Below are 60,948 nucleotides of genomic sequence, written 5' to 3'. Positions count from 1 at the left end.
TGCAACATGTGTTCTTCCAAATATTGTATATCTTATAATACATTTTAAACCTGACTATGAAATATAACCCATGCAAACTACTGGGAGCTCTGTGAATAGTCCACATTTAAAACCCTGTATGCTGTAAACCTGTTTGAAAAGTGTGGCAAAAATTCTTCGTCTACCATTGGCGTACTGTCTACATCCGGGTACTGCACCACTGCCGACCTATGAGGCTGAAGAGACCAGTATGGCGGAGGTAAGCTGGATAGCTGGAAAAAAGTATTCGATTTTAAATCAATCTTTTTAACGATTCAGTATGATGATGTCGGGTTTTACTGATATGTATGTTTAAAGGAGAGTTTAGTGCGTTTACCCTGAAGATCTTAGCCAGCTTTATGTAAAACTGACTGCCGTAGACGGGTTTATTTGAAGACTGATCTCTTAGGATCGGACAGGCCGCTGATTCTCGTCTCCGTTAGCTCGCAGAAAAACAAACAAACATGAAATCATCGCCTTTAAACGACAAATTATTCGATATGAACGTCGTTTTGCATTCATTTGAAAGATTTGTCGTGTTTTATTATATTGTACACATGCATATGCCATTTTAGGCTGTAATTGTGCAGTAAAGGTTTGTTTATGGTGCAAGCCGATGGGATTTTGCAGTCTTTGGAAATGACAGGATCCATGTAGACATGATGGCAGTTTGGTCAATAAGTGTAATTTTGTTGTATTGTTCGTTGTGTTTTGTTTTGTTGCCTTAAGCAGATTTGTGTTGCTTTTTTAAGTAGATATGTGTATATGATCTGACAACAAACTGTGCCTTTTTTTAAAGGCAGTCATAAGGGAAAGCAGCTTCATGTGTTGTACAGTCCTTTACTGTCATGCGTTTTGCTACTATTAATATTTGCATACAGACAGATGCATAATAGGGGATTCATGTAATTGCATATTGCAGTATAATATGTTTTGCATCATCATTCAATTATATTTAACGTTTTGCTTGGTTTCTTTTTGTCTCTTTTTCTTTTCATATGTCTGCACAGGCTTCCTTCGGGAGTTCGAGCCCTGGTATGTCTCTTTAAAAAAAAAAAATGTTTTAGTTTGTTATTTGTGAATGACTGATATGGGATTTCCAATGGCTGGTGTAATGGATGTAATGAAGTGTAATGAAATAATGTAAACCCTTAATGGTTTCATAAACAGTTAAGAGAAATAAGTGACTATTTCAGAAAATAAATACTTAGAATTTGCTGAAAATATTATATACATACGCTGGCGGCCAAAAGTGTGGAATAATGTACAGATTTTGCTCTTATGGAAAGAAATTGGTATTTTTATTCACCAAAGTGGTATTCAACTGATCACAATGTATGGTCAGGACATTAATAATGTGAAAAATTACTATTACAATTTGAATTTTTTTTCAGAATTTCTTAAACTTCGTCAAAGTGTTCCCATCAAAAAATCCTCCATGTGCAGCAATGACAGCTTTGCAGATTCTTGGCATTCTAGCTGTCAGTTTGTGCAGATACTCAGGTGACATTTCACCCCACGCTTCCTGTAGCACTTGCCATAGATGTGGCTGTCTTGTCGAGCACTTCTCACGCACCTTACAGTCTAGCTGATCCCACAAATGCTCAATGTGCTTAAGATCCATAACACTCTTTTCCAATTATCTGTTGTCCAATGTCTGTGTTTCTTTGCCCACTCTAACCTTTTCTTTTTGTTTTTCTGATTCAAAAGTGTCTTTTTCTTTGCAATTCTTCCCATAAGGCCTGCACCCCTGAGTCTTCTCTTTACTGTTGTACATGCAACTGATGTTGAGCGGGTAGAATTCAATGAAGCTGTCAGCTGAGGACATGTGAGGCGTCTATTTCTCAAACTAGAGACTCTGATGTACTTATCCTCTTGTTTAGCTGTACATCTGGCCTTCCACATCTCTTTCTGTCCTTGTTAGAGCCAGTTGTCCTTTGTCTTTGAAGACTGTAGTGTACACCTTTGTATGAAATCTTGTTTTTTTGGCAATTTCAAGCATTGTATAGCCTTCATTCCTCAAAACAATGATTGACTGATGAGTTTCTAGAGAAAGCTGTTTCTTTTTTTGCCATTTTTGACCTAACATTGACCATTAGACATGCCAGTCTATTGCATACTGTGGCAACTCTAAAACAAACACAAAGACAATGTTAAGCTTCATTTAACCAACAAAATAGCTTTCAGCAGTGTTTGATGTAGTGGCAAGTGATTTTTCTAGTACCAAATTAGCAATTAAGCATGATTACTCAAGGATAAGGTGTTGGAGTGATGGCTGCTGGAAATGGGGCCTGTCTAGATTTGATCAAAAATGACTTTTTTCAAATAGTGATGGTGCTGTTTTTTACATCAGTAATGTCCTGACAATACTTTGTGCTCAGTTGAATTCCACTTTGGGGAATTAAAGTACCAATTTCCTTCCGAAACAGCAAAATCTGTACATTATTACAAACTTTTGGCCACCAGTGTATATAAAGCTGAAATGTCCATTATCCATTGCCAAAGCTTTTGGAACTGACACAGGGGTAACTTGCATAATTTTTGACCAATGGCAGTAAATGTTTAATATTGGCCAATTAATTGGATCAGTCTTCCAAACATATTGTTATTATTAGTTGCTTTTTATATGACATACACTTTTTTAAAATGGTCCTGTGATTTTGATGCATATTGATGTGATATCCTTTCAAATGTTGTGCAAAAAAAACTGTTCCATCCCCCCCCCCCCCCCCCCAGTTGGCTCTTTCTCCTCAGAGGATCACGATTTTGATCCAACAGCTGAGATGTTGATTCATGAGTATGATGACGAAAGAACTTTAGAGGAGGAGGAACTTCTGGATAGAGAGAAGAATTTCAGCGCAGAACTGGCAGACTTGGAGAGGGTAACATGCATTCATAAAAATCCACTACTTTTTCTCTTAGTAATAATTTTAAAGGGTTAGTTCACCCAAAAATGAAAATTCTCTCATTCTTTACTCACCCTCAAGCCATCCCAGAAGTGTATGACATTCTTTCTTCTGCAGAACACAAACAAATATTTTTAGAAGAATATTTCAGCTCTGAATGTCCATACAATGCAAGTGAATGGTGATCTGACCTTTGTAGCTCCAAAATCCACATAAGTGCAACATAAAAAAGTACTCCAAACGACCATGGTGGTTAAATCCATATCTTCTGAAGCGATGTGATAGGTGTGGGTTCACTTTCACTTTCTCCTTCTGTTTTTGGTGATTCTCAGTCTTCATGCATATCGCCCCCTACTGGGCAGGGAATTTATGATAAAAATGTACTTAAATATTGATCTGTTTCTCACTCGCACCTATCATATTGTGTCTAAACACATGGATTTAACCACTGGTGCCTTATGGATTACTTTTATGCTCCCTTTATGTGGATTTTGGAGCTTCAAAATGTTGGCACCCATTCACTTGCATTGTATGGGCCTACAGAGCTGAAATATTCTTCTAAAAATCATAATTTCTGTTCTGCAGAAGAAAAAAAGTCATGCACATCTGGGATGCCAGGAGGGTGAGTAGATCATGAGAGAATTGTAATTTTTGAGTGAACTATCCCTTTAAGGTTTAAAAAAAAAAAAAAAAAAACATTTATACCACACAAAATACCCCTACTTCCTGACAGATATCGATGAAATAGGTGTCCTGAGAAATCACACCCGTCTCCGTGACAATGAAGGTAGTTTTTGTGACAAATTTTCTTTAATATGAAACAGGAGGGGAACATGCCAATCGAGGAGTTGTTGGCTATTTATCGTTACGAGGAATCAGTCAGTACAGGGGCAGGATCGAGCATGGACAGTTCTTCTGTTGACCTAGCAGATGATCTGCCTGACATGACTCTCGATAAGGTAGTGATTATGTTTTTGTTACAATGCCAAAGGACATTTTTGTGTTTAAACCACAACAAAAGTTACCATTAGATTTCATGCTTCTATAGTTATGTAGGCATTTTCAATGGTTATGCTGATTGTGGAAATAGTGGTGACATGTAGTGCAATGAAATAATTAATCATTGTATTGTCCTTCCACTACAGGAGGAGATAGCAAAAGATCTCTTGTCGGGAGATTATGAGGAGGAGACGCAGTCCTCTGCTGATGACCTGACTCCTTCGGTTACCTCCCATGAGGCCACAGACTTCTTCCCTAGAACACTCAGATGTGAGAAGAATAAATTAATTTCATTGGATCTTATTGGTCCCGTGATTTATTTTTTATTTGGTCATTTATAGTTTTAAATTAGGGCTGTCAATCGATTAAAATTTTTAATAAAATTATATGACGATTCATTAATCAAGTTAAATGCAATTAATCACATATACCAGTTTTTGCCGCTGTGTCAAGTTAAAAATAGTTTGAAACTTAGAAAAACACGTCTCGAACCCCTGCATTCAGAGTTGCGCTCCATCCAGCATTGTTTTTTTGATGTGTTATTTTTTAGATGTCATTAATCATACTGGATTAATGCGATAAATCGACAGCCCCCTTTAAAATGTATTTTCATTTGTTTTAAAATATAAAATCTATCTTAAGATAAACGTAAAACTTTTTTAGAAAAATGTAAGCGTATATTAGACCTTTTAAAATTATAGTCATTCATTTAATGCATTGAATTTCTAATTTATCAGCCAACACGACTTATGATGGTGATAAAGAATCTGAAGGGGAGGAGGACGGTGTGAGCAGTGAAGATTCCAGAAAGGTTAGTCCCATATTACTCGTAACATCTAGATATCTGTCTTAAGAATTTGCTCTTTTTCTCCTGCTTTTTGACCCTCTCAAAATACATAATTAACTCCTAAATTATATTAAAAAAATTTTTTAAATCAAAAATCCTCAATTGTGAACCCCCCCCCCCTCCAAAAACACAGGAAATAATGGTGGGTTCTCAGTATCAAGCAGAAATTCCTATTGGGCTCAGCCACTATAACGATGATGAAAAAGGTGAGTGTCTTGTATAAATGGCTGTGTGTGACATTCAAATTTAAATGAACCATAGAAAACACTACATTAATTTTGAAGGAGACCAATTGTAAAGTGTGTTTGTTGTGTTTACAGTGTATAAGGAGGAAGATCAGTTGCTGTGGAGTCCTAGCGTGCTGTCAGAGTGTAAAGTGACAGACTATCTCAGAGAGGCTCTGTCACAGTCTACAGACGGAAGTACTGAAGATTCCGCATCTGAACACATACGAGATAACGAGCAGGTCTGTCCTCCGTTAAGACTTATACCATGTGTGTGTTGAATGCTTGATTCTGATTGGTTGATAGACGTTCTAAGGTGTGCAATTATTTTACAAACACACTGGCAGAGTACATTGGATAAGAATGAAAATGTCTGTAATATCCTACATTTATTTCCATTTCTGTTGAAAAGCTCCCTTGTGTTCTCATCCACACTCTCTCACACACACACACACACACACACACACACACTGGCACACATACACTCATCAGGTCACGACCAACAAGCAGATCCTTGATCAATACAACAGTTTCTATATTATCCAAAACAACTTTTAATATCTGTGGAAAGCACCCTCGCGCTCCCTCTCCCCCTTTCTTTCACTCTCACACACACACACACACACACACAGGAAACAAACAGAGCCTTCAGGTTAGCACACCCCTGCGACTCAGTGGGGATGTAAACAGTTGTTTAGCAATGGAAAAGCTATATACAACAATGGTGGCACTGAGAAGTATACTTAAATGTACATCTTGGCAATTTGAAGTGATGTTGCTGCTCACAAGAGCCGCAGCAAACAGAGGTAATTCCACACGTGATCACTTTCAGTTTCTCTCTTTCTCTCTCTTGCTCACATGCACACACGCCCACACACACATGCTCGCTCACACACACACACACACACACACAAACGCACTACCTTCTTACTCCAGTAAGTGTTCCTGTAAAGCAGCGCAAGCCTCCGTTGCTAGTTCTAAAGCAATGTTTTCGAGCTAGTAAAGCAAGACGTTTAATCTGTCGTGGAAGAAAGTAGTTCCACTAACGAGCGTTTTAGGGACGAAACCAGAAAATGTCTTGAGATCAGACCTTAAATGATGTCTTAAGGTGTGGTAACCGTGGTGTAAGTGGAATAATTGACTCCGGCCCCTCGGGCGTGTAGTGACTGCATTACCACCTCGGGGTGTGCATTATTTTTCAATAATTCAGTGGTCCGTTGTCAAACATTCCTCACTTAATAAACATATTTAATATTAAAATCTCTTGTCCATGTAAAAGCGTGTGGTGTTATTACATTACACTGATCAACTTCCTGTCTTTTTCTAGGCCTTGTTGGAGCTTTTGAAGTGTAATTATGACACCCGCGAGGCATTGACACGATATTGCAATAATGTGAAGATGTCAAAAGGTAGGCTGTTCAGTAAAAAGAACCTGAACCAGTTTGAAGTCTGCTGTACATGTGAAGGTATAAATGTTTCCTTTGATTTATGTTGCTTTGATAGAAGAGTCACCACCATGGTCAGAGGATGAATGCAGGAACTTTGAACATGCACTGCAGATTTATGAGAAGAATTTCCATCTTATTCAGAAACACAAGGCAAGTGACAATTCATCAGCTGGTCAGAAGTAGTAATAGTTATTATGGTGTTTTTTGTAAACTCGTTTTTATTTGATGTCTTATGTTCTATTAAATACCTAAATGCCTATATTCTCAAGGCTTCTCTCTCTTCCTTTTCAGGTTCAAACACGGACTGTTGCAGAATGTGTGGCTTTTTATTATATGTGGAAAAAGTCTGAACGTTTCGACTACTTTGCTCAACAGAACCGATTTGGCAAGAAGAAGTACAGTAGTTACCCGGGTGTGACGTAAGTCAATGCAGTGTTTTAAAGGGATGGCTTACAAAAATTTTTTTTTTTTATTTCTGTCTTCATTTAGTCACCCTCATGTTGTTCCAAATATGTATGACTGAATTCCGTTGAATTAATTTTTGAAGAATATTCTGGATGCTATTTTCCATATAGTGATTAAAGTAATTTGGGACTAGGACTGGGTAAAAATATCGATTTGCAGATGCATCACGATCTTCCTTTGAATGATCTCGATATCGATTCTTAAATCCCAAGATTGATCTTTTACTCTGTGGCAACCCTCTATAATGCAAGTAAAAGTTTGGTTTCCAAAGACGAGATCCACGCAGTCCATATGGCATTGAGTAATGTCTAAAATCCTTTCTGTTCTTTGCAGTCAGTTGTCACATGTTGAATCCAGGGCATGCTGAGTTACTCCAGTCAGGTCTCCTAAGCAACCAATTGGCCCGGTTGCTAGGGTGGGTAGAGTCACATTGGGTTAACCTCCTCGTGGTTGCTATAATGTGGTTCTTGCTCTCAGTGGGGCGCGTGGTGAATTGTGCATGGATGCCTCGGAGAATAGCGTGGGCCTCCACACGTGCTACGTCTCCACGGTAGCGAGCTCAACAAGCCATGTGATAAGATGTGCGGATTGACGGTCTCAGACACGGAGGCAACTGAGATTCGTCCTCCGCCACCACGAGGACTTAGTGCGCATTGGGAATTGGGCATTCCAAATTGGGGAGAAAATAAATAATTCTAATCACACATGTATGCGCTAAAGAAACCGTGCACGTCCTCTCTCATTATATGTACCCACTGGCTGATTCCAGAAGTCTTAAAGAGAGTACCGGTTAAACACTTGTTCTACATATCAATGTAAATGATAAACGTAAAAAACATATACAGTTGTGCTCAAAAGCTTGCATACCCTGGCAGAAATTGTGAAATTTTGGCATTGATTTTGAAAATATGACTGATCATGCAAAAAAAAAAAAAAAAAGGCTTTTATTTAAGGATAGTGATCATATGAAGCCATTTATTATCACATAGTTGTTTGGCTCCTTTTTAAATCATAATGGTAACAGAAATCACCCAAATGGCCCTGATCAAAAGTTTACATAACCCTTGAATGTTTGGCCTTGTTACAGACACACAGGGTGACACACACAGGTTTAAATGGCAATTAAAGGTTAATTTCCCACATCTGTGGCTTTTTAAATTGCAATTAGTGTCTGTGTATAAATAGTCAATGAGTTTGTTAGCTTTCACGTGGATGCACTGAGCAGGCTAGATATTGAGCCATGGGGAGCAGAAAAGAACTGTCAAAAGACCTGCATAACAAGGTAATGGAACTTTATAAAGACGGAAAAGGATATAAAAAGATATCCAAAGCCTTGAAAATGCCAGTCAGTACTGTTCAGTCACTTATTAAGAAGTGGAAAATTCAGGGATCTCTTGATACCAAGCCAAGGTCAGGTATACCAAGAAAGATTTCAGCCACAACTGCCAGAAGAATTGTTCGGGATACAAAGAAAAACCCACAGGTAACCTCAGGAGAAATGCAGGCTGCTCTGGAAAAAGATGGTGTGGTTGTTTCAAGGAGCACAATACGACGATACTTGAACAAAAATGAGCTGCATGGTCGAGTTGCCAGAAAGAAGCCTATACTGCGCCAATGCCACAAAAAAGCCTGATTACAATATGCCCGACAACACCTTGACACGCCTCACAGCTTCTGGCAAACTGTAATTTGGAGTGACGAGACCAAAATAGAGCTTTATGGTCACAACCATAAGCGCTATGTTTGGAAAGGGGTCAACAAGTATTGTGCTCCTTGAAACAAGTCTTATGAAGTCATACGATAGCTTTGTGTGAAAAACAGGCTGAATTTTAGGTCACAACTATGTTTTTGTTTCCTCTTTAGAGACTTGATGGACAGGCTGGTGGATGAGGCGGAGGGGCTGGCGGTGGACAGCTCATCCTCTGTGTGTTCAGCTGGAGCAGGGGGAAGGATGGAGGCATCAGCAGAGCAACAGCTCGGACTGCTCAACTCCATTACTGCCAGTGACCTTACTGGTGAGCTCAGCCACCACAACCATCCCATTGTGCTCTAATAAAAATAAAAAAAGTCAGCATCAGTTGCATTTTTGAAAGCTGATAAAATGTAGGCTTATGCTACATTAATCCGGATACATTTGAAAATGGCGTTTTCGGTTTCGAAACGCTCTCTGTCTCTGCTGTTTTTAAGCATTTTCCAAAAGTTGCTTGTCCACACTGAAACGTATGAAAACGCTTAAATCAAATTAAAACATATTACAGTGGGCGTGGCCTTATTTCCAATTCAAATTGTATACTCTTTGTATGCCAAGTATAGATATAATGTAGGATATAGTTTTTTTTTTTTCCTTTCTAAAGGGAAAATAGTATAGATTTATAATATCAGCTATCATCATTGACATAACATTACATTTATAGTGAATCATTTTTCCCCTCTGAAGAGTATCATGTATGTAAAGTAATAGTTCACCCAAAAATGAAAATTCTGTAATAATTTACTCACATTTGTGTTGTTCCAAACACGTTTAGAGCAACAGGTGGGTGGGTAGAAGACAAAATTTTCACTTTTCGGTGAACTATCCCTTTAAAAGTATAGCAGAGTAAATTGCATGCAGTCATGGTTCTGAGATGAAGCAAAATGATAATTTTTCTGTATTTAATGCAAAAAACTTTTTTTCTTTTAGCCCTTAGTAACAGCGTAGCAACCGTGTGCAGTGGTCCTGGAGACGTGAGCTGTTTAGACGCCTCATACTTCCCTCCTCTGGAGAGTTTACACAGAGGAGCCCTAAACCATGACGAGCATCTGAGCTACACCACGAATGGAGACAACGGCTGCCTCAACATGCTGGATTCCAGCTTCTACTGCTCGGAACTGGGCCAGATCAGCATGTACAGCACCAAAGACTGTGAACGGCCATCCAAGAGGCTCAAGATGGGCCTTTCAGAGTCCTTCATTAATGACGTATCTATTTCTAACCTGGCTGTGGACTTCGAGGGCAGACCTACACATTGCTTCACAGGCGCCACAATGGCAGTGTCGGTCACAGACTTGAGCAGCATAGGGAGCAGTGACGCGAACGGTTTCATCAGCTCGCATTCGCGACATCACCAACACAACGCACTTCAGTCAGATTGATTCCTCACTCAGACCCACATTCTCCCACTTGCTGACTATTCGTTCTTTTTTAATTATATATATATATATATATATGTATACTTTTTAGTCGTTTTTTTTTTTTTTTTTGTAATATGACATCAGTGATGTCTTTATTGTACAGAGCTAAGAAATCTTGATTTCTCAAGAGTTTAAATAGCCATTTATTTTTCTGGTTCTTCAGATATTTAAAATCCTTTTTGTCTACGGTGATATACAGTTAAACCTAAATGCTGGAGCAGAGAGGTGTGGTCTCTTACTGTACTCATCCCAACGCCTGCATCTTTAAGTTTTAAAGTTGCTACCGCCAAAAAATGTTTTTTTTTTTTTGGGGGGGGGGGGGGGTGTTGTTTATCATGTATGTGTGTTCGTTTCTAAATTGATACTTTTTTCAGTGTTTACACAACCCAAGCTAGACTTAAGCCTTGGAAATTGTAGCATTTTGTATATCAGGAAACTGGCTTTTGTAATAGAAAATAGTGACTTCTTTAGAACAAAGATTACGTGTTAAAACAAAGAGCACTTCTAGTCGCTAAGATGTTCTCATGTATTCCACTAATGTTGTTGCTTGTTGCGCTTATAACGCATGCATGCCCTCATATTTTAAGATTCCTTGAGTTTCGTGTTTTGTATGAAAGAAAGATCGGTTTTGCGTCTCGTTGATTGGTGTAGCAGTTTGAGTTAAAAAAAAAAAAATAGTGCAAGCTTTAATAATTTCTGATTTATTGTGGTAATCCACACATTTAAAAAGATAATTTGTTTTGGGGTTTCATCCTTTTGATGATCAGAGAGAACAAATGTTTTAACCAAGTATTACTCAAGTTTTTTTTACTGAAAAGTCTAGAAACCACATGTCGTCTGTAGATTTATGATTTTGTCCCAGATTTGGCTTTCTAATAGGTTTTATTACCTACAAGGAAGTATTATGGGACAGATGGGCACGATGGGGCAGTCACCTGCACTTGACAGTATTACCATAAATTAATGTTTAAACTGTACATATATTAAGCTGTGAGAAATGCACAGAGCATTTAGAATTCTTATAGAGGATGTACATCTGTTTAAATGATACACATTATCTTCACAGGCGCCAGTCATCAATAACTATCAACTGCTTTAGTGCAGATTGAACCAGTGTTATTTTTGTTCCAGCTATGCATTATGGATATTTGGTTGCTGCCAGGGGTATGGAGAAAACCTGAATGTTTATTGATAATTGAGCTAATTGTTAATCACACTTTGACCTCTCTTTTATGTTAAGCTCACAGTCTTCAATTCTGTGAAGTTCTTTACCATTTTTGTAATTTGTGTGCACTAAGCTAATTGGACTTTTGTTCATTCTTTGAGACAATACAAAGTGATTAATATAACGTGACAAAAATCAATTGGCTCGGCACACTGCATCAAAACCGATACTTAATCTGAGCTTGAGTCCTGTTTGCTTTTTGCATGCAAAAAAACACAAAAACTTTGATTTCTATTGTATACTAATTGCGCTGATCATGATTAGGCTAAATAAGTGCAGAAATGCTGAAAAATGTTATTTATGGCAATAATATGTAGATATGTATATATTGTTCTACTCTTCAATGTCTCATAATATTCATTACTTTTTCCCCTTTGTTTGCTGCAGTAAGAGACAACAAAAACATGCATGATAGTGGTGATTGTTTGAGAAAAAACCACAGATCATTTTGTGAGAGATTTATATAGAAATGGAAATAATTATAGATCATTTTATTCTTAAACATCCTTATATGGACACACAGTTTATTTCTGTGCTCATTAGAAGAGCATGTTTCCAGTTCACCGTGATTTTTACACCCTTGATATTTAACAGCTGCTATCAGTAATGTGAAGAGTTTATTGAATGCACTGCAGTTGCAGTTGTAAGTTGAGTTGAAAGAGTCTTGTACATCTGCATAGTTAATGCATAGAAAAGTACTCATTAATAGCATGTTTGGAGCTGTGATTATAGACACTGATTGAAATGGATCAGTGGATTGTTCATTGACAAGTTAGAAAGCACTACAAAGACTCTGTCAATAAGTTTTGGAGATCGCAAAATGTACATCAAGCAGAGAACTTTATCATGCACAACATACAACACAACTAATGTAGTACTTGGTGCTCATATGAAAAGTTTTATTTTATTTTTTTATTTTTGTACTTTGTTTCTGTGCTCCTACTATTCTATATAACTATTAGTACTTTTTTAAATGATACAGCAAACTGCACAGTTGTGTCTTCGACTAGATTTGCTGAGGTACAGTGGAAGTGATTTTATCCTGAAATGTTTTGCATATTGTGTGTTTAATTTTAAAAGCAAACTTAAAGACCAGAATGTACAAGTTGTTTTGACCTACAGAATTAACACATTTTTCATCTTTGAAAAATATCAAGAAAAGTTTGGTTGTGTATCCTCAGTGGTTTTGGGTGTGCGTTGTATTTAGACATTTAAATGAATAATTAAGCAGAAGTTTCACATTCAACCGTGGGGGAGGTTGAACAATGGTAAAATTTGTGAATAAAGCCAACAAATCCTATAAATGTATATCCATATATAAAGACAATCATAACATTTAATAATGGAATTATTCAAACAGATATCTCTATTGTTTATAAAATATGTACATATAATTGCATTGCTTTTTGTTTTGCATTATTTTGTATTTTTGTTGTACTTTATTGGTGTAAAAAGTTCCAGAAATAAAAGCTCTGGAAACAGATTTGTGGTATTTTGGAGTAACTGAATACAACAATGCATCCAACTCAACTATTATGTTTGAATATGGTTAAAGTAAAAATGACCATGAAGATTAAGACTGGTGGCTATTCATAAAAGAAAAACAAAAGCTTTCAAAAATTAGTCGATATTTTAATAATTCAGAACAACAATACTTGTAGTGATCCATTTTGTTCAGCATAGACCTTGTATAAGATGCAGTTACTCAGTCCAATGCTTTGCTCTGAAGCCAGAACATGTAATATGAAAGAGGAAATTCACCATCAGCTTTGTTCATGATGGTTATTGATGGTGGCAAATAACAGGGAACAGAGTACAGAGCAGCTGGACTTGAGAATAGGAAAGAAGTTCTTTGAAAACTACTAAAAAGGCAAACAGCTGCAAACTTAACATCCTTGCTGTTAATATAGAGCATCTGAATACATGCAACAACCAATCAGATGCTGCACAATTGTTAAATAATAATCTCTATGTACAATTTAACTATCATTTCTTAGATTTATTTATTGTATGACATTTTGTGAATTCCTCTAGTAGAGAGAAAATATCAGGCAACAAAAACAGATTTCCACAAATAATGACTCTGACTGAATGAACCAGACCACTGTCACTCAGGCCCACCACGCTGCAACAGAGAGAAGTTATTGTCAGTTGGTTTGTCTGTATATTTTAAACATGACAGCAATGTGTATACATTTGTCTATATTTTTCTAACCTCCACATTCGAGTTAATATAATAGATGTTAGACTGAAAAGAAACTATTTGTGCAATATCCAGTTCACAATTTGTTTTTGTTTTTTAAATGCAAAACTGATTCTGGCATTTCAAACAAATGAATAACAACCTGGATGTAGTCCATTTCTTCTAACGCAAGGGTTCTTCTGCGGTATCTCTGAGGGAGATCTCTAACTACAGCAATGCTGTCTGGGGTGCCAGGGAGTTGGGTGACAGGTCCTGGTGGTCTGGGTGGAGGCGATATTGATGTTGCAGGTGGAGGTGCAGATGGGGAGATCTGTGGGATACTGGCAGCAATCACTTTCAGTGCCTCTTGTACTGGAAAAACAATTTCAGACTGTAATGTTACCAAGGAACTGGTGCTGTGTGAGTTTTTAAAGGGATAGTTCATCCAAATATGAAAATTCTGTCATCATTTACTTGCCCTCATGTTATTCCAAACCCGTATCACTTCAATGGAACACATATGGAGACGTTAGGTATAATGACCACTTCAGTAACCATTACATTTTCATTATATGCAAAGATGTGATGAAAGTTAATGGCAAATGAGACTGTCGGTCCCTTTCATGTCCTTTAGTGTTATACAGAAGAAAGAAAAGCATACAAATGTGGAACCACATGAGGGTGAGTACATGATGACAATTTACATTTTTGGGTGAACTAACCCGGTGATTCCCAATCACGTACCCCAGGAGGTACGCAAGCAGGTTTCATGGGGTATGCAAAAAGAATTGTATTTTGCTTTGTTGAACCTAAAAAAAAAAAAAAGTATGGCATAAAATAAATATAATAAAATTAGAGATGGGTAAAAAATACTGATTTTCCAATTATTCGCAATCTTCATTTAAACAATCCCGATATTGAACTTTTGCTTTATGCAAAGTTTGGCACCAAGATCTTTTTATTGCGTGTTGAGAGTAAAACTTTGCTTAGCCTCATCCAGTGTAATGTGTGTCCGAAGACGAGATCCATGCTATCCATGTCATTTAATAATGTCTCATTTAATGCCCTTTCTGTTCTTTACAGTTTGTTGATCAAAAAAAAAAAAAAAAGAGGAACATTATTCTAATCAAACAGCAGGAATGCACTAAAGAAACGGTGTGTGTACTCTCGTTATTATGCACTCACTGGCTGAACTGAACTGCAGTCAGTGGTCTTAAAGAGATACAGTTTTAGCACTTGTTCATATCAATGTAAATATAGTAAATAGTACAAATTGTGCATGTAAACAATAAACATTTAATAAAACTAGGGCTTAATGCGTTCATTTCTGCATATTTTTATTATTTATTTCTTTTTTTACACATAAAAAATGTTTGAATGCAATTAATGCTGTATCTGTTTTGTTCCTGAAACTTCGCTAAAGTTTTTCCCTACTAAAATTGGCCTATAAATTTCCAGGAGGTACACGCTAGACTCGACCACACATCCTAGCACAGAAACTGATTGTGTGGAGCAGTGCACGCTTTTTCCATTGCGAGCGACCGAAAATGCTCACTCACTTTCATCTGAACCAGTTAACCCCCAGTGAGACCCAGCATGTGCGTGATAGAGACTAAGAAGAACCTGACCGTTCAGCAAGCTGCAGTCATGTGTACTTATAGAGGGAGTCTGAACGGCAGCCAGAGAAAATAATAGTTTTAATAAGAGATTTTAAACTTCAGCAAATTAAACGTCAGCATTCAATATGTTTTATCTGTATGTATGGTGTCTAATAATGCATTGAAAATGTACACTTATGTTTCTCTTGCCAATAAAGTTTGATATGAATTGAATCTGCCCATTTGCTCCTATAATAATTATAAAAAAAATAAAGTCCACTGTAAAACACCAAATTTTGTCCAACTTTTAATTACAGCATGTCCACTGATTTTCTGGCATGTATACATATACAGGTGCATCTCAAATTAGAATGACGTGGAAAAGTTCATTTATTTCAGTAATTCAACTCAAATTGTGAAACTCGTGTATTAAATAAATTCAATGCACACAGACTGAAGTAGTTTAAGTCTTTGGTTCTTTTAATTGTGATGATTTTGGCTCACATTTAACAAAAACCCACCAATTCACTATCTCAAAAAATTAGAATACATCATAAGACCAATAAAAAAAAAAACATTTTTAGTGAATTGCTGGCCTTCTGGAAAGTATGTTCATTTACTGTATATGTACTCAATACTTGGTAGGGGCTCCTTTTGCTTTAATTACTGCCTCAATTCGGCGTGGCATGGAGGTGATCAGTTTGTGGCACTGCTGTGGTGGTATGGAAGCCCAGGTTTCTTTGACAGTGGCCTTCAGCTCATCTGCATTTTTTGGTCTCTTGTTTCTCATTTTCCTCTTGACAATACCCCATAGATTCTCTATGGGGTTCAGGTCTGGTGAGTTTGCTGGCCAGTCAAGCACACCAACACCATGGTCATTTAACCAACTTTTGGTGCTTTTGGCAGTGTGGGCAGGTGCCAAATCCTGCTGGAAAATGAAATCAGCATCTTTAAAAAGCTGGTCAGCAGAAGGAAGCATGAAGTGCTCCAAAATGTCTTGGTAAACGGGTGCAGTGACTTTGGTTTTCAAAAAACACAATGGACCAACACCAGCAGATGACATTGCACCCCAAATCGTCACAGACTGTGGAAACTTAACACTGGACTTCAAGCATCTTGGGCTATAAGCTTCTCCACCCTTCCTCCAGACTCTAGGACCTTGGTTTCCAAATGAAATACAAAACTTGCTCATCTGAAAAGAGGACTTTGGAACACTGGGCAACAGTCCAGTTCTTCTTCTCCTTAGCCCAGGTAAGATGCCTCTGACATTGTCTGTGGTTCAGGAGTGGCTTAACAAGAGGAATACGACAACTGTAGCCAGATTCCTTGACATGTCTGTGTGTGGTGGCTCTTGATGCCTTGACCCCAGCCTCAGTCCATTCCTTGTGAAGTTCACCCAAATTCTTGAATTGATTTTGCTTGACAATCCTCATAAGGCTGCGGTTCTCTTGGTTGGTTGTGCATCTTTTTCTTCCACACTTTTTCCTTCCACTCAACTTTCTGTTAACATGCTTGGATACAGCACTCTGTGAACAGCCAGCTTCTTTGGCAATGGATGTTTGTGGCTTACCCTCCTTGTGAAGGGTGTCAATTATTATCTTCTGGACAACTGTCAGATCAGCAGTCTTCCCCATGATTGTATAGCCTAGTGAACCAAACTGAGAGACCATTTTGAAGGCTCAGGAAACCTTTGCAGGTGTTTTGAGTTGATTAGCTGTTTGGCATGTCACCATATTCTAATTTTTGAGATAGTGAATTGGTGGGTTTTTGTTAAATGTGAGCCAAAATCATCACAATTAAAAGAACCAAAGACTTAAACTACTTCAGTCTGTGTGCATTGAATTTATTTAATACACGAGTTTCACAATTTGAGTTGAATTACTGAAATAAATGAACTTTTCCACGACATTCTAATTTATTGAGATGCACCTGTACTTGCATCAAAGATTTATACTTGTAATTATGTGTCTTATTAACTAGATCTGCAAAAAAATATTTAAATAATTAAAATAAATTATGACGAACTAATTTCTTCTTAGTTCTTTGAAACAAAGTATAAAGTAAATATATTTATGATGATTTAATGTTTGTTGTAATGCATCACGCACCATGGTTAATCGTGATTAATCACAGAAAACTGTGCGATTAATTAATTCAATTAATTTAATCTATTGACAGCCCTAAATAAACTATGTGTATGTAATATAAAATATGCAATTCCAAAACATCCTATTCATTGATGGAATACACAGAATTTGTACATTTTTAAAAAGCTCAAATTAGACCACATTTATAAAACACTAATGATAAAATAATGTGTAAAATTATTATTTCGTAATGTTCCAAGTTAGAAGGTCCCCCTTTATAATGAACAGCATTTGCCAAGTGACGATTTCTTTCCTATGTAAGCAAAATGGACATTATAACCATAATTATCATCATTATTAATAATCAATATTAATGATATGTTAAATAATATAGTCTTTGGTCCACATCTTTGTTTTTTTTATATCAGTGAAGGGGTACTTCTGCCTTACTGATGTTGCTGTGGGGGTGCTTTCTGCAAAAAAAGATTGGGAAACACTGAACTAACCTATTACCAAATGCCCCTAATAATACTCACAAATGGTTGATCTTAATCAAAGTGTGAGAAAATCAAGAAATAGTGCATAATGTCACTCAGAAAACCAAGAAAATCAAATAATGTGCATATTGTCACTCAGATACTGTATATAGCAGAAACTGTTACATTGACTGAACTTGGACAAACATACAAAAAGCAAAAACAATACGGCACTATAAGGGGCCTCAATACTGACCATTTGGCCTGGGGATGCCCTTTCGGTCTGGGAATTTAATTAAAGGTGCATGAGGTCGCACAACCTGCAAAAGAAAGTAATATGATCAGAACAAATATAAAGTACAAGTGCATTTCACAAGTTGTGGATATTTACAAAATAAATAATTACAATTACATTAAAAAATTATTTTGCATTTTGAATATATAATGCTTTAAGTGCTGTCGAGATTACATTATGGTTTAAGGAGAAAAGATATAAACAGAGACAGAGAGGTGGTGTGTCCACAAGGGCATCTGTCAAACCAATGAAATCAATGCATTTGGTGAAGTACAACCACCCATGAGCGCAAAATTCCCAAATCCTAAGCGAAGAAGTGATCATCATTTCAACAATGCCTTTAAATAGGCCAGATGTCACAGCAAGACGTTCAGTGTTCATGCTGGAGCGAGTATTTACCTGTACGACCCGACTGGCAGCTGCCATCTTGCCACTCACTTTGCTTCCCATGACGACATTCGAGCACTGCTTCCAGTTCAAATACACAGACACGCCCACAAATTAACACACTCTTCACCACCAGAGGGCGCTGATGTTACTGCATTAAATTAGAGGACAAAATGCTTACCTCAACTGCCTTTAAGACATGGCATTTGCAATCAGACGAGGGCATATAAGACTTACATTAAGACCAGTTACCTGCTTGCATATTATATTATTTACCCAGCGGTAAATACAATCGTTATGTTCAGAAGAACAGTGCTAGTCTAGAGCTAAAAGGATACTGAATGAACTTGAAACTGGCTGGCACATGTACATGTGAATTCGTCGAATCCATTAGCTCTGAAATCACACTTGAACAATACATTTGTGCAGCGAAACTGACCCCTACAAACGGATTCACTCCGCCCTGACTCATCCTGCTAACATCATCTGCTGCATGTAGTTTTGCCTTTAAAATAAGGCTACATTTAAATCTATCTAATGACACTTCATTATGACCACAATAGATAAAAATTCTTACCAATAATACGCAATGTATCAGTGTATCACAACCTCATTTTCCCATGTTGACCTCCGAATCTGATATTAGCCTGGCCAAACCTTTATTTGTGTTCATGCCTGGCTTCGGCTTGATGTAGGTGGGCGGGGTTTCGTTCATCTGGCGTCACATGACTGTCACGTGACATAACTTCCTGGCGGCAGTTTCACATTGGGCTGCATTTGATGTTGTCGGGCGGTTTCGAGTTTTGCAACAACAACTAACAGAAACATTTGTTAAAAAAACAAAACAATTGAAAGGTCAAGAGGTGGCGGTAAGTTGAATAAGTTGTTTCCATAGAAATAGTTAATATATATATTTATTGACCGATCAACTGCATAGTGTTTTTTAACGGTTATGTTCTGTTGAGATTGACTTTACTGTTTACTGCAAATTAGCTTAATGTTTGGGGTCCAAGAGACCCCAATGATTTATGTGTAAAATAGTCATAATACTTTCATAATTTACCTGTTAATTCCCCTTCACAATTCATATAATGTTCCTCAGACCTAATCAAAGCCCATTAAACAGTTGTTTTTTTAATCTTAAACTCTCTTTTTGTATCATACAGTAGACAAGCTCTTTTTCAGAAATGTGACTGTCATTTCAATCTATAGTAACGGTACATCTGTCTAGGGTCAAATTGACCTCAGCTATGGTAGGAAAATACTATAAAACAAAAACAAAATAGACAACCGTCAGGACTGTGAAGTTGAACTGCCAGTGTGTACACCATTCAGAACATCTTAACACGTAAAAATGCATTGCATTTAGTCATGTGTTTTGTCTAAGGCTTCTGAGACTCCATGCAGGCATAATGTTTCATAGAGCAGGATGTGTGATCATTAATGTTATCAAGTAAAATTTTGTTTATAACCATCAGGGCTGTTTCTGAGCATATCGGGGCCCTCAGCGAAATCTTACTTAGAGGATTTATTCTTAGCGGGGCCCCCTGGTGATTGGGGGGTTATACCGCTTCTAGTTAGAAATGGCCCTGATAACCACTTCTCATAAGATTACGAAAAGTTATGAAGTATCATCTTGATTCTAAAATGTTAAGTATCTGTATATCTATCTATCTCTCTCTCTCTCTCTCTCTCTATATATATATAAGCAATATCACACGAGCAAGAGTGCGATATGGCCCTACATCAGCACTGATAGTGCTGATGTAGGGCCATATAGCACGATTGCGAGTGTGATATTTCTTATATACAACAGTTCAATGAATAAGCAAATGTTAAAAATTTGGAAAAACTGAGTATAAAACGCATTTGTGCACGGAACTACTTTCTTATGCGACGGATCAGAGTTTTCCATTGCTGGTTCAAACAAATGATGTGTCCAAGCCTTAGTTAGTAATTAAAAAATGTTACTTCAGAAATAGTGTCATGGCTTGTGCTGTTTTATTGGATAAACAAGGATGTGTGTGTGTGTGTGTGTGTGTGTGTGTGTGTATGAGAGAGAGAGAGAGAGAGATGAAGCATGTGCGATCACCTGTTGCCACTCCCAAGCAGAGATGCTGTCAGCTTTCTGAAGATCAGCTTTCTCAGTGGAAAAATAGCCGTCCAAGCGGGATTATTCCTCCCTATTTCACGGTAGCCGGTGAGCAAAAGTCTATCACTATAGAAACCGCAATGTCCTCCGCCATTTTAAACAGTACGTCCCCTCCAATGTGGAAAGTCCGGTAAGAGGTAAACGCATTGAGTTTGTGTAATTAATCAGTCTGTTTTGTCTCTCAGCTGTGATGAGCCGTTTAAAGCTATTTTCTTGCTTTAGTAGTAGTAGTAATACGAGCGATCACATAGAGCTGTTGTATGTAAACACTGACTGACGCGGATTCACTTCACTTCATCAACTGGCTCATATTACACACAAATGATCTTTTGCCACCACCTGCTGGCTAACATATGTAATGTAAAAAAAAATAAATAAAAAATACATGTAAGAGTAGCTCTTAACACATATGCACTGCTCTTACACGGCAGGAACACAAGCGGAGTGATACACACAGTGAAGCCTCCAAGTGCTGATGGTGTGAGACCATCAGTACTCATGGAACGTCTCTCGTCCAGTCAGATTCGAGGACCGGAACTAACTGGTGTGTGTGTGTGTGTATATATATATATTATTATTATTATTATTTTTTTTTTTTAAAGATGTTGATAGGGCCTTGGGGTCTTTCAGATACCAAAGAGAACATGAGGGTTAAACTTAAAGTGGTCATGATATGCCTTTTTTTTATTATTTCAATATGTTCTTTGAGGATCACATACAGTATGTGTAGAAAAAATAAAATATTGGCAACTATCGGCAAATATGTTTTTTTTTCGATAACCGATAGTTCCAAAAAGCAACTATTGGTACAGATTAATCGGTAAAACCGATATATATCAGTCTATCTTTACATATATTTGTAAAATGTGATCATTTTCCACCCACATTCTGACCCTCTGTCAGAAATGCTCGGTTTTGGTTCTGTTTCTCTCTTAAGACTATGGATGTGCATTTTGGTCATTTTGTCTACTCGAGGGGCAATGACATGTACATAACTGTATATATAATAACGTGTCTGACAGACATCTTTGGCTGCTGCATTGTGTCTTCCAGTGTATCGTCTATTCATTATTATAGGCTGTTATAAAATTATCTGTAACAAATTGTACAAAAGATTGCATAATCAAAATATAATGCATCATATTTGTCATTATGTGAAGATTCGCTGCCCAACTCAATGAAAGAATGTGCACAATGCACATCTGTCTGTTCTTCCTTCAGGTTATCGTAGCAATCTTAGTAAGCGCACACCAGTTTTTTTAGTGACTGTCTGAACTGTCTATTTTCAAATTGTGGTTGGCTTAACAGGAGATGCCATAACCATCACATTTTTAATATTCTTATTAAGTTGAAGTTTTGAAGATTCTGCATTCTGTTCCATTTAGCTGCGCTCTGTCTAGGCTGTTTGAAACACTCGCAGCGCGTTGAGTCCACTGCCACACCTGGTGTGTGTGTCTCCTCAAGTGTTCGCTTCTGTGGGGAAAGCAGCGATGCTCCGTATTGTTGTTGCTGTGTTGATTCATGAAGCATTCTATTCAACTCGGAGAGTCGGAATCTCCACATTTCAACAGAGGAAAATGCAACGGAATGACACTTTATGTCAGACTTCTAACTTGGAAACTCATGCAGAAATCTTCAGCTCCCATTTCGTCGAGATACAGGTGTGTTGTGTTACTTCACACAAAAATGTCAGCACCCAGGGCAGGGAGGTTTACAGTCAGTGACAAACATTCACTTTTATTAAATAATATAAATTATCGAGTCAAATTTCTTACATTTAATGATAATAAAATGTGTTTAGCAAACGTTTTGCAGAGACAGGTGTTCAAAACACGGTTAATTACACTCTTTTGATTATCGTAACGATAGCATTGCAGCGTCGTATATCAGTTTGGTTGCTATGAGACTTCTCTGACAATCAATGTGCCCCTCAAAATCACAACGTAATCAGTCTCAAAATTAAAAATAAGCTCCCTCTTTGACACATTTGTGTTTAGTTTTCAGGTAACTGTCACTGAATTTTGAATTAAGTGAGAAGTCACATCATGCATGATCACCATCGATCATCGTTTCCATGATCGATCATTGCTGCCCCGTCCAAGTACCCGAGTACTAGTGCCCATCCCTATTTAAGACCTGATGGTAAAAGCCCACTGTTCTGATTGGCTCTCTGCTCTTGACGGACCTGCTCTCTCTTTGGCTGTGTCCGAAATCGTTCACTCATTCACTATTTCCTATATAGTGAATGGCAGTGAGTGCACTATATCTCAGCAGTAATTGAACAAAATGAGTGAGTGAATTCGTACGCTGACGTATACACTGAGCGTCGGAGCTCTGGGGCTGTCGCAGAAACAACATCACATATGAACTTTTAAAATAGCTGGGCCTTACTTGTTATTCTTATTAAATAATATATTAATACAATAAATCTTCATTCTGTTTGTCATTTTTAATATATATGTTAATATAAAGAGTAAACACATTTGATCAAATGTACATTTATTGTATTCATTTGTTATACTTTAGTATCTTTAAACTCCAAAACAAGCTTGGTAGCGTTTCTGGGTGCATAGCGCCCTCATCCGACCATAAACGGCACCAAAGTTATCATAACCCACATGTTATAACCAAATATTTTAATCATCCACAGAATTATCATTTCCACAGTGTGCAGTCTCCTGAGTTAAAATAATATCACCTCACTTAATTATTTATTAAATAAAGAATTCTTCAGTTTAATGGCAAAATTCTGCATAAAATATAAAGAGTACATTTTAAAATGCATCTGTATGTTTTGCCTCTCTATGTTTTGTTATTTTAATCAAGTAATGATTTGTTAAAAAGTAATTTAATACATTCAGCATGAAATAAAACATTGCAGGAGTGAAGGAAGCAGTAAATAGCGTCTCTCTCGCCCGCTCGCGCTCTCTCCCCCAGCTTGTACATCTTCCCCGTGGCGGATTATGGGCAATTAATCATCATCGAATGTACACTCGAAATTACAGTGCATTGTGGGTAAGAATGAGTGAATAAAAGTAGGTAACGAGTGGCTCACTCAGAATTCAGACACACCTACAAAATGGCTGACACCTGAAATGGTGCACTATATAGTGGATAAGGGGCGGTTTCAGACAGCGTTTGTCATCTTACTGCTCACCGCTACTGGGCGGGGCTATGGAAGTAATAAGGTAGTCAATGATGTGTTGTTGTGGAGGTTAGATGCAAATGTCTACTGCAGTGTGACATCACAATGTGGAGGAAGTAGAGAGCGAGTCATTTTGGCAGCTTGGTTTCAACAAATGCTCTTTTTGCTGTGAGGAGGAAGTTTTGAGTTCTGAAATTTACAGTATGTTTTTATAGTACAATGACCTCTCATATGTTAATAGATCAAGGAAAATTTGATTCCTCATGACTCCTTAATGCTACAGAATATAATGTAAAAAGGAGTAAAACAGTACAGCTTGTTATTATGACAAAATCATGATAAAAAAATTTCAAGAACTCATTTGAATGGAAATTGTTTTGTGTTTTTGCTGCACAGACGCACAATGATGAGTTCCAATATTCATGATGAGCCCTCTTCAGATGTGGACCCTGTTGCAATGAGTAACAGCCAGCCTGATCCATCATCAGCTTCTGATGGAGTGACACCCACACGTTTATTAAAGTAAATTGCCTTTCTTTTATATATTTTATTTGTATGGTTTGCATTTTTCTTCTAGCACTAATACTTGGAGCAAATAAAGAATGTTGTGTAACTGTTCATTCTGTATCTTTTCTTCCCTCAAGAATGAAAGAAATAATGGAAAACCAGTGCTTTGAGATGAATGTTAAAGTCAGTATGGGTGAGCTCCTATTTACCTGTGATCAAACAGCACACAGTGCAAATATTAACCACTTATAATTACTCTTGATGCTAAATGTAGTATTTTATACTCAGGAAAACACAAAGATTTATGTGAAGCTGATGCAGATCTGTAAGTGTTATTTCAAATGTATGAATATATCTGTACATGTAGCGGTATATGCTATATGTTTGAGGGAACCTAATGTTTTTTTGTACAATCTGTAGATCCAAATATGAAAGTGAAATAGAGCAGGCAAGGCTCTCACATTTCAGCAAAACCCTGGTATTGATCAGGTAATGATTCAGTGGTCTCAAACTTTTTTTGCTCATCTCAATCCTTTCCTCGTTTAAAATGATTGCTTTTGTTCTAGAATGCAAATTTGGAATACTATCACAGAGAAGATCATTCAGAATGATGCAGATGCTGAGTAAGTGAATTCTTATGTGCGTACCTTAATCTAATGTCTCTAGCCTATTGTCCTAAAAGTAATCTGATCTGTCATCATATGCAGGCCATTGAAGGCACTAACCAACCAGAACACAGAGCTTTGTGAAAAGACCATGGCAATTTTAAAGGTAGGATTCCCTACTCTGACATAGAATAGTCTCATTTATAAATCATTGACTAATTTAACACTTGTATGACCATAATACACATATAATGATAAAATGTAAAAAATGTATGCCTTTTCCATTGATGTCTTTCTTAGGAAACACGAGATCTTCAGGATCAGATCACAGATTTTCAAAAGGAAAGACTAGGTACTATTTTAATGTTATTTTCTGACTTGCAACCTATTTATATGGTCTATTTTTTGCTCTCCTCAGCTCTAGTGGGGTGGTCTAATATTGCACTGGGTTCAGTGTATCTCTAGAATCCCCATCTCTCAACATAAAACAGTTTATCTTATTCTTTCCTAGATTTAAAAGGACAGATAAAGAAGAAAATGCAAGAGATAAATGAGTTGAAACAGGTGAAGGAAGATCAGGGAGAGGTTCAGCAGAGGGCTAAGGAAAGAGCTGAAGCAGTCCTACAGAAATATCAGAAGGTCACAGCCATTTTACAAAATGTTCTCCGGGTATGTGCCTTCTCATAGTATAATTTGTAAATGTTATTTTCATCATATCATTTTATCTGCCCATCTAGCTACTTTTTTTAAGGAACCCCATGTACTTGAAAACCTGTCAAACACATTTTGTCTTTTTTCAGGGAATCATACTTGCCAGTAAAGTGAACTGGAGAGATGACCCTAAATTAAGAGACATTACAATGGGACTGGAGCACATACCCAACTGAAGAGGACCTATTCAAACACCATTCTCCCACCACTGTAAATACTGTTTATAAAATGCATAGTTACTTTTAAACGAAATCCCAGTGTTACAGGAAAACAACCTCAATGTGAATGTGCATGGGAGCAGCAAAAAACATTTTCTGTAAATTTATGCAAAATTGTAATGATTCCTTTTAGTGACTGATATGGAAAGGATCTTTCAACATGCTTGCTGTATATTTAAGCTTTTTACACCAGCTCATTTAAGTCTAATAGAATGTTTAAAGAATCATACGGAAAGTGTGATGGACAGTGGTATTAGACTTAATGAACTCAATTTGCAAATGAATTATTATTTTTATTTTTTTGTAAAGTTCATACCGACTAATGAACTGACAGTTTAGAGTGCCATTTCTCATGTGTATCTAATAACTTTCTCACCCTAAAGTGACACTAATTAGATAACATGCTGATTGGACAGGCTTTAATTTACAAAGCATTTTAATTCCCAATCACTTAAAGTGAAAGATTTCATATAGACATAAACATACCGACATGATTTAATGAACAAAGTTCAAAAACAGAAATCTAATAGAAAATTCAAATACATCCACATATCATATTTTCACCACCTGTCCTGCTATACATGGGCTCACTCTCTTCCCTGCCACCAGCACAGGATTTGGCTGAATGAGCAAACGTCCATAAGTCCCACCCACCTGTCCTTTAGTGAGATGTCCAGGATTAACACACACACAGCCGATCACATCCTGAAATGTGACATTATTTAATGAGCACAAATGACAGATGTTTAGTTAGAAGGGACATTTCTAAGATGTGATCATTTACCTTGATGAAATAACGAAGTTCAGAAGGAACAATAAGGATATCAGGTGTGATGGCCATTTGGCCAAATTGTTGAAAGTTCTCATAATCCATGTTAACTTCCTCCGCAGGAGGATATAGCGGATAGTAAGCTAAAAGAACATAAAATGGAAACTTTGAGGAATATGTACATCTCACAAGCAGCAGAGAAGTGTAGAGACAAGTACTACTACTACTAATGTCTGACATTGTTTTCATTTTTAAAATCAGGTAGTTTTCTACTAACCTTCTCTGGGTCAACATTTCATGATCCGTGAGAAACGTTCAGTGCCTGTGCTGCTGTAAAACCACAGTAAAACTCAATCAGTGCTTGTGCTTACTCGTTCTTCTGAAGAAATTATTTTCAAATTCAAATGACAAGACATTAATGAAATCATGAATTACAATCAACTGTAAGAGAGTACATTATCCAAACTTAAAATTTATTCTCATTTGTAAAGAAACCAGTGCCACATAAACTGTACATTTACATGTCAGTCGTATGTTGCTTTTCATGCTATAAGTTACCTGCTGATTTCTTCAGCTCCCAAATGAAACAGAATGTCTGTAGAAGTCAGGCCAAAGGTCACTTTGCCAATGAGGAGAGTGCATGGTTCAGGAGCCAAGGTTACTTGCTAAAGGTGGAAAACAAATATTGGACAACAAAAGCAGAAAGAGAAACAATTTTTCAATTATTCAGTTTAAGGGGTTTTCAATTAAAGTTCCATGAAATCCGGTCTCTACATTTCCTTCCCAGCAAAGGTCCAGATAATAATACGTAGCTTACATAGTGTTATATAGCTATGAAATAATATAATATACTTTTTTTTTCCCTCCCATTTTGGAATTCCCAATGCACTCTAAGTCCTCGTGGTGGCATAGTGACTCGCCTCAATCCGGGTGGCGGAGGACGAATCTCAGTTGCCTCCGCGTCTGAAACCATCTATCCACACATCTTATCAAGTGGCTTGTTGAGCGCGTTACCATGGAGGCCTAGCGCATGTGGAGGCTTCACACTATTCTCCACAGCATCCACGCACAACTCACCACGTGCCCCACCAAGAGCGAGAACCATATTAAGGTGACCACGAGAAGGTTAACCCATGTAACTCAACCCTCCCTAGCAACCGGGCCAATTTGGTTGCTTAGGAGACCTGGCTGGAGTCACTCAGCACGCCCTGGATTTGAACTCGAGACTCTAGGGGTGGTAGTCAGTGTCTTTACTCGCTGAGCTACCCAGGCCCCCATAATATATATTCTTGAATAGTTTTTATAACTTGCCACATTGGCAGCAATAGTACTTTGTAAAAAAATAATAAATCCTAAACAGTCAAAATAGTCTCTTCAAAACTCTCAGAATAAGATCAACAGTTCGTTTTGAAGCTGAATGACAGCAGTCCAGTTTTTGTTTAAATATTTTTACAATCAGAATATATATGTATGGGACACAGTATAGGAGGCCTTTTGAAGGATAAAAAAAATACTGTATGGGGGTTCAAGGGTGTCCCCCTGAGAGAAAAGTTATAAAAATTTAAAAGTCTGAATGGACCACTTTTATATTTTCCTTAAAATGAAAATCTATTAACAAACAAGCAATTTACATAACAGTGAAGAAAAAAATAAAAAATACTGTTTGCTTAAATTAAGTATAAATAGGCTTTCCTTGCCACCCATGCCATGAAGACATCTGATTAATTTTCATTAAAAAAAAATCTGTTTATTATGAAAGGTTAACATGCTGATTAATGAAGCTAAATTTAGACAGAAAAAATGTTATAGTCTAAACAGTGAGTATGTTAACTTGCCCTAATACAAACCTGGCTTAGCTGAACCGTCTGAATCACATATCAGACAGATGAAGATAGTTTCATTTTTGTTTTCTGCAGTGTGTTACTGTAGTATCTGTAGCAGTGTCTACGCTACTGTTATTCAAATACGTACAGTTCAGGCTATATGTGGCACCTCATGTCTACAGCGGGGAGAGGCGATGCGTGTGGAGCGGGAATAAAGCACGTTCAGCGTGGGAATAAGCGCGTAAAGCTGAACGTGCTTTATTCTCGCTCCGCGTGCGTATGCCTACACAGTCACTTAGCCAGGTGACAGATAACGAACACAAAGACTTAGATATCGGTCCGGATTGAATTGTCCTTCAGTCTGTCTCCGGTCCGGATCCAGTCTATTGAGTTCCCTGAATTAAGATATTTTGAAGGTAAAACTGCACTTATGTTTATTATATTGGCCTGCAGTCACTTAGATGTAAAAAAAATACACTCACAGAGCACTTTAATAGGAACACCTGTACACCTAGTTATTCATGAAATTATCTAATTGGCCAATCGTTTGGCAGCAGTGCAATGCATAAAATCATGCAGATACAGGTCAGGAGCTTCAGGTAATGTTCACATCAACCATCAGAGTTGGTAAAAAATGTGATCTCAGTGATTTCGACAGTGGCATGATTGTTGGTGCCAGACAGTGAGTATTGTATATAGTATTGAGTATTTCTGTAACTGCTGATCTCCTGAGATTTTCACATGCAACCGTCTCTAGAGTTCACTCAGAATGGTGCCAAAAACAAAAAACATCCAGTGAGAAGCAGTTCTGCAGACAGAAATGCCTTGTTGATGAGAGGTCAACAGAGAATGGCCAGACTGGTTCGAGCTGACAGAAAGGCTACTGTAATTCATAATCACTCATAATTGTAATGAACAGAATAGCATCTCCAGTGTCGAACCTTGATAGGCTCGGCTGCAGAAGACATTGTGGGCACTTTATTAGGACCATAGTGTTCCTAATAAAGTACTTGGTGAGTGTATATTAAACCAACAGCATTCAAAAAGAGTGAAGCATGCAAACTTTTTTATAATTGTGTTTTGTAATGTACTTTGTGTATAATACCACTTGGCCTCACCATTATATCATCCTTGCTGAGGTTAGGCAGGCTGAACGGTGGCTGAGGATAAATGTAATGGTGATAAACATTTCTCTGAGATGGCACAAACACCAACCTTATTCCCGTTCTAAAAAAGTGTATGTGTTGAATAAAGGTAAACACTGCCAAAAAAAAAAAAAAAAAACACAATTACAAATTGGTCAGCAATATCACAAAGATATGAGAAAAAAAAAAAAATACCCTTTGGTTCCCTCCACAATACTGTCCACACATCTCTTGAAGATGGTTTCAAATGTTTCCGTTACCTGGTTTTTCTATTTAAAATGCTGAACATCAAGTAATTACATTGTGGTTATGATGAATAATGTTAATATAGGAATTTCAAATACAGTACAAACAGAATCTGGTTTACCTCTATCTGCTCATGTCTGGAATCAACAAAAGGTCCAAACTATGAAGGAAATAAAGACAGTTTACTATTAGCTGAAATGCAGAAATTCAAAGCATACAAATGTCCAGAAAAGCAGTTACACTGCAAGATGGATTAGGCTGTAACATAATAAAACTGCTTATTGGATCACAACATCAGACGAAAAGGAAAGCTGTACCCACCAGAATGCAGACATCAGGACTATCTTTGTTGATGATAGTAATGAGGTCAAGCAGATGGTCGTAGGTCAGGCCATCAGAGGGAGTGAATGGTCCACAGGCCATCATCACCATCATGGGCTCAGAGACTGTGACAGGAAAATGAGAAGTGCAATGAACTTTAGTCACATTTATGAAGGGTTTAATTTCAGCTAGTGCCCGACCGATATATTGGCCGGCGATATTAGACTTTCACCAATATATCGGTATCGGCGTATATTTTACAGATATGTGCTGATATGAAAACTTTTTTTCAGAACATATAATGCAGAAAACAATGCTTTAGAATTGGTGTCATAGCGTAGTTTGTCTAGCAGAGTGCGCTCCGACTCCATTGTTTATAGAGCAGACTCTGAGCTGACGGTGGCTCTGCAGACAGTGCGGAGTTAAGCGGTGTCTCGGTAAGTTAACTAGTTTGTGAAATACATACTAGAAACTTAAACAATGACCTCATCATTTTCCCATTTCAATATAACATTAACCTTGTCCCTGACAACCAAGTCACTCATGTCTGTTTGCTGTTAGCCAGCTATAGCTTGTCAGTGCAGTCAGTAATGTAGCAGATTGAAAGGTAAACAGAGCATCTTTTTGCAGCTCAACAGACAATGGTGCAGTGGTGGATTGTGTCTGATGAGTGTTGATTTCATGCTATGTTGTTACGTAGTTGGTGAGACACAATGCTGGAAAGTAAAATAAACAACATCTGTCTTTTACTCTCTGTGACAACGAGCTTATAGCTAACTAGCTAATCACGTAGCTACTTTCTGTAACTATGTTTAAATCCAAGGATTTTTTGCGAAAAAATTTTAGCGCATCAAAATAAAGGTGATGGAAACGCAAATTAATCGCTAAAATTTCACAAGTGTCGACATAATATTTTTCCGTTTAACTCTAGTGCATAAACTTACCCCAGTCGTAAGCCTGTGTTAATCATGATGACAAGGTATAGGATCATTGAAAGCCAATTTATTGTACGTGATTATGGATTGATCTTAACAGCATAAAGATCCGATCACTGCAAACATGACACTTCCAGGAGTGCCAACACAAATATCTCGTATCAAAACATGCACACTGAAAAGGGCATGGAGAACAAATGAATGGCCACTGTTTATGATTAATTTAATCGCAGCAGACATCCGTTTATTTATTAAAGTTGCTTTTACACACCAATCAAAATAATAGATGGCAGTCACGGAATTAGCCCACAATACAAAAACATATCATTTCTGTGCACAAATATGTTTTAAATTAAAAATAAATACACAATACTAGAAGAAAAGCTTCAGTGTGCTTTTTTGGAACACTAACAGCCCAATTAGATTAAATTATTGTTTAGCTTACTTTTGAAAAAACGCTGGCAAAATTCCCTATATTAAATTAATTACCAAACGAAAAACGCATTCAATTAAAAAAAATAAATTACCAAACGAAAAAAAAAATATTTTTAGACCTATATATATGACACATTTCTTTACACAAACTTAAATTAGCCGTACCCTGTTCTGTAGACGAATAAAGTCTGCTGAATGACATTTTCTACACTTCAAGACTATAAACTATCAGAACTATCTGTCCAATGCGGAGTTCACTTTCAGAAAATGAGCTTTTGAACCTTTTAAAACTTTTAAATATTTTAAATCTAACCCTCTTTACCTCAGATCACATTTGCTGAGCTTCTTCAGAAAATGTAAATTACATTATGACGCTAAAATTAATTTTAGATGACAATCAAGCTCAGTTGGTCGTTAAAAGTTGTGGGACAAATATACGGGACATATTGCAGTTGAGATGGCAATGCTTTAGATTAGATGATTGTTCAAAATAGCCTATTGAATATCAGGAATGTATCATATGTAAACCCTGATATTACACCGCATACATTTTTCTTTAATAGCTGTGCACACAGTATGGATGGTCCTTATACTAAGATCGAAAATCTCCCCACTACTTGGTGCAGGTTGCCAGCTTGAACAGGGCCATGACGATTCGCTTTCGGGTCAGAACCGGTGGCAACCTGCGATAGACGCAACATCAGGACCAATATTACAATCCTGTCAGAAGGGCAACCGCTCCCTTTTGATTGCATTTATTTGTGAAATTAAAATGACAAATAGCTGGTTAATTTCAATGAATTGTCTCAATACTCTCCCCATTTTACCAAAACTTAGTAAATTAGGGACATCTGGGAGGCGAATTAGCGATAAACACACATTTCTGTATGGAAACGGCTTAAGGGCAGATTTATTTTGCGCTAATCCAAAACGTATGCGACAAAGTGTTTTTTAGGCATGACATCACGCACACCATTTTTATCGATAAAAGGCCATTTGTAGGTAAACAGGCAGAAGACGGCAAATTTCGCAAAACATTTTTTTACGCATTTTCACTTTGTCGATAACAAAATAGCGCGAAAAGTGGATGGAAACTAGGCTATTGTTGTCAGCTGAGTGGAAGCTAATGAGTAAACATGTATTCACCAAACTGTTTTGTTCAGGATTCACAGTTTGGTACCCCCTTCAACCGAACAATTCCAGTCTTTGCATTTATAAAATGTAATATTTAAAAGTCTGTTTTTTCACCGTTGAAAGTTTCCCCTGAACTTGTATAGCAGAATACGGTGTAACACCTCTGCTTATCTGTTTATCTTGACTCAGCAGTATTAATATAGTCAGCATTTGACGGATACTAAACAGTACTGATGTTTATTTAGCTATTTATTGTATTTTTATTTATTCTTTATTTTCTCAGTGTTCATTTCTGGAATTGGTTTACAATGTATAATTATAATGTCAAATATTCTTTGATAAAAAATATTTAAGAAATCAGCCTTCTGAGTACCTTTGCATAGTCATATCGGCGCATAATCGGTGAAAAATCCACATAGAAAAGGTCTGTTTTCATTCCAGCTCAAAAAATAAATATATCGGCCACCATATCGGTAATCGGTCTCAAAAATCCCATATCAGTCGGGATCTAATTTCAGCTAAGCATTCGAGAAGGACTTTCTTGATTCATTTCGACCAATAGGTTTTTACCTTCATCCATTTCCTGTTTCACTTCAGGAGGAGAGTAGAAAGGTAGGGACATAACCTGGAAGACAAGCAAATCATTTAATTACAATTTTTTCTCATATAAACAAACTTCTCCAAAGGCTGACACTGTAGTGATGCCATCTTTGCAAAATATAAGAAATGTTCAGGCAAATTAAAGATTATAATGATCATCAATAAGAGATACCTCATATAGTTTGGTGGCTACAAACTTCTCTCCAGAAGTGTTCATACCTTTCATAACAACAACCTATAAAACAGAGTGAGAGAAAGCAGCAACTAGTTACAACAGCTCTGACAAAATCACTAATAATATATGACAAACACATTATAGTAATACTTTTAGAAGTAACAAACATAAAATAGATGGGTGTATGTAAGCCTCACCTGTCCAGGGAAGAGGAGAACTCTTTGAGCTCTGAGAGATCCACAGGCACCTGTCTGCCACACTGTTCCTGCCAGGCCTCAAGCAGTACAGACTGGGCATTTAGCTTCCCATTACTGTCACAACACATCTACCCCAGTACCGTGATGCTGTCCTGCAGGAGAGAGGAGAAAAAAAAAAAAAGAGGCTGTGTCACTTTACTGCCCAGTCTGATCTGGACTTAAATATGTAGGGACTTGGCTTTGGGAAAGATTTGCACTCATTATAATGCTATCTGTGCTTGGACCAGAACAGGTAATGAAACTGGAGAGAATTCCTCTATGCTGAAGTGAGTCCACAACTCTTCTCCTAGCTCTTCACTCTTCCCAGTTAGAACTAGCACAGACAAAAAAAGGAATTCATGCATAGTCAGTTGTTAGTTATCTATAGCAGTACTACTGTGCAAGTCTGTGCTGACTTCCTCCAAGTGTTTACAAAAACAAAATTACTTCCTATCCTTTAGATAGTGGGGTTCAATTAGGTATGAGAATTGTTAGGAATGTAACAATTCTGGTTCTGATTCCTTAGTAATTCCATTAACGGTTCTTTGAGTACTTGAATACTGATTTTTGAGTCTTTTCGCCTAATTAAAAATGCCTTGAAAACCATAAGGTTGATAGATTCTATAACAAAATCTATAAAAATAAAAATATATATATTTTATTGTACCAGTTCCGAATATGATCCGCTTCTCTTACCCAACTAACAATCATGCAGGAATCATAACAGCATACCAACTCTAATTTAGAAGAGTAAAACCTGGTCTGAGCATTCACATTAGTGCTCAAGAATGCATCGAGAACACAGACTCACCATCCTGCACATCTCTCAAACTTTGGAACATGTATTTGTAGCTGCTGGTCAGGGAATCTTCTCTCCCCTCCAGCATCTCCACCCTCCAGCCACTCTGTCCTGTACCCACCCAGCGAGGACCCTGCACTGCCCCAAACGTTGAGACGACCTCCCCTCTGCCTCCACGCATGCCGTATTTCTGTGATGGGGTTGCACTATATGCATACACAATTTCACAACCATCGAAATATACATATGATCCATAAAATTACAATAATATGAACATATAGTACTGTGTTCTAGATGTACAGTATATAATGTTGCACAGTAGAAACAGGATAGCATGTGATTGTTTCAGAAATCAGATATTCATGGTAATTTTCCACATCCTTTTTTAGGGGTAATTATTTAGAAATGCAATTGAAACAGTGTGTTTATCAGAGTTTTGGTTACCTTGGTGAGAAGCTGGCAGGTGACAGCATTAGACTAGGACTGGAAAGTCGAACCATGCCCCTTTTAAACTGAGGATGCCCTGGAGTGGTCAGTGCTCTCTTCTGAGAGCCCTGCCGTCACACAGGGAAGAGAACAATTACGCTATTGTTTGATGCTTTCTTCCAATGCAATGTCAAAGGAACTCATTATACAGCATGTTTAACAGTTAAGCAAGTAGCAAGGAATACAAGTCAAGTGCAAAGACAAAATGAGATCTGATTGATTTTAATTAAATGGATGAGAGTTTCTCACTGAGGATCAATCAGCACATCTATGAATGTGGATCTACCCATCTACTGTACATTTCCTTTCTCAGTTTTCACACCTTGGCAGGGGTTGAATAGGAATCCAGCATGCTTTCCTCTTCCTCCTGCTCTGATTCTGTGAGACTGTGTTAAGAAAGCAACAGTGTGCATTTCTAGCTAAAAATAGAGCAGCATAATGAAAAATAAACCACTGATGTTGGTTTGCACCAAAAAGATACAGTTCCTGGATAGAGTTGATATCTCTGGTCCTGTTAATCTGACTTCCTTTAGATGAGCCTTTAGTTTTTTTCTTCTTGTTCAGTATCTAAAAGAAGTACAGGTGCATCTCAATAAATTAGAATGTCATGGAAAAGTTCATTTATTTCAGTAATTCAACTCAAATTGTGAAACTCGTGTATTAAATAAATTCAATGCACACAGACTGAAGTAGTTTAAGTCTTTGGTTCTTTTAATTGTGATGATTTTGGCTCACATTTAACAAAAACCCACCAATTCACTATCTCAAAAAATTAGAATACATCATAAGACCAATAAAAAAACATTTTTAGTGAATTGTTGGCCTTCTGGAAAGTATGTTCATTTACTGTATATGTACTCAATACTTGGTAGGGGCTCCTTTTGCTTTAATTACTGCCTCAATTCGGCGTGGCATGGAGGTGATCAGTTTGTGGCACTGCTGAGGTGGTATGGAAGCCCAGGTTTCTTTGACAGTGGCCTTCAGCTCATCTGCATTTTTTGGTCTCTTGTTTCTCATTTTCCTCTTGACAATACCCCATAGATTCTCTATGGGGTTCAGGTCTGGTGAGTTTGCTGGCCAGTCAAGCACACCAACACCATGGTCATTTAACCAACTTTTGGTGCTTTTGGCAGTGTGGGCAGGTGCCAAATCCTGCTGGAAAATGAAATCAGCATCTTTAAAAAGCTGGTCAGCAGAAGGAAGCATGAAGTGCTCCAAAATTTCTTGGTAAACGGGTGCAGTGACTTTGGTTTTCAGAAAACACTATGGACCAACACCAGCAGATGACATTGCACCCCAGATCATCACAGACTGTGGAAACTTAACACTGGACTTCAAGCAACTTGGGCTATGAGCTTCTCCACCCTTCCTCCAGACTCTAGGACCTTGGTTTCCAAATGAAATACAAAACTTGCTCTCATCTGAAAAGAGGACTTTGGACCACTGGGCAACAGTCCAGTTCTTCTTCTCCTTAGCCCAGGTAAGATGCCTCTGACATTGTCTGTGGTTCAGGAGTGGCTTAACAAGAGGAATACGACAACTGTAGCCAAATTCCTTGACATGTCTGTGTGTGGTGGCTCTTGATGCCTTGACCCCAGCCTCAGTCCATTCCTTGTGAAGTTCACCCAAATTCTTGAATCGATTTTGCTTGACAATCATAAGGCTGCGGTTCTCTCGGTTGGTTGTGCATCTTTTTCTTCCACACTTTTTCCTTCCACTCAACTTTCTGTTAACATGCTTGGATACAGCACTCTGTGAACAGCCAGCTTCTTTGGCAATGAATGTTTGTGGTTTACCCTCCTTGTGAAGGGTGTCAATGATTGTCTTCTGGACAACTGTCAGATCAGCAGTCTTCCCCATGATTGTGTAGCCTAGTGAACCAAACTGAGAGACCATTTTGAAGGCTCAGGAAACCTTTGCAGGTGTTTTGAGTTGATTAGCTGATTGGCGTGTCACCATATTCTAATTTTTTGAGATAGTGAATTGGTGGGTTTTTGTTAAATGTGAGCCAAAATCATCACAATTAAAAGAACCAAAGACTTAAACTACTTCAGTCTGTGTGCATTGAATTTATTTAATACACAAGTTTCACAATTTGAGTTGAATTACTGAAATAAATGAACTTTTCCACAACATTCTAATTTATTGAGATGCACCTGTACATAGTCAGGAGTAATGAAATCAAGAGAGGAAATGCAAGTCCCACTAAAAATAAACAAAACATTTTAATTAGGGCATTGTCAAAAGATAACAATGTCTTGTTAGAGATTGACAGGTTACATGATTGTTTAATTTGTATTCACCTCATGTTCAAATTGTTCCAGATTATCAAGAGAGAGCGGCAGCTGGTCTTTAGTGGCACTGAAAGCAAACCACTCAAGTACAATCTCATCACCGTTCGGCCTGTGACACAAACACTGCTCCAACACTACAAGGGACAAAACCGACAGTATAAAAATAGCATATGCTCCTGATAGACAGGTGTGTAAGCATACACAGATCAGCCACAACATTAAAACCACCTGCCTAATATTGTGGAGGTCCCCCTCGTGCCACCAAAACAGTGCCAACCCGCATCTCAGAATGGCATTCTGAGTTGCTATTCTTCTCACCACAATTGTACAGGGCAGTTATTTGAGTTACCATAGACTTTGTCAGTTCGAACCAGTCTGGCCATTCTCTGTTGTTCTCTCTCATCAACAAGGCATTTTCTGTCCACAGAACTGCCGCTCACTGGATGTTTTTTGTTTTTGGCACCATTCTGAGTAAATTCTAGAGACTGTTGTGCGTGAAAATCCCAGGAGATCAGCAGTTACAGAAATACTCAAACCAGCTCGTCTAGCACCAACAATCATGCCACGGTCCAAATCACTGAGATCACATTTGTTCCCCATTCTGATGGTTGATGTGAATATTAACTGAAGCTCCTGACCCTTATCTGCATGATTATATGCACTGCTGCCACACAATTGACATCATAATCGCATGGATGATTGTTGGTGCCAGACGGGCTGGTTTGAGTATTTCTGTAACTGCTGATCTCCTGTGATTTTCACACACAACAGTCTCTAGAATTTACTCAGATTGGTACCAAAAACAAAACACATCCAGTGAGCAGCAGGTCAACAGAGAATGGCCAGACTGGTTCGAACTGACAAAGTCTATGGTAACTCAGATAACCGCTCTGTACAATTGTGGTGAGAAGAACAGCATCTCAGAATACTATTCTGAGATGCGGGTTGGCGCTGTGGGGGACCTACACAATATTAGGCAGGTGGTTTTAATGTTTTGGTTGATCGGTGTATATAATAAAAATCTGTTAGTACATGAATGTCTACACTTCAATTTTATTTTACTGCACTTTTTTATTCTTATGATATTATAATTAAAATAAACTTGTTTATAAAGCATATTTCAGTAACACTTAAAAAGGTTCCATTTGTTAACAATGAACAATTCTTTTACAGAATTTATTCTTAGTTAATGTTAATTTCAACATATACTAGAGCATTTAAAAAAATAAAAAGTTGCATTCGTTAATGCACTATGAACTACCAATGAACAATTCTGTTTTTATTAACTAACATTAATAAAGATTAATAAATGCTGTAACAAATATACTGTTACTTGTTTATTCATGATCCCTAATGCATTAACTAATGTTAACGAATGGAACCTTATTGTAAAGTGTACCCATATTTCATTCACCTAGTGCCTCTAAGTTAAAGTTGCACTCAGTAATTTTTTCCTCATTAAAAAAGTTGAACTCCTAAAGACATGAATTGTAATTCTGCAGTCTATATAGGAAATCATGACCACTCACATTAAAGTGATGACTCTAGTCATATCAGTAACCTTATAAAAGCTGTTTTATTCTACATGGAGAGTGTCCGCACATGGGGGCTGCCATGTTAGAATCACATGACCAGCCGAATACTACTCACTTAACCTCAGTAACCGTCCTGTTATTTGACACTTTCACTCATTGATTAAAGTAATCATGGCTGATTGTGAATACTACATTTCTACAATGGCATCTGAAACTGAAAACTAATGATTTTAAATGATGCTGCGTCCAAGCCGCTAGGGGTCACTGTAAGTCCAAGATGACACGAAGACAAAAGTTACTGAGTGCACCTTTAAAAGTAAAATATGTTACATATGTAAAATATGTAATATCTGTAATAAGATACAAACGTAACATTTTCTTACTTTTGTCCACGGTTTCACTGGTGAAGGCTATGTTGAAATTGTCCAGTTCAGACTTTATATCCTCTGCAGTGACTGAAGCCATTGTTATAGTCTCCTCTGATGTTCACAAGTCTAATTTTTGTAACTTTTGTTCTGTAACAGAAACAACTTCAAGATGTAAACGTTTTTGGTAAATCACACATTTCACTATTTCCTGTTGTAACACAGAATACCTTTAAATTCTCTCAAAATACTGGCGCTTAACATACTCAACAACCTAGTTTACCAGACAATAGACAAGGCTTTTTATTTATAATAACAACTATAACAACAAGTTCGAAATAAGAAAGCTATCTTTGTCACAGACAATATCATAATAAGAAGATTACCTTCTATTTTAAAGCCAAAGAGCGGCTGTCATACTTTTACACAGCTTTTGCATCACGTTCGGACTGCCGCGAAAAAGCAATGAAAGGTCATTTCCGGTTTCTTCACCTTTACTCCACTGCGATAGAGGGCGCTAAAGGAACTTGGGTTGTTGAAATACTTCCCAATCAGAGGAAAGAAACCCCAGCCTCCTGTATTTTGCACACGTGTTTGGGATAAAGCGACCGTTTTATTTACTTTCGCACTGTAGATCTCGCTGCTTAGAATCTCAGATATCATTAAGAAAGATGCCTAAAGTTAAAGCCGAGAAAAAATCTCGACAGCACCTGGAGGTGAAGAGTCAAGGTAGGTTTTATGAGATATTTTTGTACTGCATGGTAGCTGACGAGCTAATGAAGTCAGTCCTTTATAATGTAGATCACTGGTGAAAACAGTAAAGACATTTGTTTTAATTTTTGAACATGAATATCTAACGTTTGTCAGGGTGCAACTTTGAGGAATGGTTAGTTTGAATGTGTCTTGATCTGTTTCAGGAATTATGTTCAATACTGGTATCGGTCAGCATATTTTGAAAAATCCTTTAGTTGTCAACGGCATCATAGAGAAGGTACGTAATGTGGACGGTGCGCCAAATTTCTAAATACTATATTCTACTATACAATATTGCCAAAGCATCTATATTAATAACAAAAGCAGTAACAATAAAAATATATACGGTAATAATGATTAAAAAAAAAAATAATAAAAAAATATCATAAGGCACCAGTAATGGAAATAAATAATAATAACATTATACAATAAAATAAACATTCGTGTTACTTCTACTTGAAGTGACTGCTGAGCCAGCTGCCTGAACGTTGTCACATTTTAATTAAACCTTTTGATCACTGCATTTAAAAATCATGTATTTACAGGCAGCCCTACGCCCAACAGATGTGGTTCTAGAAGTTGGTCCTGGAACTGGTAACATGACTGTCAAACTTCTGGAGAAAGCTAAGAAAGTAATGTCATGTTACATTGAATGATTAATGCTGGTTTAAAATAATTGATACATTAATTTTTCACTGTTAAGCAAAACTTAACATACTTTTAATAATTAAAAGGTAGTTGCATGCGAGTTGGACACCAGACTTGTTGCAGAGCTTCAGAAAAGAGTTCAGTGCACGTAAGTAAAAAAAAAAAAAAAAAAAAGATATTTATAGTTACTAGGGCTGCAATGGTACACAAAATTCACGGTTTGGTATGTACCCCGGTTTTGGGGTCACAGTTCAGTATGGTTTCGGTACAGCAGAGAAAACAAAGAATTTTTCTTGAAATTATTTATTTTGAAAACAGTGGCTGATGGGCAACAATTCTTATTGTGAAGGCTCATTTATACATGACTGCACTATTCAGTGAAATTACAATACAAAACTTAAGAGCCTTTTATATGCACATTGTTTAAAATTATAAATAATAATAATACAAGTACAAAAAAAAAGTTCAATTATAAGAATTTTTACAAAATTAAGACATTAACAGTGCAGATTTCTGTCTTTTGCCTTTCAGCTCACCACTTGTTCTTATCATTCAATTTTCAAGTTTTTTTCCCCAGCAAAATCAGAATATCCACATTATCTGAGGAGAGGGTGGATCTGTTAGCACTGACAATGTCTCCTGCTGGACAAATACAGTGCATGCTTGTTTATATAGAGCGGACACTGCAGAATTGCTGAAATGCGTTCTTGTAGGAACATAATAACGGGGCTCAAGCACGTTAAGCAGATGCTAAATCCTGTGTTCTCGATGACTGAGTATGGTCGCATATCTGCTAGGGCTGCAACTAACGATTATTTTGATAATCGATTAATCAAACGATTATTGGACTATTTGGCAATTATTGCAACAATTAATCATAAGCTCTTAACCGATTATTCAGTTTGTGCCCCGACTTAAAAGGTTGTATTAAATGTGCTTACTAACAATAAAGAGGACAAAATCATCTTTTAAAAATACCTCAATGACATTCACTGAATTAAAGGGGAACATTTTTTTTTTATTAAGTTGAATTCAGTAAAGAAATTAACTACAACAAACCCTATTGTTATCAAGTGTTTTTGTCTTGTTTTACATTTAAAATTGTCTACAAATTCTTAAAACAAGATACATTTACTGGAGAAGCAACATATACGATATTTAGACTTGCTTTAAGAGACAAATATAAGTGTATTTTTTCACTTGGTTATACTTCTGCTAGTGCAGTAAAGACAAAATATACTTTTATTTAAGATCTATTCTCTGAAAGCAAGTCTAAATATCTTATATGTTGCTTCTCAGGTGAGTGCATCTTTTTTTTTTTTTAAAGGATTTTCAACATTCTCAGATAATTTTTTCTTCTACAGTACAGCTGCTAAAGAAAACATATGTTGTTTTAAAGGAATTTTAGATATATATAGTGGAAATAAAACAAAAACAAATCAAAAACTTATTTTGTTGCAGTGTATAATGGGGTGAAGACTACCCTCTCTCACCTTTCTGTTCACTTCAATCCATCTTTAACTCACAAAAAAAAAAACTCTCTCTTATTAATAAAGCTGCGTATTGCCAATTTTCTTCACGATAATAAACGCACAGTGACGCATATATTATGATTCAATAAGTTGCGAGCCATCATGTTATAATCTAGCTGCATTAAGTGTGCGCGTTCGAGGGATGACTGTCCCCGTGACAGAGTGTGCATCAGCCGGGTGCAGTATCAATCTCTCCCCCTTAGATCGGGACATTCGCGCAACTCATAGAAGAGGCGCTGACTGCACAGAGAAATGCCAGTTCTGGAGGTTGTAATTATTTACATGACCTGCTTCCTTATTATTTGAACTTTAATAAAGCTGTTTGGCTTCGCTTATTCCACAATGAGAGTGCTTCTGTATTTACTTATTTTTTTATAATTCCCTTATACTTTGCGATCTACATCACCTGAAGCTATGAAAGTTTAGTGTGCGTCTGGACTGTGAAAAGTGTAATTCTTCCTCTCCTCAGTCAGGCACGAGCTGCAGTGCTGCTCTCGCGCATCATCATTAGCGTTTAATGTGATCTCGTGTTACGTTAAATGAGATCAAACGACTATTCGACAACGTAACATTTTTGTCTACAGTTTTTTATTGTCGAAGTGGTCGATAACATAAATTAAGTTTCAGCCCTAATATCTGCAATTAATACTCCTATGCTGTTTTTAAAATGCTTTAGCTCTAACTGGGCTTGCAGCGAGAGGCTGCTTGAATGCTGTGGCGAGACTAACTTGCACAGGCTGTTTATGCTTTGCTCCTGTAAACCCAAGAGACACGTGGATGATGTCGGTGCAAATGAGTCATCATGTTAGATGTGCTTCCTGTTTGACGTGACACTCAGCCTTTGTCCTGTTCACTACTTGTTGCCCAGTATTGCTTTAGTTTACTGCTAAACCGTAATGCTCCCAAACTACAGATTTTAGAGAGATGGCAGTGGGTCTTGAATCTCTAGCTTATTTAAGTCTGAAATTTATGTTTAGTTCCATCACAGTTGGCAGAAATAGCGAGCTAGCTACTATAATTCGCATGCATTCATCTGATCCCCAGTTTCTAGTGTACCGTGGTTTGCTCTGTTCTGTTAAATTTTGGCTCCATGCCGTCCCGTGTTGCTCTGCATTGTTTTATTCCTTTTTAGTTCAGTGTGGTTTGTGTTGTTCATTATGTTGTTTTAATATTGGTTTCACACATGCTAAGATATGTAATCATTCATGTGACTGTGTGTACCGTACCGAAGGCCCTGTCTCCATTCGGTTCGGCACGGATACATGTACCATATTGCAGCCCTAATAATCATAGTTGTCAAAAACCAACAGCATCCTCAGCTTCTCTTTGACTTGGGGGGGGGGAGAAAAAAAAATAACCCCTTTTTCTTGAAACAGTCCTATGCAGAACAAGCTTCAGATACTCATAGGAGATGTCCTTAAGGCAGAGCTGCCCTTTTTTGATGTCTGCGTTGCTAACTTGCCTTATCAGGTACAAGTTCATAGATTGTTTATACCAATGTTTTTGTTTCTCTTGGATCGATGCAGATCTGTGTTCTGATTTGATGGTATTCACATTAAGATTTTGTTTTTCTTTAGATATCGTCACCTTTTGTGTTCAAGTTGTTACTTCACAGACCATTTTTTAGGTAAGGAGTTTTAAAGAAATGTTCCCCTTGTGAATCATGTTTCACATCTTCTGTAGTTGTTAGCACGGTGGGCTTTGTGTTACGCAATTAATCCTATATATCTTCACTGGATATAATCTGAGCATATGTCTAAATAAGAAGTTGTAATGGGAACAGTTATCTAGTTAAAGTGGCAAAGATCACAAGATCATTTGCAATCCATTACATGTAGTGTGTTATTAGTGATTAATAAACTCAAAACAATGTGAGACTTTAATTTCCAAACAGTGAAAACTGACTTGCTGTCAGAGGATGAGAATATTACCAGTGAGAGTAACAGTGATGGTTTGGCCCTCTGAGATGTAGATTATTTCCTCTGTAGATGTGCAGTGCTGATGTTCCAAAGAGAGTTTGCCATGCGGTTGGTGGCTAAACCAGGAGACAAGCTATACTGCAGGCTTTCCATCAACACACAACTTCTAGCCAGGGTGGACCATCTCATGAAGGTTGGGAAAATTCCTCAGTGCATTCCAATCATATGTCAGTTGATTGACTGTTTTTGGTTGCTTTAATGCTTTTAAGATTTAATTACTGGATTCTTATTGTTGTTAATATTGAAGCATGTGAAATCAATGTTTATGGGGAATGTTTCGGGAGATGGACCTGGGTTCCTGCTGGTCCTTAAAAAATTAAATTCAGTTTTCTAAATTTAAGGCCATAAAAAATCTCTTAAATGGTATAACAAAAGTCTTAATTATCATTTAAACAGGTCTTAAATTTGACCAGATAAAGACCAGAATCGCGATATGGCCCTAATTTGATTATTAAACTTTATAAGGCTATTAAATTTCATTTGATAAACATATCGTCTGTGTGCGCTGAAGGCTTCAAAGTGAAAAGCACGCAGGGAACTCGAGATTCAGTGTTTCCAGCGGCTTCAGAACGTTTCGCAATCAGTGAATACTGGACATTTATGATAAACTATTGCTGATTATAATATTTTTGAATTATGACAATGTTTACTTAAAAGTGTTTATATTGTAATACCTTGTAGATGAATGTTAGAGTGTATATATTATTTCCCTTTATCTGTTTGAATAAGCTAGAAGCTGTGAAGCACAGACATTTTAAAATAAAAGTCCTCTGTGTATTTCGGGCTTGTTTAGTGTTAAAAGTCCTGTGCTATGCACCATATCCTTTTTATTTTTGGTTATTAATGGTGTTTTGGTTGCGGAATAATCTGCTTCTGTCATTTAATTCAATTTGGACTCTTGTAACCTCTGTCTGGCCTGCCCTGTCACAGGAAGGAAAGACTAAGAATTATTTTTAGCACATTCAATATATCGATTTTAAAATCTATAGTCATAAGTCTTAAGTCATTTTATTGTCATTTACACAGATCACACATGGTAGAAAAACTGAGCATTGAAATTTGTAATAGGCAGATAAATCTGTTATTGTATTTCTTTCAACACATTGTCGTATCTGCAAAATCCAATATTGGTTGACCTCAAATTCATTTGTTTTGATATATTAGTACATAAACCATAAATGTATTTAGTATTTTAAACTTGCAGATACCCTGTTGTGCTAAAAGTTCTAAGTCCTTGTTGAATGTGTGCCAGCCTGTTTAAGTAAAAGAATCTGTGATGCGTGATTTATTTTGAGACTGTGTGTTTGTTCTGAATGGGCTGAATACAGTATTAATTTTATTTGTTAAGGTCTTAAAAAGTCTTAAATTTGATTTAAAAACTCTGCAGCAACCCTGTGGACAACATGAATATGCTATGGCTGGCAGATTGTCATACAGTGCCTTGAAAAAGTAATTGCCCCCTTCCTGATGATTTCTATTTTTGTGTATTTTTCATACTAAATTGTTTTAGATCTTCAAAAGAGATATAACATAAAACGAAGGCAACCTGAGTAAACACAAAATACAGTTTTCAAAAATATTGCAAAAAAGTTATCCAACACCTATATCACCCATGTTAAAAACTAACTACCCCCTTAAACTTAATAGCTGGTTGTACCACCTTTAGCAGCAACAACTGCAACCAAATGCTTCCGATACCTGGAGATCAGTCTTTTCCAACGCTGTGGTGGAATACTACCACATACTTTTTCACACAGGCCCAGTTGGTATTGGATAACTTTTGTGCTTCAATAAATAACATTATCATTTAAAAACTGTATTTTGTGTTTACTCAGGTTGCCTTTGTTTTATGTTAGACTTATGTTAGAATGAGATATACACAAAAACAGTAGAAACCAGCAAATACTTGTTCACAGCACTGTATGTGCAAATTTTAAGCTAGTTATCTTTTTGAAGGTGGGAAAGAACAATTTCAGACCACCTCCAAAAGTTGAGTCCAGCGTGGTAAGGATAGAGCCAAAAAATCCACCGCCACCTGTCAACTTCCAGGTCAGTGTTGCTTAACTGAACTACAGTATATACTGGTTGTGCTTTAGTGAAACTTGCTTTCAATGCTTAACAAACATGTAACATTGTTTTTGCACATTTATAGGAATGGGATGGCCTTGTCAGAATTGCTTTTGTTAGAAAGAACAAAACACTCAGTGCTGCTTTCAAGTAAGACTTACCTAGACTGGGTTCTTGTTGACCAATCGGTAGTAATAGATTAAAAAAGCTGGTCTAGAATTGATGTTTTGGTTGTTCAACTCAGGTCTGCTGCGGTCAAGCAACTTTTGGAGAAGAACTACAGAATCCATTGCTCAGTGCACAACATAGTGAGTCTGCTTACATGAAGTACGCTAATTATACTTATTTTTAGATTTTGTTTTTTTTAAAGCTAAAGTGCTTTTTCAAATTGTATTGCAGGAAGTGGCACAGGATTTTAACATGGCTCAGAAAATTGACAATGTCCTCCAAGAGGCAGAGTTTAGTGAAAAGAGGGCACGCTCTATGGATATAGATGATTTCATGGTGTAAGTATTGACATGCTTCATTTCGTCAGTATTAGTAATACATTGAAATGTGTTTTTGTAAGTGTCTCTTCTTCATCCATGTTTTACTGTAGGCTTCTTCATGCATTCAACTCAGCTGGGATACACTTCTCCTAAGGAACAGCTTCTAGATTGACAGGAAGTGATGTCACAGTCTTCTGGTATCCAGTAAACAGCTTTTCTTTTCAGTGGCCATACAAAGGGGCACTTAGTCATTCAGGTTGTGAAGGTTTTATGTACCTTTCCTTAATGGGAAAATATTTGAAGAATCTCTTTTCAGATAGTAGAAAAACTGTTGTGTGCATGGTGACTGTCAAGAGTTCAAGTTGATGGCAAAGTCTGTATACCTGAGGCTGAATTAACAAAAAAATATTGGTCTTCCTCATCTATCTCAGTACTACACACACTGTCCCACCACTGTGTACTACAATACTGAACTGTCAGTGAGAAATTATTAGCCTTTATAGACATACAGTTAAGTTAACTGTAGGTGTATTATGTAATCTTTTGACATGTCAATATTTGATGACAAATTATGTTTACGTAATAGGTTTTATGACTATTCTATTAAAATTCTTTAAGGGCATGTTTCTTATGAAAGCTGATGATTTTGAGTATTCCGAGCTTTCTGGATGAAGCAATTTAAAGAGAACTTGCCTGAAAACAATAATATTATCACAAAATATTAAAGCTGAAGCATGCTTTGGGTGAGCCATTATCCACTAAGCAAATGCACAAAGTATAAACAATGAGGGTGCTCTACATTAAAGTGGTCGCCCTTATGTCGTATTCTCTACAAATGAGCTAACTTTTCCATGAGGCAACTCTGATGGGCCCTGTACTGTGTGGGTACAAAACTGCACCGCACCCGATGTACACTGGGTACTGAGTGGTGACTAATGCCATAGTGGAGTTAGTATACAGGGTGGGACACCACTGAGTGGCATTATTGGGACTTAAAATTGACAGAACAGGTGGACCCACCATATGTTTTAATCATTTCGCATTTAATACAGTCAAAAGAGTCCCCTATTATTTCTAACCACCACTTGTCCTAATTGTGGTCTGAAAAAGTTGCTTTCTTTACAAATAATACATTACATACTTTCATAATGGTAACTGATGTTGGTTATTCACAAGACATGAGGTTACATCACTGGATCATTATTTTCATGAATGTAATGCATGCAGTTGCATTGCCAGCTATGTAAGCGATGCAGTCCCCAAGAACAGTGAAGAGACAGTTCACCCAAAAATGAAAATTCTGTCATAAATTGCTCATCTTCATGTTCTTTTAAACCTGCATTACATTCTTTCATTAAACACAAAAGATGTTATGCAGAATGACCGGTGACCATTCACATTCATTGTATGGAAAAAAGATGCTACGAAAGTGAATGGTGACTGAGACTAACGCACTGCCTTTGTTGGGTTTTAAGCAAAATGAGGGTGAGTAAATGACAACATTTTCATTTTTGGACAAACTATCTTTTGAAATGGTTTGTTGCCATTACAGTATTTACCACTGGGTGGCACTCAAGTATTGCTGTGGAAGTTAACAGTTGCTGCTGTTGCCAATGAAGGCTATCTGAGTAATGGCTATTTTGAACATGTTGTTTTTTCTTTATATTTCTTGTCATGAAGAGTTCAATAAATACTTAATGATACCGTGTGACTTATGAAAGACAGCAAGAAAGTGTGGGAGACTAAAATAGATCTAAATAGATTTTTAAAAACACAGAGAGAACGTAGACTGACATGAAACTTGATGCAATCAAGTTAGCATTTTAACCCTCTCACAAAGAAAGTCATTAATTTCACGCCCACCAATGCCAAAATGTCTTCGTTCGTTACTTGGCTTTAGTTCCTTACTGTAGTATTAACAGATCCATCTCCATTGACTGGGAGCTGGCTGGGATTCTTGTAAGCACCAGGGTGAAATGTCTTGCCCTATAGGGAGCAGGAAGGAATTGATTAGAGTTGCAACGCCACAGATGTACAGCTTAATCTGAGTGACAATTACCTCTTCTGTCGACCAATGTAAAAATTTACTCTTGTCTACCTGATGGAGACAGTACAGCAAATCCACTGCATATGCAGTTATTAGTTTAATTGATTAATTAATTTACAAACTGAGAGTACTAAAGGTTAAAATGAAAAATGTAAATATATGCAAAGACAGAGCAGGAGGTGAAGCAATAGGTGGATGGATGGATGTATTTTATTAACCTATAAGAGACTCATCGCTTATGCCAGTTAGTGTTTTGTGTATTACAAATGTAAATTTGTAGAATGATGGACCCAAGAAATATTTGAGATTTACATGTATATATCCTAAAAGTTCATCTTTAACCCTCATTTCCCCATTTTTTTTCTTGTCAATTATGCATGGACTATGCAAATTAATTTTCAATGTTCTCAGCTTTTGAAAGAATTTCTAAAAAACTCCCCACATTGGCTCTCGACACTTTTCACAAATCACACACTTTAAAGTGACGCATAATACATAAAATTCTTAAGAGCAAACAGTCATTTCAGTTTGGCTTTTCCAGTGCTATTCTTGTTTAATTGTTTCACAACACATCAGTTTTTCTTGCGGAAGGTGTGGCTGAATTGTCGGAGAAATTTATGAAGCCTTACAGCAAAATGCACTCGCCAGCACAAACACTGTTTTACAAACATTGTAGCTGAGTCACTAATGCTCAATTAGCCTTTAGGTTTTCCTCTTGGCTCCTAAGGTCACGATGAACATAATTAATTTGGCTTCAGGTGTGAACCCCTCTTATGCTGTCCAGATACTGTCCTAGTTTTCCTGTATTCAGGTTCTCGTCAGTCACATAGCCTAAGGCCTGCTGATAGGATCAAGATTAGAAATTCAAATGTCTTCTTTGAAGTAAAGAGAAAGAGCTTTTGAGTCTGGGGCCTGGAGGACATGGCGGCCGAGTTTGCACATTGATGCTGTGAAACGTGTTTGACTTTGAGATTTATTTAGTTGTCTGCTGTATCTGTTCCCTTTTTCCAATTCAATAGTTCACATGGGGGAGATACTTGGATTCTGTGGATCACTGTGATACAGAATAAATGAGACTTGGAACGATTGAATGTCATGGGAAACATTTGACATACTGGTCAAAAATTACTCATTGCAGGGTTTATATTGATGATTTAATGTAAATTCAACACCATGTCAACTGCAATTCTTGCTGGTAATGGTTAACAAATTACAACTTTGTCCAGTGTTGGGGAAGTGAGTTTTAAATTCCATTGAATCAACTACCATTATTTCTCAGAATTTCTGTGATTGAAAATCTGAGTTTTTATTTAATGAATGAGTCAGCATTAAACTTGAACAGATACAGTTGTACTAAATACAACAAAAATACAGTACTTGACTATAATGATTTAAAAGTATATTGATTAAAAAATGCTTTTAACTAAAAACAAAAGCTATGTAAAAAAAGCAAAATCCTGTACAAGGACTTCTGCCAAGACTGTTTTTTGTTTTCTTGCTCTGCTTACTCGACTGTAAAACTGTGGACACAATACATAATATGACAAAAACATTAATATTTATTATTTATTAATAATTCCTTACATTTTTACGCACTACACCGCAACTTGTCGGAAAGATTAGCTAATATCTAGAAAAGCTATGCTATTCTGACAGTAAATAACAGCTGAGCTATTAACACTCAGTTTAAAAAAATAAGTTAGAAGTGTCACTACTTTTAGTTAGTTACTCCAATCAATGCAGATGAAAATAAAAACTGTGTAATATTCAGTGTGGATTTACCCATCCTCTTATTCCCAAGAAAAGTGCCTCTGCCTTCAATGATCACCATTTTTCGTCATATGTGTCCATGCCCAGATGAGCAAAGTGGTTATTCGGATTGGCTAGTTGCAGCAGACCATGGTAGTACCCCATAAATACTCAATATATCATTTAGCTCTTGTCAGGGTCAATGGTGCAGGACTGGTCTTTATGATAAGCTGGTCTTAAATCCTCTAACAGGACACAGACAGGGCACTCCATCATTTGAGTTTTTCCCAGGTGAGGTCAAAATGAGGTTATCCTCTTTTCAGCAGTATTGATCTGTGTTAACTGCCATTGACAATCATATTCTATCACATTGCCATCATGGGTTTTCTTAGACACATCTGTAAAATTGTATCATAATTGCAATTAATTTAGAAATGCAACATTCAAGGTAATGAGAACATGCTGTTAGATTATGTATTTTCTGTCTTTTGTACACTTTTTACATTTAGCCTTTTTGTTATTTTTATAGGAGAGAAGAGAGACTATGGAATATGGAGAAACAGGATAGGGAAATGACACAAGCCAGATTTGAACTCGCATTGCCCGCATATGAGCGCAACAGCTAAATATGCTGAAACATATGCTGTAACTCAGTTATTCCCAACCAGGGGTGCATGTGTATCCCAAGGGGTACTTAAGCAGGTTCCAGGGGGTAATATTTGATTTGACTTTGTTAAACTTTATAAAACAGAAATTATGATTTTAAAATAAAAAATATTTGGGGTGTCAGAAGAATAAACTAATTCCAATATTCCAATTCCATTCAGTTACTTTGTTTTATTTTGTTAAAAAAGAAAAAAAAAAGTATATGCAAGTTTTGTCAACTTGTGTGGCTGACACTTTAAATGGAACTTATGCGTCTACATACTATAAACAGGTAGGGACCCACTTTATATTAGGTGGCCTTAAATACAATGTACTTAACCATTTGATACAATGTACTTATTATGTACACATGTTGTTGCATTTTAATTACATTTAAAGTACTTGCATTTAATTATATTTGTAGTTACACTGCTGACTGTACCCCTAACCCTACCCTTACCCCTAAACCTACCCGTACCTCAACCTCAATAGCAATAAATGTGGGAATTTTGCAGAACAACATGTAGTTAAACAGTAAATACGTAGCCTTGTATGTATTAAATGTTAGTACTTAGTAGTTAAGGCCACCTAATGTGTGACCACAGGTAGATTTCTTCAACTTTACATTTACATGTCTTGCTTACACTTCTCCACATCAGTACAATGGTCTTTCCTGTTTTCATGCTATCAAATGTCTCAAAACTAAATGAAATTACAAATGAACATTCTAACGTTTGCTGCTTTAGTTTGAAAGGCAACTTGGCGAGTCTTTTTCAATCAGAATAAATTGTTTTTAGTTTTAAAAGTGAAAGAAAAATGTAATAATGGCAATTTTAAGCTAATGTTCATTTGTATCCAGTATAAAATGAATGAAAAGGAACTTATTTCTGGTTTGGAAAACCATGATAAGCCACGGCTCCAACTGTTCACTCAACACAAATGCATGAAACACTTCATGATGAACTGTTTATTTTACTTTTTCACTTTACATTCTCATGTATCTTAAATATAAATAAATATCTTAAATATATGTTAATTCAATGTAATCTCACACAAGCTACTAAATTAACGATACGCCTGTGACAAGTTATCGCAGCGCATAAGCAAAAAAACAGCGATGTGCTGCATTCCTTAAGATATTTCACACTAATGATTAAGCCTGGAACTGTCTGTCTTCTCTTCATATATTTCCTCTCCTACTCTGCTAGACTAAAGGATGTATGAAATGTGCAATGGGACTAGCTGTATGTTGAGTTATACCCTGCATGCTCAGTGGGGTATGGCACAGAAGCACGGCTGGAGGCTGACCTGGGCCGCCTCTATATTCTGATGTCTGCAGATGTTTGCATGCAGAAAGGACAGTATCATCCCCTCCTGCTCATGATAAATCATATAAGGGGGATTCACACTGCATTATTGATGGTATACAGGGAGGAATGAGAGAGAGCTTACCAGAGAGTGAGAAAGAGAGAGAGAGAAAATGCTGTTCAGCCTTTTCAGCCACTACCCAAGGTTAGCCACTCTGGAGCAGACACCAGTTAAGAGATCCTGACAGGTGTGTGTGTGTGTGTGTGTGAGGGAGAGAGACAGTGAGAGAAAGATTTTCCCCATGGGAGACGATGATCTGGAGCTTTTCAGAGGCAGCCTTGCTGTGACAGGCCTCTTCACAGAAACCCTTTCCTTTTCAAGCAAGTTTGAGGGATGTCATGAGGCTGTGGCATGGCGGTCTCGCAGAGGGGGAGGGAGAAAGAAAGACAGACTGAATGGAAAGCCGTATCTCCTGCACTTGCCCGAATGACATTAACGGGCACTGGTTTTATGAGGCTGTGAAACTCAGTCAGTTACAGCACACACTCCTTGGAAAGTGGTTTCTCATACTCAGCTTCACGCAGTCTGCAACTTTCATAATTCGACTTTCAAATTTTCATAATTAAAGCCTTAGTACCTATAAACTACTTGACTGATGACATTTTTGCTAATTATATTACGTGGCTCCTTACACGCATAGCAGCAGTTCCGAGGGGAAATGTCCAATGTGTGGCATTAAAAGCGAGTAAAAGTTTCTCCTAAACAGATGGGGGTTTTATGGTTAATGGCCTTTAAAGTTTAAAATCAATGAAACCTACCTCCTTATCCTGAACGTTAAACCTAAATCTAACCATCATCAAAAGCAAAGCGTGACTGAAGCAACTATTTTAATTTGCGGTGATTTCGTGGTACTTTTGAAACACGTGTTGACCCACATGCTCATAATACTCGTACACTGGTCCTTTGCATCACAAGTGCAGCACACTATCTGTTGAGCAATTTGACTGTGCTTAAACAAACTTGCAAATGTAGTTGATTTTGTAATACAAACGTTAAAATGTATTCTTTTTCAAGTCATGCACAGTGGTAAAAATGTTTAGATGCATTGTGTGAGGAACATGGAGAAAGGTAAGTGTTTATGAACTGTTAATCTGTAACATGTAACATGGCCCAACTTTTCAGAGTGGGTTTTACAGTACAAATTTATAAACAACCAAAGCAAAGCATGCTCATTAAAGCTACTCAATGTAAGATTTTTGTAAAACCATGTATTTTCCTTACCCCAATTCACTACAGTAAGTAGAGTTGGAGTACAGACTCAAGTCTGAGTCACAAGTCCAATTTTAATGGACTTCTCATGGACTCAGATGCATTTTTACTTTGACTTGACTCACATTTACATTTATGCATTTGGCAGACACTTTTATCCAAAGCAACTTACCAATCCAAAGGGCCCTGATTACAGAGACAATCCCCCTGGAGCAACCTGGAGTTAAGTGCCTTGCTCAAGGACACAATGGTGGTGGCTGTGGCGATTGAACCAACAACCTTCCACTTACCAGTTCAGTGCTTTAGTCCACTACACCACCACCACTCCAACTTGGACTTGAGCCTCTTGGATTTTTTTCAGAGTCTGGCCAAGTCCATGGCATTTGTGATGCAATGAAAAACAAACAAACACAAAAAATATAACATAACAGAGGGTGACCATACCTCCTCTTTTCCCCAGACATGCCCTCTTTTTCAGACCTGAAAAAAGCATCTGGCCTGGATTTCAAAATTGCTTCTAAATGTCCGGGATTTGGCTTTGTCTTCATATTGATGTGCTCTCTACAGTTAGTACTATAATACATTATGTGTATTTGATAATGAACATCAGTTTTCACGCGTCTGAGAGCAGCAGCGCGCACTCTTTCAAAGTACTTTTGTAACTCTCTCGCCCGTACGCCCGTGCTGTATGTGTGTGCAGGAAAGAGATCACCAGATATGCTGCCGCTCTCATCCAGAAATATCAATAATGTAAGTACACTTTAAAAAGAACGTTCCCCAACTCTGCAAATTATTAAATAGAACACATGTTTTATCAGACTCCTGCTTATATGCAAAGTAATTTCTAACTGAAAATGTTGACTATATTGAGACAAAATCAAATTTACTATGTATCAGGGACATTTAAACTAATATGACGGATGAAACAGACCATGTTGGAAAAACTCAGTCCGTCACATATTTGTAGTGCAACCTCTGTGTGTTACCTGTAAAGCTGGCACTTGCATCTCAATGGCAATAAAGTCAGAAAATAGGCATGTGTTGGATGACAAGTACACTAGCTGACCATGATGGCCCGTCCTTACTTTCAATCGTTTTGCGTGAATGACCACAGTTTTCATGCAAGCCTGGAAGATATAAAATATGTAAAATTATTCCAGTCTGACCCTCTAGACTTCAAATTCATCACTCCAAGGTGACTCTACGACAGCCTAACTCCTGTTAGGCCTGCTGTCTGGGCTGCAGTGGCGTTCAAAGGCAGTTATTCGGCAAGTAGAGGTGTTTGGTTGCTAATCCTTGTATCAGAGTTTTTCTCCAGAGGTTCAAAGAGTGAAGGTCAAACTCATGTTGTCAGCTCGCTAAATCACCTTGTTAACTCTTCATCACTGTGCCTCATTGGTCTGTGAGTGTGTGCGCACAGGGAGGATGTTGACCTCGGGCTAATTTCCCTTTGCCTCCACTGACTCTTTTTTTTTTTTTTTTTTTTTAATGACACGCAGACAGCTGCCACTTCTGAAAGATGTCTGTCCCACAGGGGTGCTTCATTAAGCTGCGTCTCAACCCACGCTCAAGCACGCAAGCAAACACAAAGCATGCCGCCACACGCAGCCATCGTTACTGTCTCTGATCACTGTGTTCAGTCAGCAAATTCTGTCAGACTTCATTTCCAGAGCTGCTTTTGCTTTTTCTTTCTGTCAGGGGCTTTCATTTGATATTTGTAGTCTTTGAACATAGCCCTGTTCTCCTAAAAAATTTAGGCCTTATATGTGGGATCAGCAGATTTTAGTGACAGATGTATGCAAGACAAAGCAAGACAAACCTACACTTATGTAAGATTCATTCAAGATTTCATTTCAAGAACATTAATTACATTAGAATTATTGAGAAAATATTGAGTTAATATTGCTTAAAGCTGAAGTGTGTGTGTGTGTTTTTGTTTTGTTTTTTTTTTTTACTTTCTCCTGTAATGAACTTAATATTCATAGACCAGAGTCCAGGGACTCCCAAGGGGCTGCGAGGGGATGCTAGTGGGTCCATGTAAAAATTCAGAGTGAATAAACAGTGTTCATAAGTGTATAAAAAGAAAAGAAAAGAAAAAGTAACAAACTATCTTTATAAAATCTGACATTACCGGCATTTCATTTTAATCAAAATGTTTCTCTTCAGGTTCTTCAAGTGTTCAGGTAAATTACACACTTCACCTTTAAGTATTGTTAAGAAAAATCATTTTCCAGGTGCAGGAATTTTTTAAACAAAAAATATCAAGAGCTTGAATTCCAGCTAGTTTGGAAGATTTATTTACCAAAGGTGTCATTGACTGGCTTTTAAACTAGGAATTAACTGTTTCCATTGGGTTTTATAACACATTTAGTGAAATCTATGAAGAAATTCAATTATGTTTTATAGATCATCAAAACTATCTGGAGGTCCCAACCTTGGATTTATGAGCTGGGTGTGAACAGGATTCCCTCCAAGAAAATCAAGGTCACCCCATCCCATCTGGAGAGCTCTTTACCCACAAACCTCCCCTCATCCCGCACCCTTTGTTTCCCCCTGACACTCACCTGCATTTGTCTGCAAATGCTAGGTTTGAAACTTTGAAATTGGTTCTGGGAATGCTTGCTGTGAAACTGTGTATACTATCTGTGGTGTAGTAGTGTCTGAAGAGGTGGGCATACTGTGAATTTATGAAGACCCACCCCTCAGATCTACACACCCACAGTGCAGGAACCATACAAGCAAATGGGCTGCATATTATTGAAAAATGTCGTGCAACTCCAGCTCAACTCACTGCAAAGGAAAAAACCAAATAAAATCCCAGGCTGCACAACACCAATAGCCCCCACTGGGGGAATGCCAGGAGTGACTGTAGGGTACCAGCCACCAGCAATGCACCCAGGCAACTACTTGGGGTGTGCTTATATTACCTTTGCATCAACCTAATTAGCAGAGGCACAGGTGATGGTAATGAGTGGAATTGCACACCATTTAATGAAGGAACAAGAGCTGTGCGTCCTGCTACAAATGCATTCAGTTTCTTTTAAAGAAAGAAAATAAAAGTATAGGCTTCAACAGTTGGATTCAGCGATTTGATTGCACTTTAAATATACAAATGAAAAGATACAGATGTAGATTTATATAACGGCGCTCTTAGCTTTTGTCACTCACTCAGAAAACAGTTTCTATATTTCTCAAACTGTATCAAAATATGAAAGCAAGCCAGTCAATGGAAATATGAAATAAATAAAGATATATAATGCAGTTTTTCCTGCTTTCTTTCGATTTTATGGTGTGTTTCGCTCATAGGTAATATTACACTTGAACTTCGATATTTAAATTCCACCAAACAAAGGCAAATGTCTACATAAAAACTTTATCCAACAACGGACTTTCTCCATCACTTGCATGAGATACGCATGTGTCCTATCTGTGTTACAAAACGGATAATGACATTTTTAATTATTATAATTTAATTCATTATTCATACTATAATGATGAACATGCCAGAGTTTGTTATACGCATGCTCAAGGAGTGCTACATGCATGCGGGTCAGTTTAGGATTGATGGCTGTTCAGAGCAGTGTCTGATATAGGCTTCATTTAAAATGTCATGTGAACAGCCTAACAAAAAAAAAAAAAAAAAATCAGATTTGAGCAAAAAATCAGGGCCACATTCAGCGTAGCCATTGATTTAAAATGCCTTGCTGTGATAACATCGCTTTATTTCTTTGAAGTTGGCCTTGCTACATGGAAACCTTGGATTTGAGAGGCAAAAAAGCCTGTTCACATATACAGCAATTTAATTGCTGGAGGTCGGCTGCTAGGAGACCTTCCTGACTAAGGGCGTAGGTTTGGTTTGAAAGTTGGTAGAGACATTGCAAGGGGGAAAATGTTGGTAGGCTATAGAAAGTCAGTCTTGTAAAACATTATTTCCTCATATAACAAGTCTAATTTACTATTTATCTGCCATACCACATTAAATATTAGCCTGTTTTTTTTTATTTCTGAAGAATAAACAGGTTTAGAACTCACCACTGCATGATATGGAGAAAAAAATGTGATATGCAATAAAAAAGTATGCAATGTGATAAACCTCAGATTAATGTGTCAAATACACATTACATACATACATACTGATATACTGTACATCAAGCAAACAATGATATCCAAGGGACATGAACTGATATTTTGTCATAAAGGTTTTATCCAGCATTAAACAAATGAAAATCTAAACAAGCAGTAGGCTAAATTAAAAAAAGTTACATGTGCATGAGAACATGACATCTCAAGATTAAACAAATTATGGGGAGAATGGAGCATTGACACCACTTAAAATTTTTCTGCTTTCCAACTCCCCTCACTCCCACATAATCTGTTCTCATTTTGTTTATTTATACTGTATGTAGTTACATTTTAATCTGAAAAAGTAGGCTTTCTGAACAAAGTAGGCTTTAACTAATTACTATTTAGATCACAAAGGCCTGATTTTATTGTATATTTTATTGTACATTTTATTGACAAAACATGCTTTTCATATCTAGCCCGAAGTTCTTCTCCAAAGTGCAAAATAAAACATGTATTGGCTAAATGTATGCTATACATTGTGTGGAGAAAGTATAAACTAGTTAAAAATGCAAACATTCTTTCAAAGAAAAGATTTATATACAAAAAGTGTTTAAATCTATTAATTTCAAGGATATATATATATATATATATATATATATATATATATCACATATACATACATATCACAAACGACTGGTGCATCCTGAACAGCGCTGAGAAAAGTAGCAGGTGCCACGTGACAACGTTGTTTATGCACTGCTTCAGAACAGGTCGGACAATAATTTTTACATGAATAATGATACTGAGAAACTTTAATAGTCATTAAAATGAAAATTAAAAAAACATTTTATAAAGTTAAAGTATTTTCTATGTGGTAAAATTTCCCAAATGTTGGTTGGGACATTTCAGATTTTCTGAAAGTTGATAGGGCCATGTGCCTAACGAAATCTACACTTTTGTTCCTGACGCTGAATGCCCCAGCATTACTGGTGGGCTGCGCAACTAGTTATAGTTATATATGAAAATCTGAACACAATTAATTGAATTGTTAAATTACACAGTAATTTGATTGAAAACTGTGGAGACTGTGAATCAGGATTGAGGCAAACGATCATCACAGTCACATAAAGAGAATACAAACCTCATAACAGTAGTATAAGTGAAATAACTGCTTATAACATCTCATAACAAACTGACTTTGATGCTGTAAACTCTGTTTACTATCACCTTTCGTCAGCTACTAGGACCTGAATCAATATGTAAATAAATTAATGTTAAGTTGTTAGCTTTAATGTACCTTGGAGCAAATGTAGGTGTATTCGCTGATGTTATACAGTAGATGTTCATTTAGGAATGAGGGAAGACACAACTGAATCAATAGCATGCTCTTCAAGAGATTTATTTAAAGATTTTTAAAAAAGAAAGAAAAAACAGTGGTGTATCCTCTCTAGGTACCTCTTGTCACTATTACAAGTGACCCAGCAACAGTGTTTTTATATTTTATCATTTTGATAAAATCTCGCTTAAAACTATTCAGACACACATTACTCCTGTAGGCTCTCATTGTAAAAAGGCAAATGCTTGTAAGAGAAATGGAGGCAGGGCAACAGATTGGTCAGAAATGTTTTTTATTTTTTTATTTTATTTTATTTAAGTTTAACATTTGCCCACATTGCATCGCCAACATTTACTGTCACTTATGTTTCCTCTCATTGAAAACGAATTTGCTTCAGGTCGCTTTGTCACTGCAAGTTGTTGTTAGCATGAACAGGGCTTGACTCTGCATTACTGTCTTGCATGAGCACAACCATGTTAAAATTACCCACCAGGGTGTTTTTGCATTGTCAAGATAATTAGTTCTTTGAGTGAAGGGAAAAAGCGTTAATGTCTAAGTGTCCTGGACTCAGCACAAACATGCAAACATAGCTGCCCTTGCGGGGCTCTCAGATAAACTGGTTGGGATGGGCAGGCATGTTGGGGCAGATACCGCGGTCTGTGTGCGAAATCTCGCTCACAACTTTCCAACCATAATTGGGTGTGTGATAATGGCATTAAATCTACAGGGAAAGTGGCAGAGATGTAGAGCGAATGGGGAAAACGAATGAGAGAAAGAGAGAATGTGAGTCTCAAATGATGAAATATTCACTATATGTTTAGTATGTACTTGGTCCTTTAGTGTATGCATTTTCATAAGGTAGTTGGCTGTCAACGCAAATGGCACACTAACTTTACTATACGGATGTATTCACAGTTTTTCAGTTGTTTTCGCAACTAGGGAAACTGCATTTCAAACACACATGATGTGTTGCCGCTAGCTTTAGCACATTATCCAACCTGAGTCCAATGCTGTGTGTCTTAAATTATGCACATTTTTTACGTGGGGTGATGGTGATGCATTCAACTCATCTTTGTAAGGTACTTTTCTTCTTCACAGACATTTCCATAGTTGCCATGTCTGCCATCTTGACAGTGTTTTGAGTGACAATTTTTGTCTTAATAGGCCATCACTTCTGCTATGTATGGAAAGCTGCGACCACAGAATGCCTAAATTGTCCAACATCCCACAATTCTTTTTTCATCTGGACACTCATAGTCCACTACATCTCTTTGCATTTTTCAGTGTAAACACTACTCACACTATGAATACTACAAAAATGCATAGAACAGTGCAGAAGTGTGCAGAATGGGATAGACCTAAAGTGTGTGTTTGAGAAAGAGGCCACACAAAAGCCATACATTTGACACCAAGTATTTTATTGCTAAGGACAAAGCCAGTTCCAGTAAAGCAGATATGTAATTTGAAAATTAATGAGCCGTGTTTTTTCTCCCATTGCCATTTAAGACACTTTACACCCATCAAACTGACCTGCCAACCCTTGTTCCCTACCTGCCATTGTCTGGGGGAACTCTGCTCCACAGTATGATTCATTGCTATAAGGCCTTTGTTGTAAATGAAGTGAGACGTGCATCAGCATAACGTAAATTTAAAGCTTGTAAAATGTTTCATTTGCAGGTTGATAAAATAAGACCGCCAGATGGTCTCAGTCATTGCCCTTGGAACTCTGCTTACCAGCTTCCCTTCATGAGTTATTAATCTGCCTGTAAGTTTTAATGCAGAGACTCAGCCTTCCACCAGGCACAACTAAACTTCAGACACACTTTTCAAATGCAGCCTGTGGTGTGAATTCACAGCGGTTCTTATGGACTGATGCAGAGGGAAATATGGTCAAACAGAAAGAGCAGCCATATTCATTCTAATGGATTTTAAAAAGAACAGTTCTCTCAAACATAAAAATTCTGTCATTATTTACTCACCCTCATATCATTCCAAACCCATTTGGTGTTATTTTTACCACAGAACATAAAAGGAGAAATGCTCTTTTCTATACAACAACAGTTAGTCTCTTAAGCTTAAAGTTAAATATTCACTTTCT

General features: G+C 37.2%; 4 protein-coding genes and 1 pseudogene across 8 annotated transcripts; 3 read left to right on the top strand and 2 right to left on the bottom strand.

Annotated features, from left to right (window-relative positions):
- Positions 1 to 212: 212 nt before the first annotated feature.
- On the top strand, positions 213 to 12,786 carry LOC127423908 (mesoderm induction early response protein 3-like). The gene is made up of 13 exons (XM_051668584.1): positions 213 to 238; positions 1,029 to 1,053; positions 2,755 to 2,900; positions 3,749 to 3,883; positions 4,070 to 4,193; positions 4,661 to 4,734; positions 4,904 to 4,976; positions 5,091 to 5,236; positions 6,322 to 6,403; positions 6,498 to 6,592; positions 6,734 to 6,861; positions 8,771 to 8,922; positions 9,588 to 12,786. The coding sequence occupies exons 1-13, from the start codon at positions 230 to 232 to the stop codon at positions 10,037 to 10,039; spliced, it is 1,641 nt and encodes a 546-aa protein (XP_051524544.1). The 5' UTR covers positions 213 to 229; the 3' UTR covers positions 10,040 to 12,786.
- A 136-nt stretch (positions 12,787 to 12,922) lies between these two features.
- On the bottom strand, positions 12,923 to 20,509 carry LOC127423912 (alpha-ketoglutarate dehydrogenase component 4-like). 2 transcript variants are annotated; one of them, XM_051668593.1, is made up of 5 exons: positions 20,421 to 20,509; positions 18,341 to 18,479; positions 17,903 to 17,966; positions 13,649 to 13,857; positions 12,923 to 13,428 (listed from the first exon to the last, which is right to left on the bottom strand). In XM_051668593.1, exons 2-5 carry the CDS (start codon positions 18,389 to 18,391, stop codon positions 13,411 to 13,413), a joined length of 342 nt encoding a protein of 113 aa, XP_051524553.1. In that variant the 5' UTR covers positions 18,392 to 18,479; positions 20,421 to 20,509; the 3' UTR covers positions 12,923 to 13,410. The 2 variants fall into 2 exon arrangements, with proteins under 2 accessions (XP_051524553.1, XP_051524552.1); XM_051668592.1 differs by lacking the exon at positions 20,421 to 20,509 and adding an exon at positions 18,906 to 19,044.
- LOC127423909 (centromere protein H-like) lies at positions 19,065 to 26,797 on the top strand. 4 transcript variants are annotated; one of them, XM_051668588.1, is made up of 12 exons: positions 19,109 to 19,197; positions 20,441 to 20,528; positions 20,912 to 21,024; positions 24,022 to 24,147; positions 24,270 to 24,325; positions 24,421 to 24,457; positions 24,553 to 24,621; positions 24,699 to 24,755; positions 24,840 to 24,903; positions 25,038 to 25,089; positions 25,249 to 25,406; positions 25,538 to 26,797. In XM_051668588.1, the coding sequence occupies exons 4-12, from the start codon at positions 24,029 to 24,031 to the stop codon at positions 25,622 to 25,624; spliced, it is 699 nt and encodes a 232-aa protein (XP_051524548.1). In that variant the 5' UTR covers positions 19,109 to 19,197; positions 20,441 to 20,528; positions 20,912 to 21,024; positions 24,022 to 24,028; the 3' UTR covers positions 25,625 to 26,797. The 4 variants fall into 4 exon arrangements, with proteins under 4 accessions (XP_051524547.1, XP_051524548.1, XP_051524549.1 ...); XM_051668587.1 differs by lacking the exons at positions 20,441 to 20,528; positions 20,912 to 21,024 and having other exon boundaries at positions 19,065 to 19,197; XM_051668589.1 differs by lacking the exons at positions 19,109 to 19,197; positions 20,912 to 21,024 and having other exon boundaries at positions 19,214 to 20,528.
- Positions 26,713 to 39,452, bottom strand: LOC127423913 (DNA polymerase alpha subunit B-like; annotated as a pseudogene).
- A 65-nt stretch (positions 39,453 to 39,517) lies between these two features.
- Positions 39,518 to 51,902, top strand: dimt1l (DIM1 dimethyladenosine transferase 1-like (S. cerevisiae)). The gene is made up of 12 exons (XM_051669435.1): positions 39,518 to 39,693; positions 39,882 to 39,955; positions 40,263 to 40,349; positions 40,452 to 40,513; positions 43,274 to 43,367; positions 43,475 to 43,524; positions 43,886 to 44,009; positions 45,833 to 45,925; positions 46,029 to 46,093; positions 46,188 to 46,251; positions 46,343 to 46,449; positions 46,542 to 51,902. The coding sequence occupies exons 1-12, from the start codon at positions 39,636 to 39,638 to the stop codon at positions 46,582 to 46,584; spliced, it is 921 nt and encodes a 306-aa protein (XP_051525395.1). The 5' UTR covers positions 39,518 to 39,635; the 3' UTR covers positions 46,585 to 51,902.
- Positions 51,903 to 60,948: the final 9,046 nt, after the last annotated feature.

The sequence above is a fragment of the Myxocyprinus asiaticus genome, chromosome 33 (assembly GCF_019703515.2).
Source record: "Myxocyprinus asiaticus isolate MX2 ecotype Aquarium Trade chromosome 33, UBuf_Myxa_2, whole genome shotgun sequence".
In the NCBI taxonomy this organism is placed as follows: domain Eukaryota; kingdom Metazoa; phylum Chordata; class Actinopteri; order Cypriniformes; family Catostomidae; genus Myxocyprinus; species Myxocyprinus asiaticus.
The sequence above is the reverse complement of the archived record's forward strand: the minus strand, read 5'-3'. Positions and strand labels throughout refer to the sequence as shown.

Excerpts from the sequence above, each read along its gene's own strand:
- LOC127423908 (XM_051668584.1), top strand. Across the intron at positions 4,735-4,903 it reads GCAGTGAAGATTCCAGAAAG|GAAATAATGGTGGGTTCTCA; the intron begins GTTAGTCCCATA and ends CCAAAAACACAG. Across the intron at positions 6,593-6,733 it reads ATCTTATTCAGAAACACAAG|GTTCAAACACGGACTGTTGC; the intron begins GCAAGTGACAAT and ends CTTCCTTTTCAG.
- LOC127423912 (XM_051668593.1), bottom strand. The coding sequence starts at position 18,391 with ATGGGAAGCAAAGTGAGTGGCAAGATGGCAGCTGCCAGTCGGGTCGTA. Across the intron at positions 17,967-18,340 it reads CTGCCAGTCGGGTCGTACAG|GTTGTGCGACCTCATGCACC; the intron begins GTAAATACTCGC and ends TTTCTTTTGCAG. Across the intron at positions 13,858-17,902 it reads GGGCATCCCCAGGCCAAATG|TACAAGAGGCACTGAAAGTG; the intron begins GTCAGTATTGAG and ends TTGTTTTTCCAG.
- LOC127423909 (XM_051668586.1), top strand. The coding sequence starts at position 22,002 with ATGAAGCATTCTATTCAACTCGGAGAGTCGGAATCTCCACATTTCAAC. Across the intron at positions 24,622-24,698 it reads AAAACCCTGGTATTGATCAG|AATGCAAATTTGGAATACTA; the intron begins GTAATGATTCAG and ends CTTTTGTTCTAG. Across the intron at positions 25,407-25,537 it reads TTTTACAAAATGTTCTCCGG|GGAATCATACTTGCCAGTAA; the intron begins GTATGTGCCTTC and ends GTCTTTTTTCAG.
- dimt1l (XM_051669435.1), top strand. The coding sequence starts at position 39,636 with ATGCCTAAAGTTAAAGCCGAGAAAAAATCTCGACAGCACCTGGAGGTG. Across the intron at positions 45,926-46,028 it reads CGCCACCTGTCAACTTCCAG|GAATGGGATGGCCTTGTCAG; the intron begins GTCAGTGTTGCT and ends GCACATTTATAG. Across the intron at positions 46,450-46,541 it reads GATATAGATGATTTCATGGT|GCTTCTTCATGCATTCAACT; the intron begins GTAAGTATTGAC and ends GTTTTACTGTAG.